General features: G+C 37.3%; 2 protein-coding genes, 1 non-coding gene and 2 pseudogenes across 4 annotated transcripts; 2 read left to right on the top strand and 3 right to left on the bottom strand.

Moving 5' to 3' along the window:
- OR9G2P (olfactory receptor family 9 subfamily G member 2 pseudogene) lies at positions 16,557 to 17,544 on the top strand (annotated as a pseudogene).
- On the top strand, positions 19,844 to 27,318 carry OR9G4 (olfactory receptor family 9 subfamily G member 4). 2 transcript variants are annotated; one of them, NM_001390832.1, is made up of 2 exons: positions 19,844 to 19,885; positions 24,757 to 27,318. In NM_001390832.1, exon 2 carries the CDS (start codon positions 24,775 to 24,777, stop codon positions 25,711 to 25,713), a length of 939 nt encoding a protein of 312 aa, NP_001377761.1. In that variant the 5' UTR covers positions 19,844 to 19,885; positions 24,757 to 24,774; the 3' UTR covers positions 25,714 to 27,318. The 2 variants fall into 2 exon arrangements, with proteins under 2 accessions (NP_001377761.1, NP_001005284.2); NM_001005284.2 differs by having other exon boundaries at positions 24,753 to 27,318.
- MIR6128 (microRNA 6128) lies at positions 24,560 to 24,668 on the bottom strand. The gene has a single exon (NR_106743.1). It is a non-coding gene; the product is annotated as a microRNA 6128 (primary transcript).
- Positions 27,448 to 28,361, bottom strand: OR9G3P (olfactory receptor family 9 subfamily G member 3 pseudogene; annotated as a pseudogene).
- OR9G1 (olfactory receptor family 9 subfamily G member 1) lies at positions 64,657 to 69,446 on the bottom strand. The gene is made up of 2 exons (NM_001005213.2): positions 69,351 to 69,446; positions 64,657 to 68,171 (listed from the first exon to the last, which is right to left on the bottom strand). Exon 2 carries the CDS (start codon positions 68,151 to 68,153, stop codon positions 67,236 to 67,238), a length of 918 nt encoding a protein of 305 aa, NP_001005213.1. The 5' UTR covers positions 68,154 to 68,171; positions 69,351 to 69,446; the 3' UTR covers positions 64,657 to 67,235.
- Positions 69,447 to 72,089: the final 2,643 nt, after the last annotated feature.

Genomic DNA, 72,089 nt, shown 5'->3' with positions numbered 1-72,089 from the left:
GATTATTTTGCCAAAGGTTTAGTGATTTAGTCTTGAACAACATTACGTGTGGGTCTCCACAGTCAAGTCTTGGTTGAGTTCAGCCAAACTGTACAGTCTTGTCTTCATTTAAAGGTGCTTCCTGTAGAGTTTCAAACCATAATTTTTAAATAAGAATCTAATTCAAGGAGAACACAATGAATTGGCCACAATTTAGAGGGATATTGCTATCTAAATTCTTTCTTACAAAAGAATCATTTCTCCCAATCGCTATCTTTCAAACATGTCCCACAGAAGGAAATATAGAAAGACCCAGTAGAGTCATACAAATATACAACTGGAAGAAGAGTTCCACAAAATATACTTAGTTTTACTCCTTCAATACACTTTAAATATTCTGCTTCAGAAATCAGCAGACTATGATTTGTGTATCAAATCCAGCTTGACACCTGTGTTTGTACAACTTGCAAGTCAGGAATGGTTTTTACATTCTTAAATGATTGGAAACAGTCAAAAGGAGAATATTTTATGACTCATGAAAATTATTTGTAATTTAGATTTTAGCATCCATAAAAAAAGTTTTGCTGGAACACAACCATCTTTATATTAGAATCTCTCAACAACAGTTCTACTGACATTTTGGCCTGGATAACTCTTAATTGTGGGGATATCCTTTGCATTGTAAGACATTTAACCACATTCTGCCCTCTGCATTAGATGCCTTTAACACCCCTCATTCCAGGTGTGATAACCAAAAATGTATCCACATGTAAGGTAATAATATATAAACCACAACTACTGATTTATGAATAGTCCTTGGATGCTTTGGGACTACAAGGGCAGTGTGGGGTTCCTCTATTTTTCCCATTTTTTCTTTGTCTTGACCAAAAAATATGGAGTATCTTGATTGCTCTTGTGACCTTACCAGCTCCATGTTTTTCCCTGCATACTTGAACTCAAGCTTGGACATTTCCAGGCACTGATACACTTGTTTAGGTTGTTGTCTCAGATACGAAAAGAAACTAGCCCTGGTCCTGAGATGAATTCTTTAAACTGTCCTATAAATTCCATAACCCAACACATTCATTGGGCATATGCCCAGCAGAACCTCCCTTTCTCTTGCCATCTGTCATGAGGATTGCTGCAGCACTTTGTAAATTTCTCTAATAAATGCTTTGGATGGATCACCCTGGTGTTTAGTGTTTCTATCTTTGGAATCCCAATTGGCCCCATCTTGGGAGGGTTTTGGGCACTCCTTTTTGAGACCTCCCCTGCAGTCACTTTTGGGGTTACTCTAGCCTCAGGTTTGGATGGATGAAACAAATAGAGCTGAGTAGTTGTCACATAAACAGTATGCCAGCAAAGCCTAAAATGCTTTCTATATGGGCCTTTATAGAAAAGCTTGACAACCATGTTTTATGTATTTATTGTATCGCATTCCTTTAAATAATGCTAGTCATAACCTACTAAGATGATTTCATTTCCCGGTAATAGAACTCAAACTGCAGCTTGAGAAATTCTATTTCTATGTAGCTTTAGAGAGACAGTATACTAAGTATTGGATAAGAGCATGTGCCTTAGAGCCACATATATCAAATCTTGACTGTGCTACTTGATAGCTGTGTGGAGATGGGCAGATTACTTAACCTCTCTGAGCTTCCATAACCTCCTATGTAGAGAGAAGGTGATAATAATAGTAGTTAAGCAGTTAATTTTTGTAAAAGGTCTAGCACAGTGCTTTGGTACATAATGAGCACTAGTGGTTTGCTATTATTATTGGTGCTTAACATATTTCATGTTATGGTAAAATAATGAAGAGCATTTTTAATATATGAACATAACACTGGAGGAATTAGGAGAGAACTAGGGTGTCTAAATGGAGCTAGTTCAGACATTTCATTAATTTTAACATATAATGTAACAAAAAATATAAAATATAAAATGATTAGGAAGATGATTTTATTTATCTATTTTTTATTTATTTTATTTTATTATTATTTTTTTAAGACAGAGTTTCGCTCTTGTGGCCCAGGCTGGAGTGCAATGGCACAATCTTGGCTCACTGCAACCTCCACCTCCTGGGTTCAAGTGATTCTGCTGCCTCAGCCTCCCGAATAGCTGGGATTACAGGCGCCTGCCACCTGTAATTTTTTTATTTTTAGTATAGGCAGGGTTTCAGCATGTTGGCCAGACTGGTCTCGAGCTCCTGACCCCAGGTGATCTGCCCACCTTGGCCTCCCAAAGTGCTGGGATTACGGGCATGAGCCACTGCACCCGATCAGATGATTTTAATTCATATACAAATTAGAAACAAATTTTCTCCAATTTTTGAAGGAGAAATTTGAGTTTTCTTCCATAAGTACAACAGTTTTTACCTTAGGTTTTATGATTGAAATGACTATGAACAATTCTGGATGAATAATTTTTAATCACAATTTGAAAATTAAGTTTTATGGAATTCAAATTTTTAAGGGAGCTGAAACTCAACTTAAAGAAATGATATTTAAAGCTGTTCTTCACTTATCTTGACTGTGTTATTTCACAATGTATAGGCATATAAAAATATCAAGTTGTACACAATAAATATGTATGATCTTTAGTTTATATGTATTTAATGTGTCTAAAATAAAAACAATCTTCATTTTCTCTTTTTGATAAATGAAAGTTGAGATTTCTTGTTATAATGAAAATGGATTTAAAATGCAATCTAATGCTTACATATTATGTATTTAAAAATCAGATGAATGTCTAATTTGCTGAATGTTCACTAGTTGTTAGTCATGCTGCAGCCTAGACATCAGTAAAGTGACACATCAGAAGAAAGGTACAAACATATCTAATAACAATGAAGATGAATTTGGGAGTCCAGGTGGAGCTGCATTTGCCAGGAGACACTATCAGCTCCACCTATCAACCAATTTTTGCCTGGCTGTATCTCCACCGACACTCGGAACATGTACATGTCCTGCAGCGTCATGGTCCCTTATCACAATGGGGCCATCGGGGTAATTGCTTTTCTGCAACATGCACATTGTAGCAAAGCAGAGAGCAGAGCCATGGATGCTGGATTAGCCTCTATGGGGACCATCAGCTCAGCATCAGACCTTCTCTGTTGTCTTTCTGGAGTGCCTGAGGAAGCTGCCACGGCCAGAGCTTTCCACACCAGGTGGCCAGCTGCTCCATTTTAGTTCCGATATTTCTTGGGGCACCTATAATTTGTATGCTGATGGAAAGCTCTTTTTGTTCATCACTATTCCTCTAGCAGAATGCCTGCTACGGAGTAGGCACTTAGTAAGATTTGTTGAGCGAATGTTTATAAACTGGCCAGTATCTTACATGACCATATTCATCCTTATCTCAAAAGAAAATCTTTGATTTCTCTTTGTGTGGTTAAAAAGCTGACTCACATTCATAGCAGCATTGTTTGTCATAGCTAAAATGTAGAAACAATGCAAATATCCATTCAGGGATGAGTAGATAAAAAATGTAATACTATATATGTGCAATGGAATAGTGTTCAGTCTTAAGAAGAAATTCAGACACATATTCCACAACACGGATAAACTTTAAAAACACTGTACCAAGTGAAATAAACCAGACACAAAAGAAGAAATATTATATAATTCCATTTGTATGAGGTACCTAGAGTAGTCATATTCATAGAGTCAGAAAATAGAATAGTGGTTACCAGGGTCTGAAAGTAGGGGACAATGTGGAGTAATTGTTTAAAGAGCAGAGAAAGTTTCAGTTTGGGAAGATGAAAAATTCCTGGAGATTAGATGGTGGTGATGGCTGCACACAATGTCAATGTATGTAATGCCACTGAATTAAAAATGAATTGACACTTAAAATAGTTAACTTTGAATTAACACTGAATTAACTCTTGTAATGGTTAAAATGGTAAATTTTATGTTATGAATATTTTATTACACACACAAACTGGGTGAGAGTGACAGTGGGCTAAACTATAATATCAATGGACATATGTTGAACTCTTTCTATGCCCCAGGCACATTAAATGCATAATTTCACTTGGTTTCCCATTGTACATACTATTATTTAACCTTCTTTTACATTTGAGGGAACTGAAACTCAAGAATTTTAAATAACTCACAGGAGATCGAGAGCTGGTGTTCCAACCTAGAGATGGAAAGACCCATGCTCTTCAACATAATCAGGGTGTGAATTACAGCCTTTCTTACAGCTTCCAATGTTTATAAATTAATTTAATCCCTTAGGCTTGCTGGGGTTTGCTGAATTGGAATATAATTTTGTTTTTTCCAGGGCAAGGGAACAAGACCCAAGAAGACAAGATAGCAACTAACGAACCAATAATGTTAGAAACTGGCCCTCCCGACCACATCAATTTACAAAGGCATTTCCTATTGCTAGTCCCTATTTGCTGCTCAATCTGCATGGTCCCAGGAGTAACTTTCAGAGCTGGATAGCAATCATCACCCAGGAAGTTTTCTTATTTAACATTGTTTTGATTAATTAGTTCCTCTGAAACTTATTTAGTATTAAGGCAAATAGTTATTTTCAAGTTTGGTAATTGCCCATTTCTGAGCACCCAATCAGTCTTAATGATGCCCAAGGCATTTTGTTAGAGAGGGAACATGGAGCAATTGATGGCCTTGGAGCCTCAGTATCACCTTGGAAAAATCATCAGTATTTTTCTGTAATAGGTTCCCTGAAGTGTTAACTACTCTTCACTCAGACCCTAAATTCTTGTGTAGTTCTTTTGGGTTGCATTAATGTTAGAATTAAAAACCACCTTAGAGAAAATTTGGGCTGAGCTATTTCTTTGTTAAGTGAGGGAATTAGTAAGGGGAATGGAAAATCAATCTGTTCCAGGTCACAGAATTGGAAACACAGCCTGATCTAAAATTGAGTCCTCTTGATATTTTGGGCAATGACTATTTCTAGGGTATCATGGTACCTCATAAAGACAGAAGGAAAGAAGGGAGGAAGGAATAAAGAAATAAAGAAAAGAAAGAAGGCAGGCAGGAAGGAAGACAGGAAAGCAGGCAGTCAGGTAGGCAAGCTCAAATAGTGGTCTTGCTGGAAGGGGAATATTAAACATTTTATGATTAACTGATGACTCTTCCTGAAACCATTTAAAAAGAAGACAAATAAGACAATTGTGTTCTTGTGGAATTTTAGAATACTGTGATATGGCAATTGGCAATTTTTTTTCAAAGAGAGTCACTGCTTTCTGGTACTTTCTGATGATGCCAACAAAAAAGGAAAATAACGTTGACCACTCAGAAATAATAGTGTATGTTCTCGATGTTTTCTACTTTGTTCTCTTTGTTGGCAAACTTTTTAGAAAATTTTTCCTAGATCTTTCATCTACAGGTATTTGATATAAACTGAATGAATATTAGCTGTGAAGTATATTTTATGTATTTTTATGTGATTATATTTTATTTCTTACATTTGTAAACTTTGTGAACCTTACAAATATATATATTATGCAAGGGCATGTGCATGCATAGACACACACATACATATAGATCAAAGCAAATATATCATAGAAAAAGTATACTACCATCAGAGGAGGTTTGAACATGATGAAATGATTAGTTTAGTTAGATATTATAGTGCTAATGTTTAAGATAATCTGAGACATGTGGAATTTTGTTTTCTCTCTTTTACAAATCAAAAGAAATATAAGCAATTTGGTATACTTTACATATGTATAAGTTTGGAAATACTTATAGTATCTATTGTTTGACGTTATACTTTTATATTGAAAAATAATGTATGTTCATGGTAAATGTTCCAATAAGGTATGCAGATTACAAGAATACACAAGAAGAACTCAGCAACTGTCCCAGCCCAGACCTCCAGCTTCCCTCTCTAACAGTGCTCATCTTTAATAGTTCCTTGTGTTTTCATCCAGAGGATTTTCATCTGTTTTCAAGCATATATGTGAATAAATTTTTAACATGCACACCAAGGCAGATGGGCAGATATTGTGCGCATGGTTCTGAGCTTTCCTTTTTCTCAATTTAATAAATATCTTGAGAAGATCATGTATCTGTATATTAATCAGTTAATTACCTAACTGAACAAATATTTATTAAGTGCTACTTTACCAGTGCTATAAAGGAGGTTATGCAGAGACATATACACTGGTGAACAAAAACAGACATGGACTCAGCCTTCTTGAGACTTATGGCTTAGGGAGGATATAGAAAAAATTGCATTCACAAAATACTTTAAATTTTTACAACATAACAAGCGCTACAAAGTAGATATTCTTGGACATGGATACTGTAAAGAGTAGAATTCTGTAAAAGTATTTAGAGCAACAGAGTCTGGCTACTGGAAAGTGCTACCTCTTGTCCAGCACATGAATGGATGTACTAAACATGGAACATTGCTTTGACTCACTACAAGATGGCACATATTCTCTAAGAAAATGACTTGCCCTGCTAAACGAAGTTGGAATGGGTTTTTTGCTGTCCATATATGGATTCATAATTATATGAAAATGCAAATATTTATATATTATTCATAACAAAAATACTAATTTTCTTAATTATATTTATAAATACTACTCAAACCAATTTTTTGTTCTTTATTAGTTATATTACGTGGTATACAACTGCATGCATGTTACTAAAAAAAGTGAAACACAGAAATATATAGAGGAAAATGATGAAAAGCCCCTACAACCTTCTACTTCATATCCAGCTGCCTTGAAATTCAACTTTCTTCCCATGGTATATCCACCCACCCCAAACTTTTGTTAAATAGATATTATTATTTTAAAGGAGTTTTATAGTCACAGAAAAGTTGAATGGAAAGTACAGAAGATAATCCCTTTTAACAGATTTTTTCTTTACATTTGTTTGCAGCACTTATTTTAAAATCTTGCTTGAATTAACATTTTTCCATAACTAAATTATCTTCCTTAAAGGGACTACCTTTCTATTTGGTTTCGATTGTTGGCAATTACAATGTTTGTTTGTTTACTTGTTGGGTTTTTAGTATTTGTTTGATATTTAAATGAATAATCAAAACTATTTTACTAGGGGTAGGCTAGACCATCATACAGGTAAGTTCTTGAGACTCATTTTTCCACTAAGCAGTGACTGAGATGCAGGTTTCTTCCCTCTTTTGAGGCCACCATCAATAATACATGATGATCACAGTTTGGCAGAAGGAGAAGAGAGTAGATGGATGATGGTGTATGGAGTTTAATGGCCAGAAACAGAAATTGTGGACTACGCTTTTATCCATATCTCATTAGCCAGAATGTAATCACATGATCCTGGCATAACTACAAAGCATTCAGGGAAATGTAGTTTTTTTATGCTTTCAGAAAGAGCAGATGGGCTTGGTGAGTATCTTACCTGTGTCATTCAGTACAAGATAAACACCTTAAGAACAGGGACATTAAAAAAGTTAAATAAAATAAATCAGAAGATGAACCATTGTCCTATCATTCACACTTATGAGTCTCAATCACTCTGCTCTTACTTGAAATTCTTTCATATGAATAACAGTAATCCTTCATTTAGGACTTGACCTTTTTTTCCCTCTTAACATCTAAAGCTAAATGTCACAGTATATTCTTCTTTCATTCCACTTCTTAGGAATGTTTTCATACTATTTCATCTAGGTTTTCTCTTCTGCCAAGTTGAACTTATATAATGTTAAAAGACGTTAATGTTTCACTGACAACTATTTTCAGCAGTCAAGTATAGAAGGTAAGAAATATATATTCTAAAGGAGATTTCATCTAGGCTACACTTTGCTAAACAAATTCTTTTTTTTTTTATTATACTTTAAGTTTTAGGGTACATGTGCACATTGTGCAGGTTAGTTACATATGTATACATGTGCCATGCTGGTGCGCTGTACCCACTAACTCGTCATCTAGCATTAGGTATATCTCCCAATGCTATCCCTCCCCCCTCCTCCCACCCCACCACAGTCCCCAGAGTGTGATATTCCCCTTCCTGTGTCCATGTGATCTCATTGTTCAATTCCCACCTATGAGTGAGAATATGCGGTGTTTGGTTTTTTGTTCTTGCGATAGTTTACTGAGAATGATGGTTTCCAATTTCATCCATGTCCCTACAAAGGACATGAACTCATCCTTTTTTATGGCTGCATAGTATTCCATGGTGTATATGTGCCATATTTTCTTAATCCAGCCTATCATTGTTGGACATTTGGGTTGGTTCCAAGTCTTTGCTATTGTGAATAATGCCACAATAAACATACGTGTGCATGTGTCTTTATAGCAGCAAGATTTATAGCCCTTTGGGTATATATACAGTCACCACTCCTATTCAACATAATGTTGGAAGTTCTGGCCAGGGCAATTAGGCAGGAGAAGGAAATAAAGGGTATTCAATTAGGAAAAGAGGAAGTCAAATTGTCCCTGTTTGCAGACGACATGATTGTATATCTAGAAAACCCCATTGTCTCAGCCCAAAATCTCCTTAAGCTGATAAGCAACTTCAGCAAAGTCTCAGGATACAAAATCAATATACAAAATCACAAGTATTCTTATACACCAACAACAGACAAACAGAGAGCCAAATCATGAGTGAACTCCCATTCACAATTGCTTCAAAGAGAATAAAATACCTAGGAATCCAACTTACAAGGGACGTGAAGGACCTCTTCAAGGAGACCTACAAACCACTGCTCAATGAAATAAAAGAGGATACAAACCAATGGAAGAACATTCCATGCTCATGGGTAGGAAGAATCAATATCGTGAAAATGTCCATACTGCCCAAGGTAATTTACAGATTCAATGCCATCCCCATCAAGCTACCAATGACTTTCTTCACAGAATTGCAAAAAACTACTTTAAAGTTCATATAGAACCAAAAAAGAGCCCGCATCGCCAAGTCAATCCTAAGCCAAAAGAACAAAGCTGGAGGCATCACGGTACCTGACTTCAATCTATACTACAAGCCTACAGTAACCAAAACAGCATGGTACTGGTACCAAAACAGAGATATAGATCAATGGAACAGAACAGAGCCCTCAGAAATAACACCGCATATCTACAACTATCTGATCTTTGACAAACCTGAGAAAAACAAGCAATGGGGAAAGGATTCCCTGTTTAATAAATGGTTCTGGGAAAACTGGCTAGCCATATGTAGAAAGCTGAAACTGGATCCCTTCCTTACACCTTATACAAAAATCAATTCAAGATGGATTAAAGACTTAAACGTTAGACCTAAAACCATAAAAACCCTAGAAGAAAACCTAGGCATCACCATTCAGGACATAGGCATGGGCAAGGACTTCATGTCCAAAACACAAAAAGCAATGGCAACAAAAGACAAAATTGACAAATGGGATCTAATTAAACTAAAGAGCTTCTGCACAGCAAAAGAAACTACCATCACAGTGAACAGGCAACCTACAAAATGGGAGAAAATTTTTGCAACCTACTCATCTGACAAAGGGCTAATATCCAGAATCTACAATGAACTCAAACAAATTTACAAGAAAAAAACAAACAACCCCATCAACAAGTGGGCGAAGGACGTGAACAGACACTTGTCAAAAGAAGACATTTATGCAGCCAAAAAACACATGAAAAAATGCTCATCATCACTGGCCATCAGAGAAATGCAAATCAAAACCACAATGAGATACCATCTCACACCAGTTAGAATGGCAATCATTAAAAAGTCAGGAAACAACAGGTGCTGGAGAGGATGTGGAGAAATAGGAACACTTTTACACTGTTGGTGGGACTGTAAACTAGTTCAACCATTGTGGAAGTCAGTGTGGCGATTCCTCAGGGATCTAGAACTAGAAATACCATTTGACCCAGCCATCCCATTACTGGGTATATACACAAATTCTTTTGGTAAAATCCGTTGCAGAAATTGTCAACATCACTGTGGAAGGCTTTTATTTTGGGTGATGCAAATCTGAAATAGGTAGCACAATGGCTCTGAACAATGGATCCTAATGAGAATCCAACAGGCTCTCTTGAACAGATAGGGACACAATCAAAACTTCCCAGTCACATTCTCAGAGGGAATTTTGGAGTCCTTGAAGCCCATCTATGCTCTCCCCAGTGATCAATGAACCCAAATTAAGAACTTTTGCTTTAGCAGTGGTAGAGAAAATATTCAGTCTAATAAAGGAGATACAGGATTAAGTGCTAGAGTATCTCAGATTACTAAATGCATTGTGAGAAGTTCTGATTATACTGGTTCTGCCATTAACTCTCTCATGGTTTGGGGCAAGCCATTTCAGTCTCATAATCACAATATATAATTGCTTTACTGTAGTCATGATCACCTGAACTATAAGCAGCACAAGGACAAGGACTATTTCTACTTTGTTCTCTGCTATATCTCTAGTGATCAGCACATAATTGATAAATTGTCCATAGTCGAGGTTTAATGTTTATTAACCTAAATGGGACCTGAATTATTTCTCTTTGATTTTATTTCTGAGCTCATCCAAAATCAGCATCATGAAAAAATATAGTAAATTAGGTTAAGATAATTTTTCTTGTTCAGTCACTCATCAATGAAAACTGAGAAAGTCCTCCTGCAACTGCCTTCAGCTTGCAGCTGAGAGAGTAGCTGTTGGCAAAAGACTTAAGGCACAGGTATCTAGAAAGATGGTCTTTGGATACACATACGTGGTATCCTGGGGTAAATGGTTCCTGGGGTAAATGGACAAAAAGATACAGATTCTTAGAAAGGATTGAAGGGGTTTTATCAGTTGTCGTATTTCCTCTCCAGCTTTCTGCCCAGCCAGGGCTGGTATCTTTGAGGTGGTTTAATAAGGCTGATTTAACAAACGTTGGAAAAAACTGCAAACTGGGGTCAACTGCTACTACTTGAGCAAAATTGCTAGTCTGTGTGAAGAAGCACTTCTAGGATGTCACTGATAGAAACAGGAAGAAACAAATAGAAAAGAACAAGTCCTTTATCTCCTTTCCCACCCATAAAGTACATATGTATATAAGTATGCATATGTATATATGTATATACATATGTACTTTAATTTTTAATTCTTTTTGCTTTTTCTGATTTTTTAATACTTTCAATTGGCATGTATTGAAAAACCTTTATGTATGTATAAAACCTAGTTTAATCTTCACTACAACTTTATGATGAAGACAAGTTATTTCCATTTTATATGTTAAAAAACTGAGCTTTGGTGAGTTTAAATACACTTCTCTGGGTCTCACAATTAGTGAATTGTAGACATGGGATTAATACTTACACCTTCTCCATCTTTAGTTTGCCAATTAGCCATTACTAAGCTCACCTAAGATGTTACTTTGCCTCGTAATTGTATTTCTTCCAGCATTTAGCTCAGTGCCAGGCACATAGGAATTGCTCCATAAATATGAATCAATATCGTCTTTTTTTTTTTCTTCAGCAAATCCCAAAAGGATGCTCAGGATTATATGGCCTCCCAGTATTGTAATCACTGGTGAGAAAATTCCTGTAGAGTGAATAAATGACATTTTGTATTCTATGGTAATATGGGAAATTCTGAACTTCAGTTAAAATTCAAATGACATTCTCATAAAAGTAAGTGTTGTAGTTAATTAACCAAAACAGGAAGGTCAGTAAATCACAATATAGACAAAAAACAAAATGATTCTTAATATAAGTAAACCACGACTTAAATCTACTTTGTGAAATAGAATAAGATTTTCTTTCTTATAATTATATTTGAGGAAGAAAGCTAAAGTGTCCTCAAATGTCTTTTATTCAGACTTCATTTTCTCTTTCAGTGAGCAGGTAGTTAGATGCATATTTGACAGATTTTTTTTTTATAAGAGGTCAATATTGTCATGACTTTAAAGTATTTCTCTCTCTCTCTCTCTCTTTCTTTCTTTCTTTCTTTCCCTTTCTTCCTTTCTTTCCCTTCCTTCCTTCCTTCTCTTCTTTCTTTCTTTCTTTCTTTCTTTCTTTCTTTCTTTCTTTCTTTCTTTCTTTCTTTCTTTCTTTCTCTCTCTCTCTTTCTTTCTTTCTTTCTTGTCTCTCTTTCTTTTGAGACAGAATTTTGCTCTTGTCACCCAGGCTGGAGTGCAGTGGCACAATCTCGGCTCACTGCAACTTCCGCCTCTTGGGTTCAAGCGATTCTCCTGCCTCAGCCTCCCAAGTAGCTGGGAATGCAGATGCCCACCACCACATCTGGCTACTTTTTGTACTTTTAGTAGAGATGAGGTTTCACCATGCTGGCGAGGCTGGTCCCGAACTGCAGACCTCAGATGATCCACCAGCCTCGGCTTCCCAAAGTGCTGGGATTACAGGCCGGAGCCACTGCGCCCGGCCAAGTGTTTCTTTTTCTATACCAGATAGTGCATGGGATAGAAGCTCCTTAAGAGGGGTGAGAATTATCTGCTCAGTAATACAAAGCAAGGCCGAGGAGGGAAAACTTGCTTGAATTTAAGACCAGCCTGGACAATGTAGTTATACACCACCTTTATAAAGACAAACAAGCTCTAAAATCTTAGTGTTTGTCAAAAGCGCAAAATAAACTGGTGATGTAGGAAAATTTTATCTGTATTGGCGACACTTCTCCCATAGAATACAGCAGCACCCAGCATTAAAACTCTTAATCGAAATCATTAAGTGGCTCTGAAAAGAGCCTTTGGGTTTGAACACGCGATAATTTCACACAGCGGGAAAAGTGGGCATTCTTGTTTAGGAACCAAAAAATAAGTTTGCAACTTAAAATGCAATCAATTTGGAGCAACACGTCCACCAGTCTAGAGCTGGTAAGTTTGAGTATTCAAAATGAGTTGAAAGTACATTTAGTGCCTATAATAACCCACTCTAGATAGCATAATGTGATCTTTGTAGGAGTCTCGTGGAAGTTAATGTCAACTAGGATATTGTAGTTTACCAAGTACCTGAGAAAAATTTAAATTTCTTAATAGATAAGGATTAGGAGACAAACTTTATGGAAATGAAAAAAAAAATGCCATGGAATAAACCTTTAGTTATTCGGCAAGTAATATGAGGGGTTTTAGCTGTCTTTGAAAAACTTCAGATTTGTAAGACAAAGAAGAGCAGAGAATATAAATAGTAAAGGGCCTGGCAACAATGTGTCTTTGTTTTTAGGTAATGTTGGTTGGCAGTCAGCAAAAAGGCCAGGCTCAGGCAGTCTTAACTTGAAAAGGCTAACAGGAATCACCAAAACTATGTATACAACTTCTGCTGTGGGTTTTTTAAATATCAAGATTACCGATTTTAATGTTAGGGTAATATAGACTGAAACCCCTACATTCCTCCACCCTCATGGGCATTTCTCTTGGATCATAAAATGTGGGGGTAGCAGGAGGTAAGGGAAGAGTATTTTAAGAGCCTAGATCTGAGATGTACGTTCAATTTTTCCTCAAAGTATCTGGTGGTTGGACTAGTAATTTATTCATTTATTGAGAACCTATTAAATTACAGAAAATACTTAGTAAAGAGCAGTGAGAAAGATAGAAACTATCCCTGTGCTTTACCTGGATTGAAATCTAAAGTGGATATTTATACAATAAACTCACAAACTAAAGAAAGAAAAAAAAAAGAGGGGTGAGAAAACTATGTATAATATATATTATTTGATGAAGACAGCTGAAGTGTCCTCAAATGTCTTTTATTCAGACTTTATTTTCTCTTTCAGTGAAACAGGTAGTTAAATGGTTATTTGACAGATTTTTTTTTACAAGAGGTCAATATTGTCATGACTTTCAAGTATTTCTTTTTCTTTATATTTATATATATATGTTTTTTGGGAAACATACTATACATTTACATTTATAATTAATATATAGCTAAAGCAGCATCTGAAAAAGTACCAAACTGAATTGCACAGACTGCAGGTGCATTAAGCCTGGAGAGGACTGAGCAATCACTAAGAGTTCAGCTCCTTTTGGTGTGACCACTCCCAGAGTTATTTACTTAAAAAATCCTCCTGATGAAAGAAGCTGTCAGATAGTTGAAGATGAGAGAGATGATTTGTGGGAAGAAGTTTTCTAAGCATGCCTTGATTTCAGCAATGGATGCAGCCAGCTTTAAGTCTATGAATGAATGACAAGTAAGTTTAGCTTAAGAAAACTCTTTCGTGTGTGTGTGTGTGTATGTATTTATTCAATGTGTTATGCATTGCATTTAATCATTCTCTTTACAAGGAATCTTTGGAAGAATGATTTCAAAGTTAATATCGAAAATGGCAGAATGGGCCAGGTGTGGTGGCTCACGCCTGTAATCCTGGCACTTTGGGAGGGTAAGGCTGGTAGATCACTTGATGCCAGGAGTTTAGGACAAGCCTGGCCAACATAGCAAAAAACAGCCAGGCAAAAAATACTAAAAAGGCAAAAACTAGCCAGGTCTTGTGGCACATGCCTGTAGTCCCAGCTACATGGGGGGTTAAGGCATGAGAATCGCTTGAACCCAGGAAGTGGAGGTTGCAGGGAGCCAAGATCATGTCAGTGCACTCCAGCCTGGGCAACTGAGTGAGACTCTGTCTCAAAAAAAAAAAAAAAAAAAAAGAATTAAAAATGGCAGTGTTTGCTGAAATTTTGATTCATTTTGCTTGTCTTTGGATACTACTAATTGTTTATATGAACTATGAGAAATGTTGAGTCGAATTTGTGGTCTACACAGAGCAGTGAATATGACATGTTCATGTGCAATACGTTTTATCCCTGCCTGAATTTTACGTTTAGTTCTATTTTTTTTCTGTTTGCATCTTCTCGATTTATTTACCTATGTAAATATGGAAGATGGCTTAATGTGTCTTATGTGTCACACTCAGCCACCTTCAACCATTTTTATTTGTAAAATCATTGAATTATATATGAATATGTGCATACATTTATACTTATGCTTATTTTATACATTAATAACCAACCATAGATGAAAATGAGAGGCTAGAGAAGAAATGCCTCTTACAACTTTCATTCTCAATCGGAATTTTGAGAACAGGTCCAGAAATGAATTACCCAGCTTTTCTAAAAGCCACAGAAAGTGTAGTTTCTGCAGGAGAACACATGAAAATCTAGGCACTCATAGCGTGGGAGCAACTGGAGATCCTTGGGAGGTAAAGCAAATGTATCTGAGGGATGGATCGCTGAGATGAACAAATCACATAGTTTAGGGAATGCAATACGTAGGTTTAACTTCTAATTTTCAAAGTGCTTTCTCACATCTGTAATGTCATAAAGTCCTGTTGAACTAAGAAAGGCAGGTAAGAAAAAAAGAGTTCTGGAAGTGTCCAGTTTCTTCAATATTGGCAGCAGCTCACTAAATTCAGAATCCAGGTCTCCTGATTCTTGGTACTAAGCTGTTTCTAGGAACACGCTTTGTTAAAAACAACCTTAGAACTTTACCTCGATACACAAAGACAACCCAAATATTATTTAATCCAATCCTCTTTGTTTATATGAATAACTTGTACTTTGACAATAAATGTAGCATTGATATTTGTTTAAATAAAAAATAGATTCTTAAAAGCCTAGTGAAAATAAATTGTCTTTCATCATATAAGTACAGTTCCAAGAAAACGCTTTTTATTTTTTATTTTTCTAGCTCAATGTTAAGTCCATGTCTTAGCAAAATAGCCAAGACTAGGTTGTTGTGTTTTCTTTTCCTAGAAATGGAGACTTGTAAAGCCTTGGCTCTTCTAGCAGAAATTTAACAGCTCTTGCCAACCCAGAACACTGGCAATCATAATGTCACCCTTCTTTGATTGTGGTAGGTGGTAGTAGGGGCCCTCTAAGTGACATTGTGTCCCTCATGACTGGCAACAGTCCTCTCCAGCTCCCACCTCTGAGGGAAAGAAGACTCTGGGGTTGTTTCCATAACTTTCTATTTAGTTTCCTATTACTGCCGTAACAAATAACCACAAACTTCCTGGCTTCAAACAACAAAAATCTGTTTTCTACAGTTCTGTAGTTCAGAAGTTTGAAGTCAGTACCACTGGGCCAAAATCAAGGTGTCGGCAGGGTCGTGCTCTGTCCAGATGTTCTAAAGGAGAATCCATTCCTTTTCTATTTCAGCTCCTTGTGGCTGCTGGCATGACTTGGCTTGTGGTTGCATTACTCCAACCTCTTCTCCCATGATCACACTCACTACCTCCTCCTTTTCTGAGTCAAGTCTCCCTCTGCCTCCCTCTTGTAAGGATATTTGTAATTACATTTTGTGCCCACCCTGATAATATCCCCATCTCAATTCTCTTAATAACATATGGAAAGACCCTTTCCCCATGTAAAGTAATATTCCCAGGTTCCTGGAATTAGAAAATGAGTATATTTGTGGGTCATTATTCCTTCTATCATACTTTCACAAACAATTCATTTTAGGTAGTTTCATTCTTTTTAAAAAAAACCTATTAATTCTGTAGGAAATTCAACCCAAATTATGAACACAATTTTCCAATGATTAATACTTTTATTTCATTTCCAGACACATTTTAGGGTCACGAAGGTAGCTGTGGTTTGAAAATACCATTTTGTAAGCACATCTGTTCTTTTTATTCAAATTACATACGTTCTACTTTATGCAAACTTGTATTCTTAGTTTTGTGAACAAAAATTTGAATGAAATACAATTATTTACTCCAAAGAAATTATAGAATAATGTACTTCCAATGATATTATAAAATGTGGTTAGCATAATAAGATTACTTTTTTTACTGTTTATCCTTTTAGAGTTCACAGAAGATTTGGGGTTACAGCAAGTGCTCTTTTTCATCTTTCTCATCATTTATGTCATCAGCCTCTCAGGCAACATCATTCTGAATTCTCTCATCTGTGCTGATTCTTGGCCCTACACACCCATGTATTTCTTCACTGGAAACCGGTTCCTTCTGGATCTCTGGTATTCCTCTGTCCACATCCCCGATATCCTGCTGACTTGCATTTCTGATGACAAAACCATCTCCTTTCCTGGCTGCCTTGCTCAGTTCTTCTCTGCTGTGTTGGCCTAAAATGAGTGCTATATGATGGCTTCCATGGCTTATGACCGCTACATGGCAATCTCCAAGCCCCTGCTTTATTCCCGGGCCACATTCCCAGAGTTATGTGCCAGTCTTGTTGAGGCTTCACACCTTGGCGGCTTTGTAAACTCAACCATCATCACCAGTGAGACACCTACCTTGAGCTTCTGTGGCAGCAATATCATTGATGATTTCTTCTGTGATCTGCCCCCACTTGTAAAGTTGGTGTGTGATGTGAAGGAGCGCTACCAGGCTGTGCTGCATTTTATGCTTGCCTCCAATCATCACTCCCACTGCACTTATTCTTGCGTCCATCTCTTCATCATTGCAGCCATCTCGAAGATCCGTTCCATTAAGGGCCGCCTCCAGGTCTTCTCCACTTGTGGGTCTCCCCTGACGGCTCTCACCTTGTACTATGGTGCAATCTTCTTTATTTACTCCCAACCAAGAACTAGCTATGCCTTAAAAATGGATAAATTGGGGTCAGTGTTCTATACTGTGGTGATTCCAATGCTAAACCCCTTGATCTATAGCTTAAGAAATAAGGATGTCAAAGATGCCTTGAAGAAAATGTTAGATAGACTTCAGTTTCTTAAAGAAAAATATTGGTAAACAATTTTTAACAGATTATCTCCACGTCATTGTTTTCAGCTTATATTCTCAGAAATAAATAAAAGATAAAATAATTTTATAACTTGGAAACGGAAGTCTGCATTTTTGTTTTTAAGTTGGAGCTAAGGTATTGGAATGTATTTTTTAAATAAATGAGGCTGGGGCATTTGCAAAAGCTACTATGCATGGTAGCTTGGAACGGAATCTATAAAATTGTTAAGGGGTCTGAGAATATTGAAAGAAAGCAGATTAAATTTTTTTTTCATTTGACATTTCATAAGTTGCCTACGTCTATAGCATTTTATACAATAAATGAGAATAATATAACTTGTTATGTAATCATTGTTAAGATTAAATAGATTAAGTGATTTACTTGAAATAATGAGGGTCATTGGTTTGAAAAAAGAATGCAAACCCAGAACTTACAAAAAATAACAATGAAAACAAAAAACAAAGGTATTTACCTCACTTGTTAGATGAGAGAGTGAGTTAGGAAGTCACACAAAAAGTATCTACTGCCCTATAGTAGATATGGGCTGGCCTGTAGTGAGCGCTACCTCCTGGCTGCCATGGGTTATGACTGCTATGAGGCAATCTCCAAGCCCCTGCTTTAATCCCAAGCCACGTCTACAGAGTTATGTGCCAGTCTTGTTGCAGCTTCTTGTTGCGACATCTACTGTATGAATTAGCTGTTTGTCTTGGTGTGCTCCCCTCGCTGCCCTACCCCGACAGGCCCCAGTGTGTGTTGTTCCCCTCCCTGTGTCCATGGATTCTCATTGTTCAGCTCCCACTTATAAGTGAGAACATGTGGTGTTTGGTTTTCTGTCCCTGCATTAGTTTGCTGAAGATAATGGCTTCCAGCTTCATCCGTGTCCCTGCAAAGGACATGATCTCATTCCTTTTTATGGCTGCATAGTATTCCCTGGTGTATATGTATACCTAGGTGATGGGTTGATAGGTGCAGCAAACAGCCATGGCACATGTTTACCTATATAACAAACCTGCACATCCTGCACATGTAGACCAGAATTTAAAATTAAAAAACAAAAATGAAAAGAAAAAAAAAAGAGTATCTACCATAAAGTTCTCCTAGAAACAAGTTTGTTTTTTTCGTTTCTGGCTCTCATTTTTTAGCTTGCATGATGCAAAGATGACAGATTTCCTTAGCAATAGACAAAATAGAGAATGAATATCAATACTTAGAACCACCATGCACTTTCAATAAAAGAGTATTTTCCTTAACAATGAAAGAATTAAGGACAGTAGTGCAGCAGTTGTATGAGACAGGCAGAAAGGGAGATGTAGGTAGGACATAGAAACAGATCGAGAAGTAGGACCAGAGAGAGATTTCAGAAAACTTTATATCCGAGGGAAGATTTAGAATGAAAATCTTTACCAGGAAAACAATGACTGATAACAATCAAGTATATATGAATTTTTGTATGTTTTTTTTAATGTTATGTTATAAATTAATTAAAAATTAGAGACAATTTCACCATGACATATCAAATTTCCTGGTTATAGTAGTCTTTTTACAAATAAAACATGAGGTTTTACCAAAATAGTGTTGGTAATTGAGTGTATCAGTTTGCAAGTGTTGCTATAACAAAATAGTGCAGCCTGGATGGCTTACAAAACAGAAATTTACTCTCCCACAGTTCTGAGGGCTAAAAGCCCAAGTTGAAGGTGCTGGCAGGATTGGTTTCTTGTGTATGTTCAACTTTCCTTTTTATAAAGACACCAGTCAGATTGGATTGAGCCTACTTTAACTGCCTCATTTTAACTTCATCACTTGTTTAAAGATCTCATCTTCAAATATAGTCAGATTCTAAGGTACAGTAAGTTAGGGCTTCAACAAATGGATTTCCAAAAGACACAATTCAGACCATTGTGCATGTGTGGGATAGGTAGTAGATTGCCGGTGGAGGAGACAAGAGCGAGTAGCCTGGACAGAGAAAAGAGCGTGTGACATGGAAAAAAAATATAGACCACATGATACTTTTTAGAAAAGTCTAATTAGTACAATTTGGAAAAATTCAATTATAAGACAGACCCAACATAACAGGATTATATTATGAGTTAGATCCATTAAGAGAGTCAACTTTTAATGAAATATTCCTCATTTCATCATTTTCTAATTTATTTAACATCCCCAAACTCCAGATGAACTCTAATTGAGTCTTTGGAGACAGAGGTACGTATTTCTGTGCTGGTGTGAGGGAGGTGTCTCAAAGGGCTGTTGAGGACATACATATATTGAGTGCAACAAAGGCACATTAAACACCAGAAGAGAGGGAAAAGTGTGACTTCCAAGAGCTGGCCTTCCAAACCAAGGGTAAGCACCTGGGATCAGGGGCAAATAGGAAGTCTGGCCTTTCTCTGACCTCAGCTGCAAATCAGAAGGGGGATACAGAATCTGGCACGGCTGTCAAACGATTTACTGCTGCACCACACATGCACACAGGTGCACGTGCAGACTCCCTAGTAAATCAAATTCCATTCAGTGATACATCCTGCTCTCACGTAGAATTTGAAACTCAGTCTTGTATCTATGCTGGGCCATCATATATTCACTCACACAGTGAAAAAATCAAGAGGACAAAAAAATGTGACTTGCTTTTTTGACCCCAGTGATTGTGCTACTCTAAACTACTAGTGTATGGCATTTTCACTTCTTGGTATTAATTTTGAGATGCCAGGAAGGCACATTCCTACCAAAGAGTTTTTCTTGCTCTAGTGAAGGGATCAGAGATCTGGGCTGCTGCAGGGGAAGATGCATCTTGATAGGCCATTTCTATAGAAGATTCTTTAGCATGATTGGCTCAGACATTTTCTGTGCCTTTTATTTCACATTCACAGATACTTGGTAACTTGTTTCAAATTAGGTCTCGGAAGTGAGACTTCTCTTTTATTTACTCTTCTTTCTTATTTTGATACAGTACACTGTGCTGGGAAAGTCCACTTGAGGATAGATCTTGTTCTGAATATTTTGAACCAGGTTAGAAATAGACTGTACTGGCTGGGCACGGTGGCCCAAGCCTGTAATCCCAGCACTTTGGGAGGCTGAGGAGGGCGGATCACGAGGTGAGGAGTTCAAGACCAGCCTGGCCAACATAGTGAAGCCCTGTCTTTACTAAAAATACAAAACATTAGCCAGGCATGGTGGTGGGTGTCTGTAATCCCAGCTACTTGGGAGGCTGAGGCAGGAGAATCACTTGAACCTGGGAGGCAGAGGTTGCTGTGAGTGGAGATTGTGCCACTGCAGTCCAGCCTGGGTGACAGTGTGAGACTCCGTCTCAAAGAAAAAAAAAAAGAAATAGAAAGTACTTTGCTAAACCAGCTTCAAGATATGAAGGTAATTAACCAATTACTCACTCTAGAAATATTTACTGAGTGCTAATTCATGACTAGGAACTGTTCTTTGTGCTGGAATACAGCAATAAACAAGACAGAGAAATATTTTGCTGTATAGATGTTGCATTCTGGTGAGAAGAAGCAGGCAATAGATTTAATAAACAGGAGTTAGAGGATGACAATAGATGAGGGGGATAACACAGTAGAATTGGAGTAGAGTAATAAGGGTGAAGATTGTCGGAAGGAAAGGGGCATGGAATTTAAAAGGGGCATGGAATTTAAAATGTCACATTCACCTTTGTCAGAATGTGACGTTTGAAAGGAACTTAAAGAAGATGAAGGAGTGAGCCATGAAAACATCTGGAGTATAGTGTTCCAGGCAGAGGGAACAGACAGTCATGCACCCTAGAACTTAAAGTATAATAATAATAATAATAATAATAATAATAATAAATCTTTGATGCTGGGACAGAGACGGCACATTTGAGAAAAAGTGAGAAAGCCATTGAGGCTAGGGCAGAAGGAAGGAGGAGGTCAGTGTGGTGAGTGTTAGGAGATAAGGTTCTTTAGGTAAGGGAGAGACAGATTACGGGTTTTAACTTGGAATAAATTGGGAGCCTTTACAGGGTTTTAAATACAGAAGCAACTTATTTATTTGTTTAATGGCCTACACTGGCTGTTGTATTGAAAATATACCATAGGGAACAAGGGTGTAGATGAGTTAGAAAGTGATGGCAATATTCTTGGCAGTAGATCATAGTGGTTTGAACAGAGTGGTAGCAGTGGAGGTGGGGAGAAGTGGTCAGATTCAGGATACATTTTGAAGGTAGGAAAATTGCAATTTTCTGAAATTTGGAAAAGTAGATAGGAAAGAAACAGGGTAGACTGATTCCAAATTTTTGACTTCAGATCCTGGAAGAGTAAAATCTTATTAACCAATATGGGGAATGAAAAAATCAATTTTTGGAACTGCAGATTAGGAATTCAACTTTAAACATGATTAGTTTTAATTACCTATTACTCCTCTCTTATTACAGCATATTAGCACCCGACCAAACTTAGTCATCTTCCATTAGTAGAATTTTTAAATCTGAAATAATAACCGGCAAACTAATAGATTTTTGGGAGTTTGTGAACCCATTAAAATTTTGCGTGTTTTTACATATGTACATATTCATATTTGAGAATTATCATTGCTGAGTTTATCAAGTTCTCAAAGAGCTTCATGAGTCAAAAAATTTGAGCCATTAATTATTTGCAGATAAAGAAATTAAGAAATGCAGTGTTTAGAAAATATGCACAACTTCATAGGATTGTATTTTTTTTTTTTTTTTTTTTTTTTTTGAGACGGAGTCTCGCTCTGTCGCCCAGGCTGGAGTGCAGTGGCGGGATCTCGGCTCACTGCAAGCTCCGCCTCCCGGGTTCACGCCATTCTCCTGCCTCAGCCTCCCAAGTAGCTGGGACTACAGGCGCCCGCCACTACGCCCGGCTAATTTTTTGTATTTTTAGTAGAGACGGGGTTTCACCGTTTTAGCCGGGATGGTCTCGATCTCCTGACCTTGTGATCCGCCCGCCTCGGCCTCCCAAAGTGCTGGGATTACAGGCGTGAGCCACCGCGCCCGGCCCATAGGATTGTATTTTAAGGACACAAGAATGTGTATGCAAATCTTGAGATGAAAAGAAGGGTGCAGTTGTCTTCAGCAAATTTTATTTCTCACTTCAACCAAGACAGTGGTAATGTCCTGTGTATCCCAAGATACGTGTGTATGTAAGGACTGTTAATCTGCTCTGCCACACTGTATTGCAACAAGTGAGGCTATCTATTGTTTCATGAAAGTTTTTCCTTCTTTTTTTTTTTTTGTTTTGAGACAGCGTATCTCTCTGTCACCCTTGCTGGAGTGCAATGGTGCAATCTCAGCTCACTGCAACCTCTGCCTCCTGGGTTCAAGCGATTCTCCTGCCTCAGCCTCCCAAGTAGCTGGGATTACAGCCGTGTACCACCACGCCTGGCTGATTTTTAGTAGAGACAGGATTTTGCTATGTTGGTCAGGCTGGTTCTGAACTCCTGGCCTTGAGTGATCCTCCTGCCTCAGCCTCCTAAAGTGCTGGGATTACAGGTGTGAGCCACCGCACCTGGCACGTAACAATTTCTATAAGAGATTTTAGCAAATTGGAATCATGGAAGTTTGGTGCTGAGAATAGGATCAACCAAAATTTTCAGATGGGTGAATTGTGTTCCTGAGATGAGGTATTACTTTCCTAAATCATACAGTGATTAGTGTCAGGGATATGTACCAAATATTGGACCCCACAATCCTAAACCCTATAACTCCTTTGCCAAGTTACATGGAAATAGTTGACAAAAATATTAAATTCTAGGATTTTAGCAAGATACTGGACGATACCACTATTCTGGCTGAAATTGCTTATTTGTATAAACTTAGTCTATTTATTTATGTTTTGCAAGCTCAGAATTTATAATTAAGTTAGATAATTATCCTCCCATTCAGAATAATGATAGTTAAAATTTTGTAGATTGATGTTCTGTCCAGAAAATGGGCTGTTTTCTTAACATGGATGTTTTCTCGCCCTTTTGGAGGTAAATACACGTAGGTGGGGAATTGTTAAGATACTTTTCCAAGATTATGGAACTACCAAGTAAGAAGGTCTGGGTTTGAACTCAGATGCCATATCACTTGGGCAATTCTGCCTATGCCAGACCTGTCTTTTCTCACCTGGGCGTGCTCATGTCTGTGGGTAGCTCTTAGCGCCACTGTAGGCTGGATCATATAGAAGGGCCCCACCTGCATGTTTGGGGGACAACTTGCAGTCAGCTGGGGTGACAGAGTGAGCGCAGCCAGATGTCTTATCCAGCAAACTAACCCAGGCTTATTTACATGGTGGTGGTAGGATTTTAAAAGTGAGAAGAGAAACATAAAAAGCTTCTTGAAATCCAGGCTTTGAATCCACATGGAGCTGCCTATCTTTCAATCTATTGGCCAAAGCAAACCACCAAGCCATCCAAGACTCAAGGGGTTAGGTATAAGACTTAGAATAGTAACTGGTACATGGTCATAATGTATTTATATTTGTAATATAAATAGCAACTTTAATAATCTAATACTTAACAATACAAATACTTGACACGTAAGAAGTTTTCAATAACTTATAGAAAGATAGTGAAATTTTTTGAGTGCCCACTAATGTACCCAATATTGGGCTGTGTTATTTTTATGTATGTTTTATTTATTCAATCAGACAGTCTGTCAAGAAGTTACTAGTCGGCCAGGTGCGATGGCTCACGCCTGTAATCCCAGCACTTTGGGAGGCTGAGGCGGGTGGATCACCTAAGGTCAGGAGTTTGAGACGAGCATGGCCAACATGGTAAAACACCATTTTTAGTAGAGTTGGTGTGGTGGTAGGTGCCCGTAATCCCAGCTACTCAGGAGGCTGAGGCAGGAGAATTGCTTGAACCTAGGAGGCAGAAGTTGCAGTGAATGGAGATCACGCCACTGTATTCCAGCATGGGTGACAGAGTGAGATTCCATCTCAAAAAAAAAAGAAGAAGTAATTAGTTATCCTTGTGAGTTTCATTTTTTTTTCATGTTTGATGAGAATATGGGTCTTGTCCTGCATTAAATAGTTAATAAATAAAATTCCTAATTTTCAAATTATTTTTGACTCCAATTCCAGTAATTTTTCCAAATCATGGACTGAAGTCCTATAATTCTAGATAGTAAGGGAGAAAAATCTACAAGCTTCTTAGTAATTGTTGATTTAATTGATACCCTTGTCAACTTGTGTGAATAGAAAAAACACTAAGTGATGATTTTCCCTTCTCATGATAGTCAGGCTTTCACCTCCGTGGACATGGAAGTGGGAAATTGCACCATCCTGACTGAATTCATCTTGTTGGGTTTCTCAGCAGATTCCCAGTGGCAGCCGATTCTATTTGGAGTGTTTCTGATGCTCTATTTGATAACCTTGTCAGGAAACATGACCTTGGTTATCTTAATCCGAACTGATTCCCACTTGCATACACCTATGTACTTTTTCATTGGCAATCTGTCTTTTTTGGATTTCTGGTATACCTCTGTGTATACCCCCAAAATCCTGGCCAGTTGTGTCTCAGAAGATAAGCGCATTTCCTTGGCTGGATGTGGGGCTCAGCTGTTTTTTTCCTGTGTTGTAGCCTACACTGAATGCTATCTCCTGGCAGCCATGGCATATGACCGCCATGCAGCAATTTGTAACCCATTGCTTTATTCAGGTACCATGTCCACCGCCCTCTGTACTGGGCTTGTTGCTGGCTCCTACATAGGAGGATTTTTGAATGCCATAGCCCATACTGCCAATACATTCCGCCTGCATTTTTGTGGTAAAAATATCATTGACCACTTTTTCTGTGATGCACCACCATTGGTAAAAATGTCCTGTACAAACACCAGGGTCTACGAAAAAGTCCTGCTTGGTGTGGTGGGCTTCACAGTACTCTCCAGCATTCTTGCTATCCTGATTTCCTATGTCAACATCCTCCTGGCTATCCTGAGAATCCACTCAGCTTCAGGAAGACACAAGGCATTCTCCACCTGTGCTTCCCACCTCATCTCAGTCATGCTCTTCTATGGATCATTGTTGTTTATGTATTCAAGGCCTAGTTCCACCTACTCCCTAGAGAGGGACAAAGTAGCTGCTCTGTTCTACACCGTGATCAACCCACTGCTCAACCCTCTCATCTATAGCCTGAGAAACAAAGATATCAAAGAGGCCTTCAGGAAAGCAACACAGACTATACAACCACAAACATGAAGGTTATTCTCTTTGCAAATGCTGTTATTGAATTTTCCAGATTATTGGCTTATAAATGTGTTCATTTGCATTTCTGTAGTTCAATTAAGTTCAATAAGTCATATTTAAAACATTAAAATATTGACCACATGACTCCTTGTTATTCGTTTGTTATGATGTAAACAAAACAAAGTAATATTTAAAACTTATAATATTGGGTTGTTTGGCATTCTGCAATATGGTATTTTGCCTTGGCAGCATTAAATCTTTCATAGATTTCATTGTGTTTGCTCCCTTTGGGAGATCTTGGGGAACAAAATAAATTACGTGGGTTAATGAATATAGTTTGACTTTGAAGTTTGGTAAGCAATCTTTACTAGGTGACAAGAATATCTGAAAGGGTGAGGCTTCTGGAAATATGCTCAAGATTTTACAAATATTTATTTTAAGAAAATCATTTCCTCAAAATTTCTTCAGAAAGCTCTAATTGAGCATATAGGGAGTATCTTTGTAAAACTCATGCCTTCTACATAAAGAGAATATTAGGAAGATGTTTAAGAGTTGTTCAGATTACAAACAACAATGACAACAAAAAACTATCTCAAAATTAATGAATAAATATGTGTCTTTAGAATTGCATATCATCCTAACAGTCTTCTCTCTTACAAGGAGTGAGTACTCCGCAGTACTCTCTCTCAGGTCACACAGCGATGTGACAACATCAAACGAAATAAAACAAATGAACAACAATAGTAACCACTGTTCCCTAGTTACCTTTCTCTTTCCTTTGTCCTGACCAAAAGACATAAGCTGCATGTTTGTCCCTGGCCTGAACCTAGCCTGGGCCTTGAACATTCCTAAGAACTGGTAAACTTGTTTAGATCGATGCCTGAAACCCTGAAAAATCAAACATGTTGCTAACCACATGGAAACTAGCCTTGGCCTCGAGCCCAATTCCCTAAACCCTGATATAAACTCCATAACTGAACCCCCTTGTGATGGCAGGTTGGGTTGATATTTCATTTAGTAGCCTTTAGAAGATGGCAAGTTAAGGATTAATGGTTACAATTTTCAAATCACAAGCTTGCAGCTCAGAGGTTAGCAACTTTGTTGAGGAAAGGTTATAACATTTGCTGGAATTAGCACATTTAAAAAATTAATTAAATTTTGAAAATTTAGGACAAATAGTTGTAGCCATTTCATTTGTCTTTACTTGACATTTCTCAACTTTCTCTTCAGCTGCATTTATTTTCCAACACATCCTACCTCTTTCCATCAAAATAATCTTAACATTCTTATTCCTCTATCACAAAGGAAGCTGTTTGAGTACTTGACTAGAAGGATTTGGGGTGTATCCCGCAAATATCAATGATCCATATTATGTTTTCTTTTCATCTCCATAATAGTCACTATGTAGGAAAAATAATTGGGTCAATATTATGGGAAAGAACATCGTAAAAATTTAATTTCACTTTAGGATATCAGAATAATTACTTTTCCATTTTGCATTAATCGGAGATACTGAATTTTAAAAACTGTATCAGTATTCAATTGAATCTACAATACTGTAGTATATATTATAGTCTGATCTCAAAATCATAACAAACAAACGAAACACAAAGAAACACAATTTTTCTTGTTGAATTTTGTTCAATGGTAAAAAAGAAATAAAAATCCAGTTCTGTAACCTCTCTGAGCAGTTTGTCATCACTTAGCATTGATTTGAGAACATTATGGCAATTCAGACTTTGGATTATGCTGACTTGAAGAATTTTTTCAGAGCGTCTTTCATGTCTTTATTCCTCAGACTGTAGATCATGGGATTCAACATGGGGAACAGCATAGTATAAAAGGTAGAAACCATTTTGTCCCTCTTGAGGGAGTAGCTGGAACTTGGCCGGGAGTAGTTGTAGAGAATGGAGCCATAGTATAAGGTAACGGAGATCAGGTGGGAGGAGCATGTGGAGAAGACTTTGATGCGGCCCTGGGTAGAGTGGATCCTCAGGATGGTGGTGATGATGGAGAGGTAAGAGGCAAGGATGAGCACAGTAGGGGAGATGACATTGGAGGCCAGAAGGAAGTGCAGCACAGCCTGGTAGCTCTCACACTGCATGCCAGCTTCACGAGGGGTGGGACATCACAGAAAAAGTCATCAATGACATTGTCACCACAAAAATCCAATGTGAATGTGTTGCTGGTTAATATTATTGCATTGACAAAACCCCCAGTATAGGAATATAAAACCAAACAGATGCACAATCTCCTTGGCATGGTCTGAGCATAAAGCAGGGGCTTGGAGATGGCCACGTAGTGGTCATAAGCCATGGCAGCCAGTAGGTAGCACTCACTATAGGCCAGCCTGGCAGAGAAGAACTGACACAGGCAGCCAGCAAAGGAGATGCTTTTGTCTTCAGAGATGCAGGTCACTAGGATCTTTGGGGTGTAGACAGAAGAATACCAGAGATCCAGAAATGACAGATTTCCAATGACAAAATACATGGGTGTGTGTAGGTGGGAGTCATTACAGATCAACACGATGAGGGTGCTACTTCCTACCACAGTCAGACAGTACACACCCAGGAACACCACAAAGAGGCCCAGTTGCATCCCTGGATCTGTGGTGAAGCCCAGCAGGATGAACTCAGTCACTGTGTGATTGCTCCTCTGCATGGCTTATGGATACCACGCCTACAAATAGAGTAGAAAAGAGTTTAATTGCCTCAACCGATACCAAATGATGGCATTTTCTATGCTAAGCACCTGACATATAATCAACACTAAGCATAAATTTTGGCTGCCTTGGGCAGGTGATGGGAGTTTTCTGAGCTTCAATATATTTATTGCAATAAAATGCATTTGATAACAGAAAAGCCTTAATTGAAATGTTTATTAATTTTTTCTTGAAAAACAAAATATTTATTGAGCCCTGTGTGCTATTCCAGACAGTGGGATATAGCGGTGAAGATGATAGGGCTGACTCCTATCCTACTGAGCTTTTATTCTAGAAGGGAGAGTTACATAAAAAAACAAATAGGTACAGTGTCAATTAATGTTAAATGCTAATAACAAAATAAAACTAGATGATGGGATAAAAACAAACTAGGAAAGAGCTCAACTAATGTAGACACTGAGAGAAAAAAAAAATCCTTTTCCTGTTCCCAGCTATGGATGGACAAATTATTCAGAGCCTATGAAAACTGGGAAGGACCCTATGGTTTAGAAGGTGGTAACACTGTATTTTTCCACAACCACAGAAAAAATTATCTGCTTAGTTACTCTGTAGGAGTCTTTGGTACATTTATCATAAATTCCAGGGAAGGAATCAGGTTGAGAATTAGTGCGAAGCTCAGGTAAAGACCAATGAATTTATCTGTTTCTGCCAAGTAAAAAATGTGTGATGTTTTTATGGGTATTTGGGGTATAAAATGTTGAGACTCAGCATTATCTCTCAGCCTCTATAACTAGCCATGAACATAGTACTTAAAAGGACAGTTAGCCCAAGTCGATATTGTCTATAGCAATAGTTCTGAATGCTATCACATTGGAAAAATCTTCTTGTCAAACAAACATTTAGAAATGCTTCCTTTAGATTCTTGAAATAATATGTGTAGTTAATGTAACCTAAGTATAAACATGTATATATGTGTATGTAAACTATCCTAAGTCTAATGTAAAAGAGATATGAAAGAAAAATAATTCATAATACAATTATTATATGAAATAATTATAATATAGGATTTATTATAAAATAATTTGAATATTCAATATATAAATGCTGGATCACTTGGTGGGACATAGATAGTAAAATCAACACACGTAGAATCATCATTAATGTGTTGGTGACTCAAATATCAGGAGTCACATTGACATTGGTGATGTTTTCCTGACAAGTTGGTCAAGTCTTGATGAAGTTTCAAACAAAATAAATGACAATCTTTCCTTGGTTTTATTAAATTGTTATATAGGAGAACCTTGCAAAATATGTTTTCTTTGTCTGTAGAGCAGAGTAGATTTCAAACTGATGTAATTATAACAATATTTTCTAATGCACAAATACGCATTGGGAGTCTGGATGTAGTGAGTGCAACATTTTTCTTTGCATAAGGCTGTCCCTATGGATGCAGGATGTGTTCATACTTGTCTACTAAATACTAAATATCCAGTAGTCCTCTTATCTTTGTGATAATAATAAATCCAACCACACACTTAAGAAATGCCCTTCAATGATAGACTGGATAAAGCAAATGTGACACATATACACCATGGAATACTATGTATCCATAAAAAAGAATGAGCTCATGTTCTTTGCAGGGACATGGATGAAGCTGGAAGCCATCATTGTTGGTAGACTAACACAGGAAGAGAAAATCAAACACCACATGTTCTCACTCATAAGTGGGAGTTGAACAACGAGAACACATGGACACAGAAAGGGGAACATCACACACTGGGGCCTGTTGGGGGTTGGAGGGCAAGGGGAGGGAGAGCATTAGGACAAATACCTAATGCATGTGGGGCTTAAAACCTAGATGACGGGTTGATAGGTGCAGCAAACCACCACGGCACATGTATTCCTAGGTAAGACAAACCTGCACGTTCTGCACATGTATCCCAGAACTTAAAGTAAAATAAAGAAAAAAAAAGAAAGGAAAAGAAAACCCAGCAGCTATAAGCACACACAAAACACAAGTTTTGGTAACTAAATACCATTTTTCCACTGGAAGGACCCAGAACTCCTTGAAACTCCCAAGTTTTGGTCAAGGATTGCATAAGATGAGTCTGGGACATCTTGTGGCAGAAACTAAGAAAATATTCAAAAATTATAGGGACATGTTTAAATGACCCAGAAGCTAGCTTGAAGAAGTTTCCACTGGGTGCATTTTAGACAATTTCATATTAAAAGTATAATGACCATAATTGAATAAAACATATTGAATATAAAATAAAGAAAGAACCACTCTTTAAAGGATGTTTTCATTTATTGAGACTCCACTACTTCAAAACTTTGCATTTTACTTTATGCATCTTCATAGGCTTTTCCAGGAATTGTGTAAAGAAATGCAAAATAACTGGAAAATGTTGCTAAATGGTCAAATTACCTGTGGCAGTACGTACAGCTCTCTATTTACTTTTTTTTACTGGGTCACTGGGGTAAAGCGGAGATAGAAGCCCATAGTGTAGAGCAAGGATTTTTGTTTCTGTTGCATGTTACATATCTCCACTTCTTAGAATAGTACCTGGCACATAATAGATGTACAATAAATATTTATGGAATAAACAAATGGGTAACCCCGACTCAGAAGACAAACAAGTCAAGAGAATTGATATTCTGGGTGTCCTCTAATGATGTCATTATACCCTAAAACCACTACAGAATTGTTTGGTATTCCACATTCATTTCCCAGCACCAGCAATCCCAGGTCATTTGTGTATTTTGCAGACAGATGCAGGGACAAACAAAGAAATCAGTCCACAATATAGTCAGCCTAAACAAATATTTGTTTTCCCAAAAGGAGTGTCTGTGAAGAAATTGTTTTTCATCTGAGCAACAGATTGCCTGTCATTATATGTCATGACGTTTAGGAAGCATGCCTAAGAAATCAGAGCTGACTGCTCACACTAGAGACAGATGGGATATCCTTGAAAAAGCATTTGTCTTTCAACAACTAAGAAGGATTCAAGTTCTCCATCACTAGTCAACAATGTAAAGCCTCAATTTCTTCATATGTAACATAGGGATAATTCATCTCTTTTTAGGGTTGTTTAAAGGAGTTTACTCAAGTAAGGACTACATACAGTGCCTAGCATGTTATAAACACTCAAGTAACAAATTGTTCTCAAATTCTTTGCACCTAAGAGCGCCCCAGTGTTTCTAACTTAGGAGGTTGCAGGTCAGCCCCCAGGAATCTGCTTTCATTAAAGCAGCCCAAGCGCTTGTAATGTGGGTTGTTTGTAGATTATGTTGAGAAATACTAAAATGAATATCGGTTGCATTTATAAAAGTTTCCGGAATCAAAATGAAGTCACTAGTGTTAAATAAAAACAAGTGACAAATATGGCTGGGCATGGTGGTTCATGCCTTTAATCCCAGAACTTTGGGAGGCTGAGGCAGGAGGGTCTCTGCAGCCCAGGAGTTCATAAACAGTGTGGGCAACACGGTGGGACCATGTCTCTATAATTAATAAATACATACATACATAAAAAATAATTTAAAAAGAGCCAGCGGAGGGAATTAAGAGAGGTTTCTCATGCTTGTATTCCTGATAAAACTATCATAAAAGACTGCAAAAACTACACCTTGCACAAAGGTCATCACAACTTTACAGAAAAAGAGTACTTCTGCAAGGACACCTGCCCAGAAACTGCCTGTCCAGCCAAGCATCGACCGTGCCATGGACCGCCTGCTACTCCTGGGTGCTGGAGAATCTGGTAAAGGCACCAATGTGAAGCAGATGAGGATCCTACATGTTAATGGGTTTAATGGAGAGGACACTGAAGAGGACCTGCAGGCTGCAAGGAGCAACAGAGATGGAATATATTACCCCTGGATGATGGCTACAGTTTCTCATCTTCCTGGCTATGTCCTCTCACAATTCGCATGCTGGAATTGCTAGGTCTTAGGAACTCCTAGTAAGAATACTATTCTGTTGTCTGGAAGGGAGCGGGGATGGGGCTCCTACTTCCTGACCTTGAATTATGATTGAAAAAAATAATAAAAAATGGACTGAAATCCTTAATTGGTAAAAATGTAGTATGACAATTATCCAAAAAATCATCTATATAAGAAATGACTAATTGACAAGCTAAGGTACCAAAAGTTGGCATTTGAGCAAAATATGACAAGTCCTTAGTGAGCAACCTACTGTGTACTAAATGTTGTGCGAAACCCTTGAACCCCACTAATACCTTGCCTGCATATCTCTCTGTGACTCTGTTCTGCAAGTAAATATAAGTATTAACATTTGTGATAAATAAAAATTCTCTGCATGTTTCAGCAAAACCAACAAACAACAAAACAACAACAACAACAACAAAAAACAGGTATCACCCTTGTCATCAATCTATGTAGCCAAAGATTATTATTTCAAAATAATCACATAATTCTCATTTTTAAAAAAATCTTTGTCTTCCATTACCTCCCCGAATATGCATACGGTTTACTGTGGCATTTGTATTCCCACAGCAACACTCTATTCTCAGATAAACCTATTTTTCTTTTAGATAGCCTCTCTGTGTTTGTTATTTAGGTTGACATATATGGTGTCACAAATAGAACCCGAAAAAGATAATGATCCAAAGAAACTGGTGATTCTTGAACTGATGTGCAGTGCTCACTTGAGGCCCTTGTGCTTTCCTCCACTTCCTTGGCTCACTTTTCTGCCCTGATGAGTCTTCTCTTAGGCTGAGCCTGCCTCTTTTAGTAGAGGCTTTTTTATATTAGTCAGGATCTTTTTTTTTTTTATAAAGTCACCTAATAAGGGACTATGCATCCCTCCTGGGGTGATAAAATACTTTTTGTCTTTTGTGGTATATCTTTTCTGGTGTAAAGACATGTGTCTTTCTGGATTGAGTACTCTGGTTCTACAGAATTTACATTCTATCTAGAAGGCATGTCTTTTGCGGTGAATTCACTTTTGGTCTCTGTGCTTAGTTGAATATTTTGTTTGATCTCTACGCCGAGGTTGAAATTTTTATGAATGCTCTTATCTTGGTTTCTTTTGATTTGGTTTGATTCTTTTCCCTTGCTTTTTAAAAAATTATTCTGAAAGCAAAAATATATTCCAAATGTTGGGTGCAGAAAGGTTAATTAAAAGCCATTAGTGCAATTGCTACCATCTAAAACACTGCTCTAAACTCCTGACATTTCCTGATAGGAATGATAATATTTTCTTTGCTCTCAAGAGATGAGTAAGAAACAGAATGGGTTTTTTAAACATAAAGGCATGACAGGTTTTTGGGACTCCAGCTAGCCACATTTTATGGCTCATGCTTATGCACATTTTAAAATTGACAAGCAATGTTACATCAAGAAAAATTCAGAGCTCAAATGTTCATTATTTAAACTCTTTTAGAGATCTGCAACTACCATGCTAAGCATGTAGAGACTTCTAAGTTCACTGTCTCTCTTTCTTGTTTTTTCTTACTGCCTACTTTGAATCTGCTGACTTTTCTACTGGGGTTGACATAAAACTCACCGCTTGTGGCATTCTAGTCAAGACTTTTTTAAAAGTATTAAAGGGCTTTTAAATTAATAGCTTCACAAATTACAAGAGCTCCATGGTAACCAACAACCTAGACACCATTAGAAAATGTAAATTTAGGTTTACCTGACTAAAATTTGTTTATGGTGATGAAATAATTTATTGAAAAATTAATAATCTATAAAAAGAGCTAGATAAATATGTATAAATGTTAGGCTCTCAGGTCTAACAGGTCAAAATCTTGAACTCTAAACAATATAAATCATCTTTGTCTGGCATAAAAAATTTGCTTTTTCTGCCACACAAAGACTAACCCCCCAGCCCCTGCGAAAAAAACAACAAATCCTGCTAAAATTCTTTCTTGTCTCCATTTGTTAATCAAGCAAAACAGACCTGCAAAAAAAATTAAAATAAAATAAAAAAAGATAGATTTGTTACTAGTTCAACACTGGAGATTTTGTTTTTATAATACAATTCAACCAGTCCTAGCTACAATGTAAACAATTGAAAATTTAACTCTAAACTCATTTGAGACTGAATAAATAAAATATAAATGTTAAAGAGGCTAAGAAAAACAAACAAACCAACAAACAACAATAAAACCCAAGCTACTATATAAATTGCTTCACCCAAATTTTGGTCTGCAGCCTTCATTAGATTACATATTGAGGAAAGTTATCACATCTTTGTGTGTGCATATATGTGTTTAGGTGCGTATATGTGTATGAACATGTATTATGTGGCACGTTGTTTCTACATGGTAAAATCTGGCATAGTTGGCAAAAAATTTCTTATTTTTATTTTTATTTTTTGAGATGGAGTCTTACTCTGTCACCCAGACTGGACTGCAGTGGCACTATCTCAGCTCACTGCAACCTCTGCCTCCTGGGTTTAAGCGATTCTCCTGTCTCAGCCTCCTGAGTAACCCTCCTGGGATTACAGGCACGTGCCGCCACCACTCCTGGTTAATTTTTGTATTTTTAGTAGAGATGGGGGTTCACCATGCCAATTGGTCAGGCTGGGTCTTGAACTCCTGACCTCGTGATCTGCCTTCCTTGGCCTCCCAAAGTTCTAGGATTACAGGTGTGAGCCACTGTGCCCTGCGGCAAAAAATTTCTTAAGGAATTCTATTCACATATCTTAGATAAATGAGCACTCATAAAAAATGTATAATAACCCAAATGCTTTTTAGTTCATGTGACTTAAGTACGTCTTTAATAAATAAGCTGGTTTTAAAATTATCAGGAAATTGTCAACATATGTTTTTGCCCAGGTGTACTGGTAGAATTTTATATTTGTCTTTGCTAGATGTTTTAGGGTGTTGGGGTTTGACCCAAAGGTTATAAAACTATAAACTCAGCCTAAAACAGAATAATCTTTGTCAACTCTTTGATAATTAAGGCTAGTTTAATAATGTTTGTTTAGTAAAAATAGCTATATCTTCTAAGTTATAAGCAAAATATTCATATAATTTAAGATTTCTACTTAGGTGCATGCCTGATATTCATAAGTTATACAAATAGGAAAATAACTAGAAATGATGATTAGCTTTATTTCATATCTCAATTTTCATAACTAATCTATGTAAACTGTAAAAAATTGAATAAATTAGATAATAGAAATGAGGTAAATGTCTGTAAATATAGTTTTCATGTAATTTGAAATCTTAAAGTTATATTATATTGATTTAAATGATATTCATTAAATGTCTGAGTCATTTCCAAATAATATCATAAAACAAAATTCTGACCATAAATATAAGTTTCTTTTCTTGGATTCTAAAATAATATAGAAAGACTAAATAGATTTGGTTCCATGAATATACGTAAAATTCTGTTATAGAAAAACATGTTTTTAAAAATTATAAAGATTTTCATATATAAAATACTGATATGACAGATAATTCAAGATTTCTGGCTTCCTAGGTTTTCACTAAATTTAAGGTTATTAAATTAAAAATACTAATTAATACCTCTAGAACTATAATATAAATTCTCTCAAAAAAGTAAGACGTGTTTTAATAAAAAATTATAAGAAAGGCATAAAAGCATATTCTTTATCAAGAAAAAAAGAATAATTTTGCATAATTTAGAGTTACTTAAAGGTTTTTTTTGCAAAATATAAATTTAACAAGTATAAAACAATAGGCTACAATGTGATGGAAAAGTACCAGTAAGTAGGAGAGAGACAGAGATAGGAAAAAAGTTATGGGTATGAAAATATATTTTTGCAAAACAAGTTGAAAAGAAGATAATTTTGTATGAGAAAAAATATTTTGTGGTAACTTTTTGTTCTAAAGTAAAATGACTGGTTATTTAAGAAAGATTAAGTATAAGACATAACAGAAAGTTTAAGCATGCTGTAAATGGTCTGAGTAGGTATGGTGTTTGTGAAAGGGGGAATTTATAAAAGAAATTTTGTATGTGATCAAGTTGGCTATAATTTAAAAAAAATTATGACTGTCTATAAAATGAGACTTAACATTGAAAATATACTAACATTAAACTAAAAAATTTGGTCCCCTATATTAGAAAAAGATTTTCTTAATATATTGATTTGCTCTTAGTAAGACTGCAAAAATTTTTGATTTTTAATTCTGAAACATGTTTTTCTTAATGGTGATATTCTAAACTACAGACAATTTCTATTTCTGCCATATTTCTTCCTGAGATCTATTTAATTTCTCTAGTTTTAGTTTTGAAATGCTGTCTTTTTCATCCAGAATTGTACTTTTATTTTTGGAGGTAAATTTTTTCTGGAAACATTTCAGATTTATGTCTCAGAAGTTTAACTTTTGCTGTATCTTGCTGCATATAATTGGCAGGTCCTGAATCATTGTCTTCAGCTCTCTTTCTTCCCTTAAAAATGTGTGGGTTTGTTGTTGTTGTTGTTGTTGTTTGTTTTTTTGCTTGGCTGGAGTGATAGCTCTTTCTTTCAACCTTTTCATCAACTCTTTTTCTTCCTGGTTCTAACACTGTTATAGCCTGATGCTGAAATACTTATCTTAAAGGCCTAGAAAACCAATGTTTTCCCTCAGTATAATTTGATTTTATACTTTAGGTTTTTCTTGCTGTGTGTGAATTGTGACCAGGAAACTTTCCACGTTGTTACTAAGAGCCAGGTATTCCTCTGTTCAAGATATTAGTTTTCTTGTTTACATTCCTCTATAATATAGCATAACCTTACAACCTGGACACACTCCTCCTGTGTCTGGTTAAATTCAGGTGCCCTTTTCATCAGGTTTGACTTCCAGGTTATCTAAATGAGCTTCCCTTAAGGAAAAACAATGAAACTGCAGTACGTTTATCTTTACCTTTTTAATAACTGGCTTTATAAAAAATAAAGATTTAAAATTTTATAAAGATAATTTCCTGTGTTGTCTTTATTAAATTTTTGATTACTTAGAAAAACTGAGCTTTAACAGGGTTAAGGTTCTTACACCCATGTAACTTTCTGCATTTATTTTGAAGTCTTTTGATTATTACTCTGGTTAATGACTGATATTTTACAGAGACCTGTGATTCTGTTTTGATCAAGTCTTTTGAACCTTTGACATCTGGTAGGCTTCCCTCAGGTCAAAATCCTAAATTAAATCTTTTGACCTAGAATTAACTTAGAGATTTTCAGTTAAGTCCTTGGAGAGACTTAAAGAATGTATCTCTCATTTTGTAGAAATATTAAATGATTAGGCTTATTTGGTAAATTAAAGAACTGTCAAATGATAAATGATACTAGATTTTCTTTCAGTTACATTTATAGATATATTATTGTCTAATTTTTTCAAAAATTATATACATGCTACATTTAATGTTATGAGTCATAATTTTGTTTGTTATGTTAAATCTTTTCTAAAGTTATGTGTGTGTGATATGTTATTAATGTGAGTGTTCTAAAGATTATATAAAATTTATAAAAGTCTACGAGTTCTGATGTGATGCTATCAGTTATGGTTCTTGTTGTCATCTTAAAATGTACATAAATAGGCTGGGCGCAGTGGCTCACGCCTGTAATCCCACCACTTTGGGAGGCCGAGGTGGGCGGATCACCTGAGGTTGGGAGTTCAAGACCAGCCTGACCAACATGGAGAAACCCCGTCTCTACTAAAAATACAAAAAAATTAGCCTGGCATGGTGGCCCATGCTTGTAATCCTACCTACTCAGGAGGCTGAGGCAGGAGAATCGCTTGAACCCGGGAGGCAGAGGTTGCAATGAGGGGATATCATGCCATTGCACTCCAGGCTGGGCAACAAGAGCAAAACTCCGTCTCAAAAAAAAAAAAAAAGTACATAAATACAAATAACTAAATTAAAATCCCTTGTCAATTGTGAATTCTCATTACATTTTTAACCATGGATATTCTAAGTTTTTGTCATCCACAGTTGTTTTGAATCTTCTGTAAAATCATTTGTAGTCACCTATATTGCTTTTCATGGAAAAGACTATAACGAGTACTCTTGAACATAGATTTCTGATACCCTTATGATTGAAAGACAAAAATCAAAATGTTCAGAGCTCTAACAAAGAAACGGATGAGTTCATGAAGCAGTTAATCAAGATGAAGCAAAACAAAAAATTAATTATATAAAATTAAATAATCGATGGTAATGTTTTCAGAACTTATTTAAATAATTGTTGATTCTTTACTTAAACAATTTGTTTTCTGGGTTTAAGGACATTTTCTTTCATACACTATCTATAGTTTGTAACAATTCGGTAAAGTATATTTTTGTGAACAAAGGTGGAAGCATTTGATTTTTCTCCGTACTTGATTCCTCCAATATTTGGAAACTATTCATGAGTATACTTATTGCTTTATAACAATAGGATTGTTAACATACATTCAATAAAATTTTGTTTCCTCTTTTTAAGAGAATAAAATTGGAAACATTGGTTATATTGTCAAGGTTTTGACTAAAGTAAAATATTTGAGAATGAACTTTAAATGCTTGGCCTCATAGGGTTTTCATCCTTACAGTAAATAAATAATAATTGTCACTTCCTGGCAGGCCTAGGAACCTTAAGAATGGAAGTAAAATGTAAAGCCTACCTTGGTTTGGCTTCCTAGCCTCAATAAGGTTTCAACTTGGAGATTTTTATGTCATCAATACAGAAAGAAAACATTATGATTCTAAAAAAAAAAGCTATAATAAACATTAGATTATAGTCATATGCATTGCTTTCAAGTTCTTGTTATCCACCTGTTAACTAGATTAGATCCTGAATGTATAGAGAAAAATTGTTTCTAAAGAAAATTATAATACACTTGTTATTAGATTGTGGTTCTGTGCATTACTTTTAAGTTCTTATTACGTATCTATAGACAGGATTAGAACCTGAATTCTCCTCCAATATTTGGCTACAATTAACAACAAAACCTGATTTTTTCCTAAAGCCTTATAAGCTGAAATGAGATGAATTTTAAGGGACAAGAATTGTGTCTGATGTGTGGGCCACCCAAAAAGTTTACCAAGCTACATGATGTCATGACCAGAGACATTCTAACCAGGAGGAGAAATTCACATTTTTTTTTTTTTTTGGTCACTGTATACAGCTTTCCTAAAGAAATCAGAATGACTCCATGTCATAATAAGACTCTTACTCCTCTTAATGCTACCTTTCTTACTTGGCGAAATAATAGTGTAATTAAAGTTTTACAATCAGTAGTTTATGCTGGTATCTTAACAAAACCTAATACAAGAAATTATTTATTATCCACTGGTTAAATAAGAAAATGTCTGTGCTATTGCTAATATTACATTATGTACTTGGATAAACTCCTCCGGGGAAGTTGGGACCCACATATGCAAAATAAGAAAACAGGCCATCTGATTACAACAGATCTCACCTAATTCTCTAATGTCATTTGCTTTATTCAGTTGGTTGCCTTTAAGCCTGGGTTTATGACTGAAAACTATTATATAAACTGGAATTGTGATATTACTATTAATTTTACTTTGTATTTTCCTTTTTTAAACTTTGTAGCTGTTACTTCTTAAATATGTGTGGAAGTACAACTCCTAAGGATATAATGTTGGCCCAGCACTTTGGTATGGTTGCAAAAGACTACAGAACAGAGAAAATTCAACTTAATAATAAACTCCAGGTAGACTCAGTCTGTGTCCCACTCCCTTCAAACTTCCCTTGTTGCTCAGTGTGGCTAAAGAGGTTTTAACACTGACTGCTAGTCACCAAACTCTCCCCCTAAGGTGGGATGAGACCAGCCCAGGCATAGGTCCATTCCAGCACGAAGGGATATCAAAATCTAGCTACATGATTATTGTTCAGTGATGCCTTTGGAGAAAGTCTTGATCAAAAGGGAGAAAATATGAAAGTTGTCAGAATCAAAATGGAGTCACTAATATAAAAAAAAAAAAAACTCACAAAGCGAGCTGGGGAAAGCATGAAGAGAGGGTTCTCAAGATTGTATGCCTGAGAACAAAACCATCACAAAAGATTCTGCAAAAAATAACAGGCTTGCACCAAGTCCATCACAACCTTGCATAAAAAGTATTTCTGCAATTATAACAAACTATCTCTCAGACCACAGTGCAATCAAACTAGAACTCAGGATTAAGAATCTCACTCAAAACTGCTCAACTACATGGAAACTGAACAACCTGCTCCTGAATGACTACTGGGTACATAACGAAATGAAGACAGAAATAAAGATGTTCTTTGAAACCAACGAGAACAAACACACAACATACCAGAATCTCTGGGACGCATTCAAAGCATATGTAGAGGGAAATTTATAGCACTAAATGCCCACAAGAGAAAGCAGGAAAGATCCAAAATTGACACCCTAACATCACAATTAAAAGAACTAGAAAAGCAAGAGCAAACACATTCAAAAGCTAGCAGAAGGCAAGAAATAACTAAAATCAGAGCAGAACTGAAGGAAATAGAGACACAAAAAAATCCTTCAAAAAATTAATGAATCCAGGAGCTGGTTTTTTGAAAGGATCAACAAAATTGATAGACTGCTAGCAAGACTAATAGAGAAAAAAAGAGAGAAGAATCAAATAGACACAATAAAAAATGATAAAGGGGATATCACCACTGATCCCACAGAAATACAAACTACCATCAGAGAATACTACAAACACCTCTACGCAAATAAACTAGAAAATCTAGAAGAAATGGATAAATTCCTCGTCACATACACTCTCCCAAGACTAAACAAGGAAGAAGTTGAATCTCTGAATAGACCAATAACAGGATCTGAAATTGTGGCAATAATCAATATCTTACCAACCAAAAAGAGTCCAGGACCAGATGGATTCACAGCCGAATTCTACCAGAGGTACAAGGAGGAGTTGGTACCATTCCTTCTGAAACTATTCCAATCAATAGAAAAAGAGGGAATCCTCCCTAACTCACTTTATGAGGCCAGCATCATTCTGATACCAAAGCCTGGCAGAGACACAACCAAAAAAGAGAATTTTAGACCAATATCCTTGATGAACATTGATACAAAAATCCTCAATAAAATACTGGCAAAACGAATCCAGCAGCACATCAAACAGCTTATCCACCATGATCAAGTGGGCTTCATCCCTGGGATGCAAGGCTGGTTCAATATATGCAAATCAATAAATGTAATCCAGCATATAAACAGAGCCAAAGACAAAAACCACATGATTATCTCAATAGATGCAGAAAAAGCCTTTGACAAAATTCAACCACCCTTCATGCTAAAAACTCTCAATAAATTAGGTATTGATGGAATGTATCGCAAAATAATAAGAGCTATCTATGACAAACCCACAGCCAATATCATACTGAATGGGCAAAAACTGGAAGCATTCCCTTTGAAAACTGGCACAAGACAGGGATGCCCTCTCTCACCACTCCTATTGAACATAGTGTTGGAAGTTCTGGCCAGGGCAATTAGGCAGGAGTAGGAAATAAAGGGTGTTCAATTAGGAAAGGAGGAAGTCAAATTGTCCCTGTTTGCAGACGACATGATTGTATATCTAGAAAACCCCATTGTCTCAGCCCAAAATCTCCTTAAGCTGATAAGCAACTTCAGCAAAGTCTCAGGATACAAAATCAATGTACAAAAATCACAAGCATTCTTACACACCAACAACACACAAACAGAGAGCCAAATCATGAGTGAAATCCCATTCACAATTGCTTCAAAGAGAATAAAATACCTAGGAATCCAACTTACAAGGGATGTGAAGGACCTCTTCAAGGAGAACTACAAACCACTGCTCAAGGAAATAAAAGAGGATACAAACAAATGGAAGAACATTCCATGCTCATGGATAGGCAAAATCAATATTGTGAAAATGGCCATACTGCCCAAGGTAATTTACAGATTCAATGCCATCCCCATCAAGCTACCAATGCCTTTCTTCACAGAATTGGAAAAAACTACTTGAAAGTTCATGTGGAACCAAAAAAGAGCCTGCATCACCAAGTCAATCCTAAGCCAAAAGAACAAAGCTGGAGGCATCACGCAACCTGACTTCAAACTATACTACAAGGCTACAGTAACCAAAACAGCATGGTACCGGTACCAAAACAGAGATATAGATCAATGGAACAGAACAGAGCCCTCAGAAATAACGCCACATATTTACAACTATCTGATCTTTGACAAACCTGAGAAAAACAAGCAATGGGGAAAGGATTCCCTATTTAATAAATGGTGCTGGGAAAACTGGCTAGCCATATGTAGAAAGCTGAAACTGGATCCCTTCCCTACACCTTACACAAAAATCAATTCAAGATGGATTAAAGACTTAAACGTTAGACCTAAAACCATAAAAACCCTAGAAGAAAACCTAGGCATTACCATTCAGGACATAGGCATGGGCAAGGACTTCATGTCTAAAACACCAAAAGCAATGGCAACAAAAGACAAAATTGACAAATGGGATCTAATTAAACTAAAGAGCTTCTGCACAGCAAAAGAAACTACCATCAGAGTGAACAGGCAACCTACAAAATGGGAGAAAATTTTTGCAACCTACTCATCTGACAAAGGGCTAATATCCAGAATCTACAATGAGCTCAAACAAATTTACAAGAAAAAAAACAAACAACTCCATCAAAAAGTGGGCGAAGGACATGAACAGACACTTCTCCAAAGAAGACATTTATGCAGCCAAAAAACACATGAAAAAATGCTCATCATCACTGGCCATCAGAGAAATGCAAATCAAAACCACAATGAGATGCCATCTCACACCAGTTAGAATGGCAATCATTAAAAAGTCAGGAAACAACAGGTGCTGGAGAGGATGTGGAGAAATAGGAACACTTTTACACTGCTGGTGGGACTGTAAACTAGTTCAACCATTGTGGAAGTCAGTGTGGCGATTCCTCAGGGATCTAGAACTAGAAATACCATTTGACCCAGCCATCCCATTACTGGGTATATAACCAAAGGACTATAAATCATGCTGCTATAAAGACACATGCACACGTATGTTTATTGCGGCATTATTCACAATAGCAAAGACTTGGAACCAACCCAAATGTCCAACAATGATAGACTGGATTAAGAAAATGTGGCACATATACACCATGGAATACTATGCAGCCATAGAAAAGGATGAGTTCATGTCCTTTGTAGGCACATGGATGAAATTGGAAATCATCATTCTCAGTAAACTATCGCAAGAACAAAAAACCAAACACCGCATATTCTCACTCATAGGTGGGAATTGAACAATGAGATCTCATGGACACAGGAAGAGGAATATCACATTCTGGGGACTGTTGTGGGGTGGGGGGAGGGATAGCATTGGGAGGTATACCTAATGCTAGATGACGAGTTAGTGGGTGCAGCGCACCAGCATTGCACATGTATACATATGTAACTAACCTGCACAATGTGCACATGTACCCTAAAACTTAAAGTATAATTAAAAAAAAAATAAATAAGACAGTGGCACACTAGCACAATAAAGAACAGTGCTGGCAAAAAAAAAAAAAAAGAAATTAACAAATGTAAAGATTTGCTGCATAAAGTTATAAATTTTATTCTTTTTAATTTTAAAGTTATAAATTTTATTCTTTTTAATTTTAAAGTCATAAATTTTATTCTTTTTAATTTTAAAGTTACAAATTTTATAAGATGATCTATAAACAGATCTACATTTGAATCCTAATGGCAACAATTTCTATAATAGGGACCTTGGAAAACTCATTTAAATTGCTTTAATTTTATTTCTTATCTATTAAATGGGATAATAATTTCCTCATATGATGGTAGAAAAATAATGTGCTTAGTTTATCGTAACTAATGATGTTACAGTGTTGTAAAGCAATGGATTGCTTTTTTTTTTTTTTTTTTTTGAGACAGAGTCTCGCTCTGTTGCCCAGTCTGGAGTGCAGTGGTGCGATCTCGGCAGCTCACTGAGACCTCTGCCTCCCAGGCTCAAGTGACTCTCCTGCATCAGCCTCCCCAGTAGCTGGGATTACAGGCATGTGCCACCACACTCGGCTACTTTTTTTGTATTTTTAGTAGAGACAAGGTTTAACCATGATGGCCAGGTTGGTCTCAAACTGCTGACCTCAAGTGATCTGCCTGCTTCAGCCTTCCAAAATGCTGGGATGGATTGTTTTTTTATGTAAAATATTTCAATGTATTAAATTTTTATATATTATCACCTACTGACAGTTTGATGTACTTTCTTCTCCTATCAGCATTCTCTTCTCCATCCCATCACCAGTAGCCTTTGCTCAATAGTTCACAGGTCTAACTATTCTTAGGGAGCCCAGGGTGATGCTCTTTCCCTTTGACTCTTCCATCCCTTCGTTCACATATTTTGCTCTGAGGTTCATTACTCAGAAAAGATAATTGAGTTTTATTGAGCTCAGCTACCTCTGAGACTGTTAAGAAAAGTATATAATTCTTCTCACTGGAAAAAACAATGCTCATAATACACCCTGGGACACACACACACACACACACACAAAAAAATGGTAAAACACACATTTCCTTTGTGTTTCCCTGGATACTTACTTATGTACACTGGTAGAGAGGATGGTTTGACAAGCCAACATCTGTATTTCTTAATCAGAACAAGAAGACTATAATAGCTGGCAGGAAGTACTAACCAGCTAACATACTATCCTTCCTAACTAATATTATATTTTTATATTAAAAGCTAAAAGTGCATTCTTCATCCAAAATTATTAAAATACAACTTTTTGTATTTAGAGATATGCTTCTATTGTTAGAGGTTTCCTTAAAATTACCATATGCCTTCACACTTTCTTAAAGAATATCAAACTTTAAAAGCAACATGTTAAGCTTTTCTTGATGTCTTTTGGCCGTTAGACTGATAATATCTTCTATTTAATTCTTTCTTCTCATTCTTGCTCTTGAGATATTAACAAGACTATCTCTTTTGTTAGTGGCTCCTAATCGTTGCCTGTTTGTGCATTTGTTTTTTTTTCTTCCCTTGCAATTTTCTGTGTTGTTAATTGCTCTTTTTTTTGAATCTAATAGTGTGAAATTCTACTTCTGTGTGTGAGCTGCCAGCAGTTTTAGAAATTAAAACAGGAAGATGATGAATATATTTCAAAACAGGGGCAGTGGCTCACACCTGCAATCCCAGCACTTTGGGAGGCTGAGTGTAGGAGTTCAAAACGAGACTGGGTGACAAGGTGAAATCTTGTTTCTACAAAAAATAAAAAAAAAAAATTAGCCAGATGTGATAGGGTGTACCTGTAGTCCATGCTCCTCCAGAAGCTGAGGTGGGAAGATTGCTTGATCTTGGGAGATTGAGGTTGCAGTGAGCCATGAAGGCACCTCCACTGCACTCCAGCCTGGGCAACAGAGTGAGACTCTGTCTCAAGAAAAAAAGAAAAGCTTTCTTTAGCACTTATCATATATTACTATGTAAATGGTTATTGGACTGGTTATGAGGAAGAAGAAAAATTTTCCATCTACATTTAACATTTGAATTAAGCAACTTACCTAAAATTCTCAGCAACACCATCATCTCAATAGAATTTAAGTTTGCCTTTCCCAGATTCTTTTATGTCAGAGTATGAATTCCCAGGGTTACGGATTCCTGAAACCCCTCAGGGTTTCACAATTTGGAGAATAGCTAACAAGGCAATTAAACTAAATTTTGTATTGATGAATTGGGGATTATTACTGAGAAAGGAGGAAAAATTTTGGAGACTATGATTCCCTTGTGAAAAATGTAATTAGTTATAATTTTTATTCTCATTCTCCCTTGAGTTGTGCAGAAGCTTAACTATAATATGTATACACATATATTATGTGTGTTATTAATATTCATATGTTTATATTTGCATATTAAAACACATACGAACTTCCTTACTAATATTTCTGTTGTATGTTGGATGTATCTCATTTTTCCCTCCAAATCCATTCTCCATCCTTCTAAACTCCTTTTTTTGCTCCAGGATGTTCACCTGTATTAATTTGCATCAGTGGGATCTTTGCTTACTATTTAATAGCTTTACCCAATGGTTATCAATGGCAGGGAGGACAGTGAAGGCAGAGAGTTTCCCCCAGGCTCCTTATCTACAGACATGGCACAACTGGTGTATCCATGGCCTTAGACCATAGCTACTAACAGGTGACCCTTTTTCAAAACTCTTTCTTCAGTGCCCATAACCTCTCTCTCTTCTTGTATGATTAAGGATAGAGGTGGTAACAGTGCTCAGAAGTTATTAGTTCTAGGGTGTATTAGTAAGCGTTCTCCAGAGAGACAGAACCAATAGGAGATAGAGAGATAGATAGATAGATAGATAGATAGATAGATAGATAGATAGATAGACAGACATAGAGGTTTACAAGAGGGGGTTTATTAGGAAAATTGGCTCACGTGATTAAGGAGGCTGAGAAGTCCGACAAAAGGCAGACTATATACCGGAGACCCTAGAATTCCAGTAGTGTGGTTCAGTCCAAGTTCAAAGGGCTGAGAACCCAAGAGGCTTGTGGTGTAAATCCTGGAGTTAAAAAGCTAAACAGCCTGGAGTTCTGATATCCAAGGACAGGAGGAGGAGTATATCCCAGCTCCAGAATAGAGACAAACCAATTCACATGTCCTCTGTTTTTATTCTCTCTGGGCCCCCAGTTGATTGGATGGTGTCAACCTGCATTAATTGCAGATCTTCCTCATTTAATCCATTCCATTTCACATGCCAATTTTCTCTGGAAACACCCTCACAGACATACCTTAAAATGATGATTTATTATTTCTCTAGGTATGCCTTAATCCAGTCAAGTTGATACCTAAAATTAACCATTAAATAGGCTTATTCCCAGAATTTCCTTGGAATTACCTACATCACAAATGTTTCTTTGTAGTAATCCCTTTATTAAACCCTGCTCAAATGAACCAATTTTAATGGCCATCTTTACTTGCAAGATTTGTGACTACCACTGGTCCTAGAAGTAGTCCAAGAAGATAAATATTCACAAGGGATTGGGTTGTTTACGTATTTGAAGATTAGGTGGAGAAATATGTGATGGAAGAAATGAGACATTAATAATGTATGAAATCCTGTGACATCAAATTTACATAAATGATCACCAGTGGCATCAAAGTATGAAGGGCAGATCAAGGGCAAGGTATTGAGAGATAAATTTACTGTGACAAAGGCATGAATATAGTGATTATAAATCTTATGTGGTGAGCTGGATTTGCTGAAATTAAAATCTGTTACCATCCAACTGAAAAAACAAACAGGAAGTCAAAATGATTCTTATCTTCTGTAGTCCTTGGGAAAATATAGTGAAAAACAAGTGCTATGGGCCAGGCGTGGTGGCACATGCCTGTAATCCCAGTGCTTTGGGAGGACAAGGCAGGAGAATCACTTGAGGCCAGACTAGCCTGGGCAACATAGTGAGACCTTCGTCTCTATAAAAAATAAAAAATTAGCTGCATGTGGTGTGCACCTGTAGTCTCAGCCACTCAGAATGCTGAGCTGAGAGGATCATGTGAGCCTGAGGATGTGAGGCTGCAGTGAGCTATGATTGCACCACATCACTCCAGCCTGAGTGACAGAGCAACACCGTGTCCCCAGAAAAAAAATGCTATGTCCTGATTGCTGGCATTGCAAAGATGTAGCCCAAATAAATGCTTAATGTCGGCAAGTATTTAATGAGAAAGGTGTGATGTCCTGAGACATAGGATTGAGAGCATTTAGGCCGAGAAAGACAAGTGTGAGAATTCTGAACCTCAAATTCTCTTGAGCCTCTTTTTAAAAATGGGTTTTTTCCCCCCAGAACCTGAGAGAACAAGGACTTTCCCTGGATGAATGCATTTTACTGACTGCACCTGAAAGAGGAGATCACATGCTGTTACCATTCTCCTCAATGCCCAGTCCCATTATTCCACATTACTTCTGGGTTCCTGATGAAACTTAAAAATCATCATAGCCCAGACAGTGAGATATCAAATCTGATCTGGTAGGCTGGGCATAGTGGTTTATGCCTGTAATCCCAGTGCTTTCAGAGGCTGAGGTGGGTGGATCATGAGGTCAGGAGTTCGAGACCCTCCTGGTCAACATGGTGAAATCCTGTTTCTACTAAAAATACAAAAAATTAGCCAGGTATGGTGGCAGTCACCTGTAATCCCACCTACTCAGGAGGCTGAGGCAGGAGAACTGCTTGAACCCGGGTGGCAGAGGTTGCAGTGAGCCAAGATCATGCCACTGCACTCCAGCCTCGGCAATAGAGTGAGACTCTGTCTCAAAAAAAAAAAAAATCTGATCTGGTAATATTTACAGGACCTTATCAATTTCTACTGGCAAGTGTCTGGGGAACAAGTTCAGGAATGGATTCTTAGACATGAGACCAAAGAGAAAAATATATTAAGTTTCATATGGCCAAGTTGATTGACATGGGCATATTCACCATGGATTTGAGATTTAATGTGATCGATTGAGTTCCTGGAATAATGGCAATAATTTTCTAAGCTGTTTAACTGAATGTTAAACTGAAAGCAGTTATAGTTATGTGAAGGGGGCCAGCCCCACCACACCTGTGGGTGTATCTCGTCAGGTGGGACAAGAGACTGAGAAAAGAAATAAGACACAGAAACAAAGCACAGAGAAAGAACAGTGGGCCCAGGAGACCGGCACTCAGAATACCAAGGACCTGCACCGGCACCGGTCTTTGAGTTCCCTTCAGTTTTTATTGATTATTACTTTCACTATCTCAGCAAGAGGAATGTGGTAGGAGAGCAGGGTGATAATAGGGAGAAGGTCAGCAAAAAAACATGTGAGCAAAAGAATCTGTGTCATAATTAAGTTCAAGGGGAGGTACTATACCTGGATGTGCACATAGGCCAGATTTATGTTTCTCTCCACCCAAACATCTCAATGGAGTAAAGAATAACAAAGCAGCATTGCTGCCAACATGTCTCGCCTCCTGCCACAGGGCGGTTTTTCTCCTATCTCAGAATAGAACAAAGGTGCAATCGGGTTTTATACCGAGACATTTGGTTCCCAGGGACAGGCAAGAGACGGTGGCCTTCCTCTATCTCAACTGCAAGAGACTTTCCTCTTTTACTGATCCTCCTCAGCACAGACCCTTACTGGTGTCAGCCTGGGGGATGGTCATATCTTTCCCATGCCACGAAGCCATATTTCAGACTATCACGTGGGGAGAAACCTTGGACAATACCTGGCTTTCCAGAGCAGAGGTCCCTGCAGCTTTTCGCAGTGCATTGTGCCTCTGGTTTATCGAGACTAGAGAATGGCAATGACTTTTACCAGGCATACTGCCTGTAAACATTTTGTTAACAAGGCACATCCTGCACAGCCCTAGATCTCTTAAACCTTGATTCCATACAACACATATTTTTGTGAGCTCAAGGTTGGAGCAAAGAGGTTGGGGCAAAGTGGCTGGGGCAAAGTTACAGATTAACAGCATCTCAGGGCAAAGCAATTGTTCAGGGTACAGGTCAAAATGAAATTTCTTATATCTTCCCTTTCTATACAGACACAGTAACAGTCTGATCTCTCCTTCTTTTCTCTACACTTATGGAGGTAAAAATGTTTGATCAACCTGACAGACTACAGAAGATGATGTCTGAAAGTATCTGAAGATAGATATATTGTAACTGATGCCATATGTGTAATCCGCTCTGTCACTGCCTAACTAACCATCACTGCCTGCTCTTCCCCCACCCCACAATCTCTCATCTGGCTCACCCTAGGGCTCCAGGGATCTCATTTTATTAATGCATTAAGGAATACACCGTTGACAAAGTCATTGTCATTGTTGGAAAGCTCTGCAGGGCTCCCAGTGTAGGCTAGGGATGATGATGAGTAAAACTGCTGTGGAATTAAGTTTCCAGGGTAGTAGAAACTGGTTTATGGTGCATAACTGTCAGAGATAAGATGGAAGCAATTTCCCATACATATTGCAGGATGTAGGTGGTAATCAGGTATTTTGTTGTGCAGACATCTGTAGCAACGTCTTATGGATTTGGTGGATGCTAAGTAATGAATTATATGGCTAACAAATCAAGGTGCTTTTTTCTTTTCTTTTCTTTTATTATTATTATATCTTAAGTTTTAGGGTACATGTGCACAATGTGCAGGTTAGTTACATATGTATACATGTGCCATGCTGGTGTGCTGCACCCATTAACTCGTCATTTAGCATTAGGTATATCTCCTAAAGCTATCCCTCCCCCCTCCCCCCACCCCACAACAGTCCCCAGAGTGTGATGTTCCCCTTCCTGTGTCCATGTGTTCTCATTGTTCAGTTCCCACCTATGAGTGAGAATATGCGGTGTTTGGTTTTTTGTTCTTGCGATAGTTTACTGAGAATGATGATTTCCAATTTCATCCATGTCCCTACAAAGGACATGAACTCATCCTTTTTTATGGCTGCATAGTATTCCATGGTGTGTATGTGCCACATTTTCTTAATCCAGTCTATCATTGTTGGACATTTGGGTTGGTTCCAAGTCTTTGCTATTGTGAATAGTGCCACAATAAACATACGTGTGCATGTGTCTTTATAGCAGCATGATTTATATTCCTTTGGGTATATACCCAGTAATGGGATGGCTGGGTCAAATGGTATTTCTAGTTCTAGATCCCTGAGGAATCGCCACACCGACTTCCACAATGGTTGAACTAGTTTACAGTCCCACCAACAGTGTAAAAGTGTTCCTATTTCTCCACATCCTCTCCAGCACCTGTTGTTTCCTGACTTTTTAATGATTGCCATTCTAACTGGTGTGAGATGGTATCTCATTGTGGTTTTTGATTTGCATTTCTCTGATGGCCAGTGATTAAAGCCTTAAATGTTAGACCTAAAACCATAAAAACCCTAGAAGAAAACCTAGGCATTACCATTCAGGACATAGGCATGGGCAAGGACTTCATGTCTAAAACACAAAAAGCAATGGCAACAAAAGCCAAAATTGACAAATGGGATCTAATTAAACTAAAGAGCTTCTGCACAGCAAAAGAAACTACCATCAGAGTGAACAGGCAACCTACAAAATGGGAGAAAATTTTCACAACCTACTCATCTGACAAAGGGCTAATATCCAGAATCTATAATGAACTCAAACAAATTTACAAGAAAAAAACAAACAACCCCACCAAAAAGTGGGCAAAGGACTTGAGCAGACACTTCTCAAAAGAAGATATTTATGTAGCCAAAAAACACATGAAAAAATGCTCACCATCACTGGTGCTTTTTTCTTATAAAAAGGAAATATTTTATTTGTACAGGAATGTAAAAGAAGTCAATTTCCTCTAGTAGGGAAACACAAGCTCATAAAATTCTCCCACCTATGCTCAGCTATTTCACAACCACTGAAACCATAGACTGAAAGAGAGGCTAGAACCGTTTGTGAAAATCTCTGAAGCTTAGCCTCGGGTATACAGTCTATGTTGCTTAATGATGGGAAAATGTTCTGAGAAATGCATTGTTAGGTGGTTTAATTATTGTGCAAACATCATACAGTATAATTACACAAACCTAGATGGTGCAACCTACTACACACTTAGGCTGTATGGTATAGCCCATTGCTTCTATGCTAAAACCTGTACGGCAGGTTACTGCATTAAACACCGTAGACAATTGTAACTTAATGATAAATGTTTGTGTATCTAAACATAGAAAAAGCATAGTAAAACTACTGTAGCACACTTGGCATGAATGGAGCTTGCGAGACTGGAAGTTGCTCTGGGTGAGTCAGTGAGAGTGATGAGTGAAAGTGAAAGCCTATGACATCACTGTACACTAATGTATACTTTATAAATACTAGACAATTAGGCTACGCCCAATTTATACAAACATTTTTATTTCTTCAATGTTTAATTAACCTTAGTTTACTGTACTTTTTTAACTTTATAAACTTTTAAATATTTTTAAACTTTTTGATTCTTTGTAGTAACACTTAGAACACATATTGTACAGCATTAGAAAAATATTGTCTTTCTTTACATCTTTATTCTAAAGTTTTTTATTTTAAAAAATATTTATTTTTGCTTTAATTTTTCTTTTGTTAAAAACTAGACACAAACACACAAATTAGCCTAGGCTTACACAAAGTCAGGATCATCAATATCACTGACTTCCACCTCCACATCTTGTCTTACCGGATGGTCTTCAAGGTCAATAACATGCATGGAGCTGTCATTTCCTGTGGTAACAATGCCTTCTCCTGGAATACCTCCTGAAGGACCTGCCTGTGGCTGTCTTATGGTTTACTTTTTTATTTAAGTGAAAAAAGCATTCTCTAAAGTAATGATTAAAAGTATAGTGTGACAAATAAATAAGCTGGTAACACGGTCACTTATTATCATCATCAAGTATTATATATTGTGCGTAATTGTAGGTGCTGTACTTTAAAATGACTGTCAGTGTAGTAGGTTTGTTTACAGCAGCATCACCACAAACATGTGAGTAAAGCATTGCACTATAATGTTACAAGGGTTATGATGTCACTAGGTGACAGAAATTTTCACGCTCCATTATAATCTTATGGGGCCACCATCACATATGCAGCTCATCATTTACTGGAATGTCATTCGTAAGGGCATGACTATATTTACGTCTTTCTCCGTGCATTTTCATGAATGATTTTCAGACATTTACCAGAGTAATCCTACACTCTGCAAAACACATCCCAGACCTTTTGGGTATTGTTGGATATCGGTTTTGGAATGACACTAATGTCTAGAGGTGGGAAAATGCCAGTGAGGTACATTCTCACCAGTGTGGCTAATGAAAGCAATTTGAAAGATTATTTTGGCCTGAGTGCATCTCTAGATGGGTTCAATGGCACCAAGTATATAGCTCATGATTATCTACCCAGGCCCGAAAATTATATTGGGTATAGACACACAGAATGAAGCAAAATCTTCATTTTAGTTTACTTTCTTTGACACTTGAAATGAGAATTATCATTGTTGAAAGGTTCACATGCAAATGAAGTTCTTGAAATTGCTACCTGAAGACACTCTCTGTGATAATAGTAAAGAAAATTCAGCATCACATCCCTGAGAGAAATGCTTTTTGATGGAATCCCCAAGGCTTCATGACTGAGTTCTGGAAACAAAGAGAAAAGAAATATTTTGTCAAGCAAAATGACATCTTTTTATCTTTCAATACCTTTTATCTTTGAATCTTTGAATCTCTGAAAACCTACAAGTCATCCCTTTATTGTACCGTGGGAAAAGTGTATCACCGTTACAAATGGATTTGAAGAGAAATTCCTCTATCCAACTCACCTAGTGCTCATTTGTGCAAGCCCACTCTGGAAGTTCAGAATGGAGGAAGGACTGATGGAAGGCAAGGGACAGAGAGCATGACAAAACACCCTAGGTTTGTGAGGGACCACACATGCAGAGCCAGCAGACAGAGCTGCTCAGGGAAAGCGTGTCCTGGGGCAGAGGCCAGAAGCCATTTTGGGGAAAGACAGAAAAAAGGACCAAGGATTGCATATATCTAACATATGGGTGATTAAGGATCTTCTGTGATTAAGGAGATCTCATTAAACAGAATGGAAAGATGAGATTTGAGTAGTTTCTACCTCTGTAGGTAGAAATGGAATCGGAGGCTTTGCAGTTGTTGAATTGTGACCCCATTATAAATCACTAGCCCCTCTCACCAACTGAACACCAATCTGACAACTTTACAAGATAATGGGTCAGGTTTCTTTGCAGGATATGTAAAGGTCATACATTACAGCCTTTCTGTCTAGGCACATCTTATGCTACTCACCACCACCATGTCCTTGTTAGTGATGACTCACAGAACTCAGTGCTGTTACCTGGAAAAACCTCCAGTATTACCACCTGTAACGTTTGTCTGTGGTTTTCTTTTTTTTGTTATGTCCTTTGCTGGCTTTCGTATCAGTGTGATGTTGGTCTTATAAAATGAGGTAGGGAGGATTCCTTCTTTCTCAATCTTTTGGAATAGTTTCAGTAGGATTGGTATCAATTCTTCTTTGAATGTCTGGGAGAATTCAACTATGAATCCATCTGGCTCTGGACATTTTTCTCATTGGCAATTTTTATTACTGATTCCATCTCACTGCTTGTTATTGGCCTGTTTCTATTTCTTCCTGATTCAAGCTGGGAGAGTCATATGTTTCCAGGAATTTATCCATTTCCTCTAGATTTTCTAGTTTATGTGCATAGAGATGCTTGTAGTTGTCTTGAATGATCTTTAGTATTTCTGTGGTGTTTGTTGTAACGTCTCCATTTTCATTTCTAATAGAGCTTATTTGAAACTTCTCCCACAGGCCAACATTCAAATTCAGGAAATACAGAGAACACCACAAAGATACTCCTCGAGAAGAGCAACCCCAAGACACATAATTGTCAGATCAAGGTTGAAATGAGGAAAAAGTGTTAAGGCAGCCAGAGAGAAAGGTCGAGTTACCCACAAAGGGAAGCCCATCAGACTAACAGTGGGTCTCTCAGCAAAAACCCTACAAGCCAGAAGAGAGTGTGGGCCAATATTCAACATTCTTAAAGAAAAGAGTATTCAACCTAGAATTTCATATCCAGCCAAACTAAGCTTCATAAGTGAAGGAGAAATAAAATCCTTTACAGACAAGCAAATGCTGAGAGATTCGTCACCACCAGGCCCGCCTTTGAAGGGCTCCTGAAGGAAGCACTAAACATGGAAAGGAACAACCAGTACCAGCCACTGCAAAAACATGCCAAATTGTAAAGACCATCAATTCTATGAAGAAACTGCATCAATAAATAGCAAAATAACCAGTGAACATCAAAATGACAGGATCAAATTCACACATAACAATATTAACCTTAAATGTAAATGGGCTAAAGGCCCCAATTAATAGACACAGACTGGCAAATTGGATAAAGAGTCAAGAACCATCAGTGCGCTGTACTCAGGAGACCCATCTAATGTGCAAAGACACACATAAGCTCAAAATAAAGGGATGGAGGAAGACCTACAAGCAAATGGAAAGCAAAAAAAAAAAAAAGCAGGGGTTGCAATCCTAGCCTCTGATGAAACAGACTTTAAACCAACTAAGATCAAAAGAGACAAAGAAGGCCACTACATAATGGTAAAGGGATCAATTAAACAAGAAGAGCTAACTATCCTAAATACATATGCACCCAATACAATAGCACCCAGATTCATAAAGCAAGTCCTTAGAGACCTACAAAGAGACTTAGACTCCCACACAATAATAATGGGAGACTTCAACACCCCACTGTCAATATTAGACAGATCAATGAGACAGAAGATTAACAAGGATATCCAGGACCTGAACTCAGCTCTGCAACAATAGACATCTAATAGACATCTACAGAACTCGCCACCCAAAATCAACAAATGTACACTCTTCTCAGCAACACATCAAACTTATTCTAAAATTGACCACATAATTGGAAGTAAAGCACTCCTCAGCAAATGTAAATGAACAGAAATCACAACAAACAGTCTCTCAGACCACAGTGCAATCAAATTAGAACTCAGGATTAAGAAACTCACTCAAAACTGTACAACTACATGGAAACTGAAAAACCTGCCCTGAAGGACTACTGGGTAAATAATGAAATGAAGGCAGAAATAAAGATGTTCTTTGAAACCAATGAGAACAAAGACAAAATGTACCAGAATCTCTGGGACACATTTAAAGCAGTGTGTAGAGGGAAATTGATACCACTAAATGCCCATAAGAGAAAGCAGGAAAGATCTAAAATTGGTACCCTAACATCACAATTAAAAGAACCAGAGAAGCAAGAGCAAACATATTCAAAAGCTAGCAGAAGGCAAGAAATAACTAAGATCAGAGCAGAACTGAAGGAAATAGAGACACAAAAAAATCCTTCAAAAAAATCAATGAATCCAGGAGCTGGTTTTTTGAAAAGATCAACAAAATTGATAGACTGCTAGCAAGACTAACAAAGAAGAAAATAGAGAAAAATCAAATAGATGCAATAAAAAATGATAAAGGGAATATCACCACCGATCCCACAGAAATACAAACTACCATCAGAGAATACTATAAACACCTCTATGCAAATAAACTAGAAAATCTAGATGAAATGGATAAATTTCTGGACATATACACCATCCCAAGACTAAACCAGGAAGAAGTTGAATCTCTGAATAGACCAATAACAGGATCTGAAACTGAGGCAATAATTTATATCCTACCAACCAAAAAAAATCCAGGACCAGATGCATGCACAGCCAAATTCTACCAGAGGTGCAAAGAAGAACTGGTACCATTCCTTCTGAAACTATTCCAATCAAGAGAAAAAGAGGGAATCCTTCCTAACTCATTTTATGAGGCCAATATCTCCTGATACCAAAGCTTGGAAGATACACAACAAAAAAAGAGAATTTTAGACCAATATCCCTGATGAACATTGATGTGAAAATCCTCAATGAAATACTGGCAAACCGAATCCAGCAGCACATCAAAAAGCTTCTCCAGCACAGTCAAGTCGGCTTCCTGCCTGGGATGCAAGGCTGGTTCAATATATGCAAATCAATAAACGTAATCCATACATAAACAGAACCAATGACAAAAACCACATGATTATCTCAATAGATGCAGAAAAGGCCTTTGACAAAATTCAACAGCCCTTCATGCTAAAAACTCTCAATGAACTAGGTATTGATGGAATGTATCTCAAAATAATGAGCTATTTATGACAAAAACTGGAAGCATTCTCTTTGAAAACTGGCACAAGACAGGGATGCCCTCTCTCACCACTCCTATTCAACATAGTGTTGGAAATTCTGGCCAGGGCAATCAGGCAAGAGAAAGAAATAAAGGCATTCAATTAAGAAATGAGGAAGTCAAATTGTCCCTGTTTGCAGATGACATGATTGTATATTTAGAAAACCCCATCATCTCAGCCCAAAGTCTCCTTAAGCTGATAAAGAACTTCAGCAAAGTCTCAGGATACAAAATCAATGTGCAAAAATCACAAGTATTCCTATACACCATTAACAAACAGAAAGAGAGCCAAATCATGAGTGAACTCCCATTCACAATTGCTTCAAAGAGAATAGAATACCTAGGAATCCAGCTTACAAGGGATGTGAAGGGTCTCTTCAAGGAGAGCAACAAACTACTGCTCAATGAAATACAAGAGGACACAAACAAATGGGAAAATGTTCCATGCTTATGGATAGGAAGAAACAATATCATGAAAATGGCCATACTGCCCAAAGTAATTTATAGATTCAATGCTATCTCCACCAAGCTACCAATGCCTTTCTTCACAGAATTGGAAAAAACTACTTGAAAGTTCATATGGAACCCAAAAAGAGTCCGTATTGCCAAGACAATCCTAAGCCAAAAGAACAAAGCTGGAGGCACCACGGTACCTGACTTCAAACTACACTACAAGGCTACAGTAATAAAAACAGCATGGTACTGGTACCAAAACAGATATATAGACCAATGGAACAGAATAGAAGCCTCAGAAATAACACCACACATCTACAACCATCTGATATTTGACAAACCTGACAAAAACAAGAGATGGGGAAAGGATTCCCCAGTTAATAAGTGGTGCTGGGAAAACTGGCTAGCCATATGTAGAAAGCTGAAACTGAATCTCCCTTCCTTACACCTTATACAAAAATTAATTCAAGGTGGATTAAACACTTAAATGTTAAACCTAAAACCATAAAACCCTAGAAGAAAACCTAGGCAATGCCATTCAGGACATAGGCATGGGCAAGAACTTCATGACTAAAACACCAAAAGCAATGGGAACAAAAGCCAAAATAGACAAATGGGATCTAATCAAACTAAAGAACTTCTGCCCTGCAAAAGAAACTACCATCAGAGTGAAAAGGCAACCTACAGAATGGGAGAAAATTTTAGCAATCTACCCATCTGACAAAGGGCGAATATAGAGAATCTACAAAGAACTCAAACAAATTTACAAGAAAAAAACAAACAACCCTATCAAAAAGTGGGCACAGGATATGAACAGACGCTTCTCAAAAGAAGACATCTATGTAGCCAACAGACACATGAAAAATGCCCATCATCACTGGCCATCAGAGAAATGCAAATCAAAACCACAATGAGATACCATCTCACACCAGTTAGAATGGCAATCATTAAAAAGTCAGGAAACAACAGATGCTGGAGAGGGTGTGGAGAAATAGGAATGCTTTTACACTGTTGGTGGGAGTGTAAATTAGTTCAACCATTGTGGAAGACAGTGTGGCGATTCCTCAAGGATCTAGAACTAGAATTACCATTTGATGTAGCAATCCCATTACTGGGTATATACCCAAAGGATTATAAATCATGCTACTATAAAGACACATGCACACGTATGTTTTTTGTGGCACTACAATAGCAAAGACTTGGAACCAACCCAAATGTCCACCAATGATTGACTGGATTAAGAAAATGTGGCACATATACACCATGGAATACTATGCAGCCACAGAAAAGGATCAGTTCATGTCCTTTGCCGGTAAATGGATGAAGCTGGAAACCATCATTCTCAGCAGACTATCACAAGGACAGAAAACCAAACACCACATGTCTCACTCATAGGTGGGAATTGAACAATTAGATCACTTGGACACTGGGCAGGGAACATCACACACTGGGACCTGTCAGGGAGTGGTGGGCTGGGGGAGGGATAGCATTAGGAGAAGTACCTAATGTAAATGATGAGTTGATGGGTGCAGCAAACCTACATGGCACATTTATACCTATGTATCAAACATGCACGTTGTGCACATGTACCCTAGAACTGAAAGTATAAATTTTAAAAAAAGGAAAAAAAAGAGAAACTTCTCTCTTCTTAGTTAATAGCTAATGGTCTACCAATTTTTTGTCTTTCCAAAAAACCATTTTTTTAGTCTGAATTTCATTTAGTTCTGCTCTGATCTTTGTTATTTCTTTTCTTCTGCTAGCTTTGGGTTTGGTTTCTTCTTGTTTCTCTACTTCCTTGAGATGTAACATTAGGTTGTCAATTTGTGATCTTTCAGACAGAGTAACATATGCATTTAGCACTATAAACTTTCCTCTTAGCACTGTTTTTGCTGCATCCCAGAGGTTTTGATAATTTGCGTCACTGTTATCATTAATTTTGAAGAATTTTAAAATTTCAATGTTGATTCCTTTATTAAACCAAAAATCATTCAGGAGCTGATTGTTTAATTTCCATGTGTTTATGTAGTTTTGAGGATTCCTATTGGAATTGATTTCTAGTTTTGTTCTCTTGTGATCTGAGAAGATACTTGATATGATTCTGATATTTTTACATTTGTTAAGACTTGCTTGTGGCCTATCATATAGTCTACCTTGGAGAATATTCCATATGCTAATGAGAAGAATGTATATTCAGCTCTTGGGTAGAATGTTATGTAAGTATCTGTTAGGTTCATTGTTTTTTTTTTTTTGGAGTTCAGTTTAAAGCCCAGTGTTTCTTTGTTGACTTTCTGCCTAGATAATGTCTAGTATTGTCACCAGAGTACTGAAGTTCCCCACTACTATTTTGTTGCTCACTATCTCTTTTCTTAGGCCTAGTAATAATTGTTTTATGAGTTTAGGAGCTCCAGAGTTAGATGCATTTATATTTATAATTGTTACATCTTCTTTTTGGATTGATCCTTTTATCGTTATGTAATGACCTCCTTCATCTTTTTTTTTAGTGTTGTTGCTTTAAAGTCTGTTTTATCTGATACAGGAATAGCTATTCTTGCTTGCTTGCTTTTGGTTTCCATTTGCATGGAATATCTTTTTCACCCCTTTACCTGCAAGAATCCTTACATGTTAGGTGTGTCTCTTGAAGACAGCAGATGTTTGGTTTGTGATTTTTAAAAATTTATTATGCCATTCTGTATTCACATTCAGTGTTAATATTGAGATGTGGGGTACTGTTCCAGTAATCATGTTTGTTGCTACCTAAGACTTTGTTTTCTTCATTGTGTTCTTATTTTAAAGGACCTGTGAATTTTATGCTTTCAAGGTGTCCTATTCTGGTGCATATCAACCTTTTGTTTCAAGATTTAGAAATCCTTTTAGCATTTCTAGTCTGGTAGTGACAAATCTCCTCAACCTTTTTTTGTTTGAGAAATACTTTATTCCTCCTTCATTCATGAAACTTAGTTTTGCTGGATAAAAAATTCTTGGCTGACCATTATTCGGTTTAAGGAGGCTAAAGATAGGACCCCAATCTCTCCTAGCTTGTAAGGTTTCTGCTGAGAAGTCTGCTGTTAGTCTGATAGGTTTGTTTTATAGGTTACTTGGTGCATTTTTTCTTATTGCTGTTAGAATTCTTTCCTTTACGTTGACTTTAGATAGCATGATGACCGTATGCCTTGGTGATGACCTTTTTGCAGTGAATTCCCCAGGAGTCCTTTAAGCTTCTTGTGTTTGGTTGCCTAAATGTCTTGCAAGGCCAGGGAAGTTTTCCTCAATTATTCCCTCAAAAAAGGTTTTCAAACTTTTTGCCTTTCCTTCTCAATCAGGAACACAAATTATTTTTAGGTTTGGATGTTTTACATAATCTTATATTTCTTGGAGACTTTGTTGATTTCTTTTTATTCTTTTTCCTTTAGTTTTGTATGATTGGGTTAATTCAAACCCTTGTCTTCAAATTCTGAAATTCTTTTTTCTACACTGTCTAGTCTATTATTAAAATTTTCTGTGGAATTTTGTTATTCTTTAAATATGTCTTCAATTTTCAACAGTTCTGATTGTTTTTTCTTCAAAATATCTATCTGTTTAGAAAACTTTTCAGTTGTATTCTTGTTTTAAAAATTATTTTACACTAGTTTTTACCTTTTTCATGTAAATCCTTGAGTAGCTTAATAATCAACCTTTCGAATTCTTCATCTGGTATGTCAAAAATTTCATCTTGGTTTGGATCCATCGCTAGAGAGCTTGTGTGATCTTTTGAGAGTGTTTTTTTAAAAACATTACCAGAATTACTTTTCTGGTTTCTTCTCAGGTGGGTAGACTATTTGTTCTAATTATTTTTAAACTTATTTTTTATTTGACTGTGCTGTATTTTTTGTTTCTTTTTTATGCCCTTGGGGATGTGACTTTACTGTTTATAGTTTATTATTGTAATTTAGTTCAGCTCTGAAAGTTTTAAAGGTTGAAGAGTATATGATTCCTTGGTTATAGAATCTTTGTTCAGTGGCTTTCTCAGATGCTGTTTGTGGTAGCAATGTTCTTGGTGTGTGAGCAGGTTCACTGTATCCTGTGGGGCTGGAATGACAGAGGTCTCATGAAGCTTATCTTGTTCCCCAGTAATGTGCATTTATTTATTTATTCTCCCAGTACTTTGTTAACTGAATTGAACCATTCAGGCTTCAGGCCAGCAGGAGGTGTTCATGGGTAAAAACCAGCTCTAGCTAAAGCAAGTGGGTAAATGCAATGCCAAGTGGTAGGCAGAGGTCCCCGCTCCGACAGAGACAGCTGAGGGAGCCCTCACTGAAACACAGTGAGGTCTTTACAGAGGGTTGGGAGGAAGCCACCTTAGCTCTCCTACCAGGCCAGCAGGAAACTGATCCACCTCCAAGGCACATGAGTCACAAACTGTACCTAGTGTTCTGGTTATTCAGATCAGACCAGCACCTCTTTTCATCTGCAGGAATGCTGATGTTGCATGTGGAGAGGGATTGTGACTCTACCTCTCAGGCAGCCTGAATCTGGAGGGCACTCCTGTGGGGATGAAATTACCCTGAAGTGTTCCAGAAATGCTACAGCTGCACCCACACAGAGCTCCTTTGGGAGAAGCCCCAGCTGTGTCCAAAATTGTAGGTGAGAGGGAGAAGAAGTACCCGTCTCCAGACCCTTCACAAGCACCAGGGCTGCCTGACTGTTGAGGTAGAGCTACAGACTTTCCCCACTGAGGCAAGCACTGCACTTGTCCCTCTGCTGAAATTTACCACAAGTGGAAAGTCTGAGACCCAAGGCCTGCCATCTGGATTCCTTTGTCTCATGGGGTACTCTCTTGATGTGGTGCACTTCCTGTTCCCCTAAGAGTAAGAGTCCCTCAGGGACAGACTACTGTGAATTCTGCTTCTTCTCTGGGTTTAGACACCCAGTGTGGTTGCTACACACCAGGCTGGTTCTGGGGAATGTCTGCAAGTGATTCAGCAATGTGACCTGTCTTCAAGTCTCCCAGCAGCAGGTATCAACACAAGATCTGATGGCATGGTAGGAGACTGATGTAGACTCTGTAAGATCTGCTTGGTTATAAATAACTTTAGTGTTTTGGCTTTCTCAGATGCCAGTTGTAGTACTAATGAACAGGTCACATGGGCAGACACAAGACCTCCTGGTTAGCCAGGGTGATGCAGGCAATATTGATAGCTGAGGTCACACAAAAGTTTTATCCTTCCTGGGTGCTGTGTTGCTCTGCCTGCAGATGCCATAATGTACTGTGTTGATTGGCCTCCACACAGAAGGTTGTGCACCAGCTGCGGTGGTAGCAGTGATCTTTGTGTTTGCCTTACGTTACCCAGAGAAGGTACTCTGGTCTTTCAGACAATGGGCATGGCCATAGACCTACCAAAAGTCTGTGTTCTTTTATTCAGTTACGAGGCTGGGTAGAGGGGCAAAGCTAGGTAAGGTCTAGGTCAGACAAGTCTGCACTCTGGTTGCCCATGTATGGGCACAAGTAGTCACCCCAGTGAGGATTGGATGGCAGTTCCATGGCCACTAGGATGATGCTTCAGTGAGGAGTACACCTGCTCCTGCTGAACAGATGAGTCCACATGGGGAGTGGGGAGTAGCAAGCAGTATTAAGCCCCAACCAGCTCCCACATACGTGGCAAGACAGGTCTCATACCTGCAGTATTCCACCTGCAGCAGGTACCTGGTTTACAGGCAGCCAGCACTCAGAACTCAAAATGACACAAGGCCATTCCTGAGGGAGACAGACCATAGCTTTCAGACCATGTCCTTCCCATTTGTCCCATGAAGCAGGAACACCCAGCTCCTGTGCCCAAGGCTTTAGCAAACTTTCTACTTGTGCCTCAGTTCTGGACAAGTGGTTTCATCTTCAATCAGGATTATATCACAAATCTCAGGAGCTTCTCTTAACCAGTGACTGCCATGTGAGTTAGCTGGCTGACTTCTGCAAAGTCCTCTGTGCTGTAGAGGATCAGGAATGGCTTCCCAGGTCCCCCCGGTGACTGGGAGTGCATGCAAAGCATGTCCTGATCCTGCTCCTTCTCATATACTCCCCACTGCTCAGTACGTCAGCTCCAGTCCTGGGTAGGCTTAAGGCCTTCCTCCGTGGCCTGGATTGCCAGGTTTCCCAGTGGGAGTGCATACACCTGATGCAGTTTCTGCCACCCTCGTGCTGGAGACTCACGGTTTTCCACCTGGCTTATGGTGTAGGCTGCAGCCACCACTTCCTTCAAAGGGCCTGTGGTTTCATTCAGTTTTCCTGTTAAGTTCCTGTGTTGCTTCTTGGAAGAAGGCTCATAGCATGTCTCTGCACTATTTGGTCTTTGCAAGTGGAAGAAGCACACTAACAAAACCTTCAGTCTACCATCTTGAAAAACTACTAACAAGGTAATTTTATATGAGAAAACCAATCAGTTAACGGCCAAAACAGAAAAAAGAAGAAAAATAATAGACCTTCCTAAGCAGGAGGGTATTCTCCGGCACTCTGCTCCCGGATTTAATCTGCACCATTGACTGTTTGGGTCTCTAAGCTGCCAGCCTGCAGGTGCTCCAGCAGCATTCCTTGGTCTCAAGTCTCCTAGGCCACACTGCAGGTTTAGCCTTGACAGGCTTCAAAATTAATCTGTACACACACACACAAACACACACACACACATATCACACACACATATATGCACACATTCTATTGGTTCTACTTCTCTGAAGAATCCAGACTAATGAAACCACTAAGAGTTGTGCATTTTTCAAAGAACATTAAATTTAGGAGATCTTTTGTAAGGACGAGACCACAGTATACTTTTGTACTTTTAGAAATGTTTTATTTATTAAAACTCATATCAACAAGAAAAATCTTACAAATCACTTTACCTTAAGAATTTCAAATTCATTTTTGACCTCAGTAGTTAAATTTCCGTAGGAATTTGTATTTTACTTTCAAATTAATATGAAAGATTTTTCTGAATACTTCAAATCAATAAGTTGCAGATGAAACATTTCCAAAAGTGAATGCAAAACTTACTGCTAAATTTACACTTAAACATATTTCTAAATTATGTTATAAAACATGCTGCATGCTTCTATTTTATGTTCTTATTTATTTTTATGTTTTCCTAAGATTATTATTAGCTGTACTTTATCTTTTTACTAGGGTCTCTGTAATATTACTTAGACATAATTCTAGAGCTAACTTCCAAGTATAAAATAATATGAATATGCACTTAGCGAGCTATGTTTACAATATATGGATATATGGGCATATTCTTATTCTTATTTGAAGAATGAATTCTGGTAGGCTCCCATAAAAATATTAGAATAGAAGCCGTCAAGTAGTTTGAGACTCTCTTCTATAGTTACATGTCAGGGTTTATGATACCACGGTGTTTTAAGATTAGATGTGTCACATCAGTTTTACTTTCTGCAATTGATGCTTCCCTCTGGAATGATGTACTTTCTAGTTTCGGTCAAGAAACATAAAATAATTGATTTACTGCCACTGCAATATACTAATTGAGTCTGTTAACATTACTTTAAAAAATGAAGAATGTGTTTTATAGGAATTTTAATATCATTAGTGGGAAATAGAACATGTATTTTAGAAAACCAGAAGACTGAGTTGGCATATATAGCGTTCCTTTTTAGAACGGCTGACACGAGCATCTTGGAATTACACTGTTGGACTCTGTTTCGGCTGTGTTACTGTGTGTTGCAACTTGCATTGATTTTATTTCTTGCACCCACTTACTTTGTAATGTCCATGATTGCCAGTGTGGATTTACTCTTTCTACTCTGTGTGAATCTTGTACATTTTCTGGGTCTACCTGCCTAATTCAGTTTCTTGCATTTTCTCCCTTTACTGCTTGTGCCAATTCAAACCAGAGAGAATTTGTGTTTATAAGCATAAATTACATTAGTACTATCTTACATTGAAAAACTAATGAAAATTAAATGCCACTTGTCATATTCATCTTTTTGTTTTTTAAATTTTATTCATATTGATAAACCATAATTTTATATATGTATGGGGTAAAAGACAATGCTTCAGTACATGTATACATTGTAGATTGAACATCTTCGACTAATTATTATGTCCATCACCTCATATACTTACCACTGCTTTGTGGTGAGAACATGTAAGATCCACTTTTTAAATGATTTTGAAATACACAATACATTACTGTTAACTGTAGTCACCTTGTCCTGCAATAGTTCACCAGAACTTATTCCTCCTGCCTACATGAAACTTTGTACCCTTTGATCAACACTTCTCCTTTCTCCACCCACCCTGCCCCAGTCACTGGCAACTACTATTGTATTCTCTACTTGTAGGAGTTCTAACTTTTAGAACCCACTCATAAGTGGGATGATTCAATATGTTTTCTTCTGTGCCTGGCTTATTTCACTTATCATAATGAAATATCACTTCGTATATTATACATTATGCATTATATTACAATGGTCATTATCAAAAAGATGAAAATTATCAAGCATTGGCCAGGATGTGGAGTAAAGGGAACTCTTATACTCCATTGATGGGAATGTACATTAGCACAGCCATTTTGAAAAACAATATAGAGGTCTCTCCAAAAACTAAAAATAGAATTACCATATGATCTAACAATTCCACTTCTGGGTAGATGCTTACAGGAATTGATATAGGTATGTTGAGGAGATATCTGTGCTTTCATGTTCATTGCAGTATTATTCACAATAGCTAACAATTAGAAACAACGTAAGTGCCCATCAACAGATAAATCGATAAAAGAAAAAGTGGCATATAGTACACAATGGAATAATAATCAGCCTTACAAGAAATGTAATTCTGTCACCTACAACAACGTGAATAAACCTAGAAGACATTATGCTAAGTGAAATATCCTTTTGTTGAATCACACCTGTACATACATATTCTCTCTATAAAATATCTATTAAAAATAAAAATAAAATATCTGTTGATCAATGTGTACTCATAGACTTTTATTTTTGAAATTGTTTCACTTAGCCAAAATAATAATTATTTTTTAAATGATGATAATTGCCCTTTGATGCTCAGAAGGTCACAATTTTAATGTAAAAGTCCTTGTAAGTTCACCCCTGTAAAATAAAGAGGAGCTCTGGGAGTTATACAGTGAATTACAAAAATCATATATATGGCATCTTGATGAATTTTTTCTTCATCAAGAAACTTATGTAAGAGGCATAGCAAGGTCATGCCTTTCTGGGTCTCATTTGTACTGAGTTATTTCTTGGGTGCCTCTGGATCTTTGTGCTAATTCTTCTTGTGGGGGGAAAGCATGTAGAACAATGTTTAAGATATTCTGTTCAGGGAATGGAAAGTGATGAATTTCATCCAGTTAAACATAGGAAAATATTAAAAATTGAGCACAATTCTTCCTAGTTCTAGGAACTATATAGATACTCTTCTATATGTATCAGTTAGCCAAATCTTAGGCTAATGAGGTAGGCTGTTCCTCACTTTATGAAGGTATAGGAGAGGTTTTGGGCTTAAGGTTTATGTTTGTTTTTAATAAGAGAGATAGGAAATTCAATTCAAATTCTTATATATTCAGATGTTTTTGTCCGAAATTTTCCTAATTTTCTTATTGTACATGTCTGTAACTCTCACGTGTCAAGAAGGGGACTGATCACGATAAAGCACAATGGTAACTCTGTTTGAAATACACAACACTCCATCTAAGGTCGTCTTTGTTTCTCCTCTGGTGGAGATAATCTTGATTTATGGGAGAAGTTTTTTCAGAGCCTCTTTCACATCCTTATTCCTTAGGCTGTAGATCATGAGATTCAACATGGGGAATACCACAGTGTAAAATGTAGAAACTATTTTGTCCATATCAAAAGAATAGCTAGATCTGGGGAGAGCGTAGATGTAGAGAATGGAGCCATAGTATAAAGTGACAGAGGTCAGGTGGGAGGAGCATGTGGAGAAGGCTTTGAGGTAGCCCTTGGAGGAGGAGATCCTCAAGACACTGGTGATGATAAAGAGGTAGGAGGCCAGGATGAGCACTGCGGGGCAGATGACATTGGAGGCCAGCAGGAAGTACATCATAATTTTATAGCCGCCCTTCTCGCCACAGGCCAGCTCCACCAAGGGAAGCAAATCACAGAAAAAGTCATCAATGATGTTTTCACGGCAGAAGTTAAAGGAAAACGTTTTCTTGGTGATGATTGAAGAGTTAATAAAGCCACCACAATATGAGACTGCTACCAGCAATGCACACAGCTTTATGGACATGGCCTGGGCATAAAGCAGGGGCTTGGAGATGGCCACGTAGCGGTCATAAGCCACGGCAGCCAGCAGGTAGCACTCACTATAGGCCAGCCCTGCAGAGAAGAAGAACTGACACAGGCAGCCAGCAAAGGAGATGCTTTTGTCTTCAGAGATGCAGGTCACTAGGATCTTTGGGGTGTAGACAGAAGAATACCAGAGATCCAGAAACGACAGATTTCCAGTGAAAAAATACATGGGTGTGTGGAGGCAGGAGTCATTACAGATCAACACGATGAGGGTGCTATTTCCTACCACAGTGAGAGAGTACACGCCCAGGAACACCACGAAGAGGCCCAGCTGCATTCCTGGGTCTGTGGTGAAGCCCAGCAGTATAAACTCAGTCACTGTATGATTGCTCCTCTGCATGGCTGTAAGGAATCTCACCTATGGGGAAAGAAAATGAGCTCAGTTTGCATTACTGTCATGAATATGTAGAATTATGTTACATAAGATCACATTTGCAGTGTTTCGTGAAGTCTAGAACCAACAATCTAATTGTTTGTTTTAGAAAGTCTTCATTTTGCAACAATCAGGCTTTGCAATTATGTATTCAATTCTAAATTTCTTAAGTTGTTTAATTATGTTTTTCCTTTAGGAATGACTGTTCAAGTGAAGAAAAGATGTACTTATAATTGCTATTTTTCTTATACTTTGATCCTCTTCCTTTTGTCAATTTTCTCTTTTGCTAAATGTGTACATTTCTATTTTTAAGTATCACTTGTTTGTCTTTAAAATACTGGGCATCCCTCTTTTAAATATAGTTTAAAAAGAATAAAGTATTTTTCCTCTAGTTTCTATGCATTGAAACATTATGAAAGCATTATAAATTCATATCTCATAATATTATATATAGGCCTAAGAAAATACTAAGAAAAGTATAAAGGGAAAAGAGAATAGATACAATGTTTTGGGGAAAATGTGTACAGAAGAATGATATACAATGATGAAATTACGAAGTACACAGTATTTACTATATTTTACACATATTCTATAATAAACACAATAATAACAATAATTGAAACACCAGTTTTAAATGTAATTTATGTATACTACAGTATTTCTTATGATGACTTGAAAATCTACCCACTCTCTTCAGGATTCTCTTCATATAGAACTACAAATGTTCTATTGAAATGGGTAGAGCAAAATATATCTAGCATACATCTGTCTTACACTGTAAAGACAATTCTTGACAGACTAACTTCTCATTAACCTAAGTCATTTTGTAGGTAAATAAGTTAAAATTCAAGTGTACATGATTTGTATTTGTATGATCTTCCTCTTGGGACCTAGGAAAAACACTCAGTTCACACTCAACTCTCAATATTAGCATTAATAAACATCAATGTTAGTAAACAGTGTTATTTCTGAGTAAATATAGAACAATATAAGATTGTTCCACTTGAGCTTTTGCTACCTCTACTCCATTCAAGTTGCAATGATCTCACATGATTAAACCGAATGATGAAGTTCTCTTCTGATTAGATCTACCTGCAGCGTTTGTCATAGTTTCTCACTCCTTCTCTGCTGGAAAATCTTTACTTGGTTTTCAGGTTGTCATACCTGTCTGGTTTGCTTCTACTTCTCTTGCTGCATGTGTCTCAGTGCTACAGAACAGACTTTTGAACTTTGGAGTGTCCCCAGAATCAGCGCTTGAACCACTGGTCTTCTCCATCTGCCATCAGTTTCTGGTAATCTCATCCAATCTGATGACTTTAAATGCTTCCATATGCACATGACTCCAATGTTACCTCCCCTGACTATGCCTCCTCCCTGAAGTGAGACTCATGGATTCCAATGCCCAATTAATATTTCTTCCCTAATGTCTCCTGGGCATCTTAAGAAAATTGAGTTCACAGGGAATACTGTTTTATCATTGTATTCTAAGAGCTATATTATTTGCTTAAGTGTTATCATTAAGAAAAAAATTTTACTAACAATCCTCCCTAACCTGATCCTCATTCAGTCTTCTCCACTGCAGTAAATGGCATTATTCCATGTTAGGGAGAGTCGTTTTATATTATTCTTGACCACTCTCTTTCTTACACTCTGTCGCTTATTAATTAGCAACATCTCCTAGATTCTACCTTCAAAATGCATCTAGAACATGACTAGTTTCTCCCAGCTCCAGTGTTTTCACTCTACATGGGGCCATGATTGGCCTCTAATTGGTCTTCCTGCTTTTATTCTTATCCCACTTGAGTCTTTCCACATGGCAGCCAAAATGGTCCTGTTAAAATGCCAGTTAGATCATGTTAGTTTTCTCTTCTAAGAACTCCATCCAATGACTTTTCCACTTATTCAGAGTAAAAGTTAGACTCTTACAAAGATGTGCAAGATCTTTGTGCTTTTGCCCTCTTTACTCACTTGCTTGTGTCTCCTACTCTTTTCCTCTTTGTTCAATCCATTCCAAAGGGTTTCTAGAATAACATGGTATGATCTAGAATTCAGTTTCTAGAATAACATAGTATGATTCTATAATTCAGTTTCTAGAATACCATGGTATGAGCAATGCCTTGCCTTCACTCCACGCTGTTGTTGCAATGCTCTTCCCCTTAGGAGTCTTTATAGCCAGTTCCCTCACATTTCTCAGTTCTTAACGGCTTCTAAAGTTGTTCCCTGATCACCATATTGCAACCTACTTCCCTGAAATTCTTATGTCCCTTTCCTACTTCACTGTTGTCTTGTAGCTCTGCTTGTTATCTTATATTACGTCTCATTAGTTTAACTTCTGTTATTTTCCCTTCATTAGAAAATGCTCTTTTTCCATCTGCATTTGTTGGAAAACATGTATCATTTTAATGTTAAATCATTTTGATTTGTAGTTTCATTCTGTGGCCATATGGGCTGTTTGTCTTAAATTGATTACTTCATACAAAATTAGAACAATTTTTTGGATGAGGCAACATCTTTGAAAACATGGAACCAAGGGAACTCCAAGGGGTTTCTTGAAGAAAAAATTTGAAAACTGCTGGACTCAACATCTTCTGATTCTAATATTCTCTCTAATGATGATTCGGGGATTGGATCATTTATAAAAGCAATAACTATCATTTAAGAACACTTCACTCTAAATCTAGTACTGTGCTTAGTGTTTCACATGTTATATTTATTTATTCCTCGCAACACCCATCATAGCTATGTTTCAAGATTAACAGCAATAATTTTACACAAGACCAAATTGAGGTTTAATAAGTAGCTAGTTATTACACAATTGGTAAGTGGTGTTGTCTTTCTCAGAGGATGTAATACTTAACAGTAAGCCACCTTCTTTCATACTTGATGTTAGGTTAGCAGTTGCTGTTGGGCTCCATGGGTCCCCCTCTTTTTGGTTATAACACCTAACCCCAAACCAGTAGGATAATGCTGAGAGATTCACATTTTGTCACTAGTAAGTACTTTATATATGTGAGGTCAATAAATGTTTCCAAGCACTGGCTCAATTGTTTGCTATGTCTCTTATATTTACAGCCAACCTTGAATATGAGTACAGAAGCATTGTGTTATTTCCACTCAGTACCAGAACACTTATCTGCAACTGTCACAGTCACAAACAACAGAGGATCACATGGTGGATCCAGGTGATTTATACCTGTTCAGGGTTCCCAGTGTATTTGATTCCTTAAACACCTCAGGAGTTGATAGTTTTGAAGGTCTCTGAAAAGGCAATTAATAAAAAAAAAAGTGGCTTACTTTATTTTGTTGCTCAGTGCAGAAGAAGGAAATGATTTAAAAATAATGATAATAACTGTTATATATTGGGAATCTATTCTTTGCAAAATGCCCCCCTGGGAATTTTCTTTGTTAAATAATTCTTTGAAGTACGTATTACAGTTCATATTCCAGACAAGAAAATATATCTAGACCAGCATTAACTTGCCCAAAGTAAATTCAGAAGTAAGTGAAATTAGGATTTGAACCCAAGGCAATCTCATTATAGAATTCATGGTTTTTCCCCTACACCAATGGCGCTTTAGAGAAGCATAATCTTTGATTATCAATTTACTTATTACTACATGCCTTTACAAATGGATTTTACTTATCCTGAGTGTCCAGAGAGGTATATTTTGCAAGAAACATATGCATTCTCAGTTCTCGACTCATTACTTAATTTTGAAGTGACAAGAAAATTATCATATTAGCTAATGTGACAACTTTGGTTAATGTGGCAATTTTAACCAAGGTGTCACACTGGCTAAAACAACTTGTCAGCTTTCCCCATAGTAATATTTATTGAGCATGTATTATGTGCCAGATACCCTGCTAAGTGATTTAAGTGTCATCTCATTTAGACTTCAAAAT

This window comes from Homo sapiens, chromosome 11 (genome assembly GCF_000001405.40).
Source record: "Homo sapiens chromosome 11, GRCh38.p14 Primary Assembly".
Taxonomy (NCBI): domain Eukaryota; kingdom Metazoa; phylum Chordata; class Mammalia; order Primates; family Hominidae; genus Homo; species Homo sapiens.
Note: the sequence above shows the minus strand (reverse complement) of the source record. Positions and strands in the feature narration are given on the sequence as shown.

What these genes read in the sequence shown, in the direction of transcription:
- OR9G4 (NM_001390832.1), top strand. Translation starts at nt 24,775, where the DNA reads ATGGAAGTGGGAAATTGCACCATCCTGACTGAATTCATCTTGTTGGGT.
- OR9G1 (NM_001005213.2), bottom strand. Translation starts at nt 68,153, where the DNA reads ATGCAGAGGAGCAATCATACAGTGACTGAGTTTATACTGCTGGGCTTC.